The 71021-nt window shown below is 46.9% G+C and overlaps 2 protein-coding genes across 6 annotated transcripts; one reads left to right on the top strand and one right to left on the bottom strand.

Annotated features, from left to right (window-relative positions):
• Positions 1–18523: 18523 nt before the first annotated feature.
• Positions 18524–35751, top strand: Oxtr (oxytocin receptor). Of its 5 annotated transcripts, none has more exons than XM_034511284.2 (4): positions 18524–19030; positions 19624–19765; positions 19863–20910; positions 32547–35751. In XM_034511284.2, the coding sequence occupies exons 3-4, from the start codon at positions 19992–19994 to the stop codon at positions 32792–32794; spliced, it is 1167 nt and encodes a 388-aa protein (XP_034367175.1). In that variant the 5' UTR covers positions 18524–19030; positions 19624–19765; positions 19863–19991; the 3' UTR covers positions 32795–35751. The 5 variants fall into 5 exon arrangements, with proteins under 5 accessions (XP_034367175.1, XP_076796325.1, XP_034367174.1 ...); XM_076940210.1 differs by having other exon boundaries at positions 18524–19078; XM_034511283.2 differs by having other exon boundaries at positions 18524–19091.
• Positions 35752–36526: 775 nt separating this feature from the next.
• Positions 36527–53197, bottom strand: Cav3 (caveolin 3). The gene is made up of 2 exons (XM_034511898.2): positions 52773–53197; positions 36527–37663 (listed from the first exon to the last, which is right to left on the bottom strand). Exons 1-2 carry the CDS (start codon positions 52884–52886, stop codon positions 37322–37324), a joined length of 456 nt encoding a protein of 151 aa, XP_034367789.1. The 5' UTR covers positions 52887–53197; the 3' UTR covers positions 36527–37321.
• Positions 53198–71021: the final 17824 nt, after the last annotated feature.

The raw sequence follows: 71021 nt of genomic DNA, 5'->3' as shown, positions 1-71021 counted from the left end.
ATTTCACATGTAAGTGTAATCATATAGCAAGCATCTGCATCTATCTCATCTCACTATGCAAAGTGTCTGCAGATTCAACCACCACAGCTGCAAGCAGCAGGCTTTCCAAAGGCTGGGCAGCTCTAGGCTGGTTATATACCACAGTTTCTTTAACCATTGATTCATCTGTCAGCTCTGGGATATTTCTGTGTCTGAGTTATTGTGAATCCCTGAGTGAACAGATGTGGGAGTGCAGATCTCTCCTCATGACACTTCAGATGCATACCCAGAGGTAGGAGTTCTGGATCATTTGTTCTATTTTTAAATCTTTGAAGACTCCTCTACATTGTTTTCCACAATCAGTATACTAAATGTGCTGGCTAGATTTATGTCAACATGATTATCTGAGGATGGGAACCTTAATTGAGGAAACACCACCATTAAGACAGGGCTGCAGTCAGCCTGTAGGGCATTTTCTTAATTAGTGACTGATAGGGGAGGACCCAGTCCATTGTGAGTGGTGCCTCCTGTAAGCTGGTAGTCCTGGGTTCTATAAGAAAGAAGGTAAAACAGGCCAGGGAGAGCAAGCCAATAAGCAGCACTCCTCCATGCCTTTGTATCGGTTCCTACCTCCAGGTTTCTGCCCTGTTTGAGTTCTTGTCCTAACTTCCTTCAATGTTGGATTACAATGTGGAAGTGTAAGCCAAATAAACCTTTATCCCCCAACTTGCTCCTGGCCATGATGCTTCATCGTAGCAATAGTAACCGTAACTAGGGCGCTAACTTACATCCCACCAGCACTATACAAGGCCACACTTGTTTTCCTTTTTAAATATATTTTAGATTTGTATTGATCTGTATGTGTGTGTGTGTGTGTGTGCGCAAATCTATGCCCAGTGTCTATGAATGTTCCCAGAGGCCAGAGAGGGCATTGGATCCCCTGAGCTGAAGTTACAGGTAGTTGTGAGCTGTAGGCACTGGAAACAAAACACTGGTCCCCTGGAAGAAAAGTAAGAGCTCTTCTTAACCCCAGCATCTCCTCAGCATTTTTACAACAACAGTCATTTAAGCAGGTGAGGTTTCCATTTGCACTTCCCTGGTGATGGTTAGCACCTTCGCATATACCTGTGGCCATTATTTCTGTTTTCTTTGAAGAAAATTGTTTATCTAGGCTCTTTTTAAAACTGGCTTACTTGGTGTTTATTTGTCTGTAGTTGTAGGAGTCCTTTATTCTGACACCAACTCTTTATCAGATACAGTTTGTGTGCATTTTTTCCCACCTGTTCATTTTGTTAGTTATTTCTGCTGCTGTTTGGTTTATGTAGTCAGTTTTGTTTGGTTCTTATTTTCGTATGAACACGTTTGCTTTTGGTTGTTGTCAAGGCTAACTCAGGTGCTCACTTCATTCTCTAAGTGTTTCCAGCCTTCTCTCCATTCTTTATTGGGTTTGGTGTCAGCTAATGTTGTGAGATATACTGAGATCTAGTTTTTCTCTGACAGTTTTCTGAGGAGTGTGCTCATTGTGTATTCCTGATACCTATAGTAAGTCAGGGTTTTCTAAAGAAACAGAACTGATAGGATGAATATCAGTTCAGGAGACTGGATGTCTGAGCCATCTCAGCCTGGCACTGAAGGAGGATTCTTGGAAACCTGCTGGTCTTCACCCTAAGTTAGAAGCCAGAAGAAGTTGTTTCTAATGTTGGTGAAGGAATGTTGCAACAGCAGAGTAGATGGACTTACAGTGAAAGCAAGCAGGCACAACCCAGCTTTCTCCCTTGTCTTTATATCTCTGCTGCCACCAGAAGGTCCCACCCACATTCAGGTTGAGTATTTGTGCTCCAAGTAACCCAATTCAATCCCTTACAGATACCCAATGAAAGCTTGTGCTTTCACTGATTTTAAACAGTCAAGGATATAGCCAAGTTTAATTATCACAGTATGGTTGTAAATTTAAACTGCCTGTGCTGTTCAATTGCACCATTTATCTGTTTATGCCACTTCTGGACTTTTATGCCTTTTCTTTGTCCTTATTTTTATCTTTGCAGGGTTTTTGTTTTGTTTTGCTTGTGTGTTTGAAAACACATTCAGCTGGCTGCGCTCTCTCACCTCCGCCTTGAGTGCTGGGATTACAAGGATGCACCACTAAGCCCTGCTTTATGATATTGTTTGAAATCAGAATGTATGATGTCTTAGCTTTCCTTTTACTCTAGGCTCCTTTGGCTATTCAGAGTCTGCGGGCCTGTAGCTCGCACATGGGTGTGGGTCTTGTTGGGCTATGTTGTGGTTCCTGCATGTCTGCTGCCCCAGGAGGCCGGAAGAGAGGCTCTGGGGAGCAGAAGCATGGGAATTTGACTGAGTTCACTCCCTGCGGTGCCAGGCTGTGAGAAGCCACCGAGCTCCACCCAGGCATGGAGAAGTCTTAGCCTGAAGTCCCATGGGGGCAGAGCTCCTGAGTGGGGGGGTCTCTGGACTGAAGTGGCTGACAGGGAGACCAGTGGTCTCTGTCCTTGGGCTCCCAGATGCCGCTGGGAGCCTCAGAAGAACTGAGATGGAGTGGGCATATGGGCTGGACAGGCCCACAGCTGAGAGGGATGAGAGGGAGAAGCTCCAGCAGGCCTCCATAGCAGGAACATAGAGAAGTCTTCTAGTGGGAGATTAAGCATTGGCTTAGAAGTCAAAGGCCTTCTCCATGGTTCACCATGGTGGGGCCCCAAAGACACGAGGAAGTCCATGGTTTTAAAAGGTTTATTGTCATGGTGGAAAGTGGATGTGGCTGCACAACCCCCCCTCCATTTCTCAGGGCAGGCCTGAGTTAAATAGGGAGAGAGGAGGGAGGAGGGTCTGGGGATGAATGCTTAATTGGCTACTGCCCTCTGACCTTTAGGTATCTCATTAATATGGAGCTCTCTTGAGGTTGAGGCCTGTAGTAGTCACGCCCTCTACTTGTGGAGGGGCTGGTAGGGGCGTTGCCCTACATGACTGAAAGGGGAAGATCAATGGAGGTCTTCTGCCTTGTGTCAGGAGCCTGGAGTCTGGGAGCAAGGCCGAACACTTACCGTCCCACAACGTAGGTAATATAGCTGGAGAACCGCAGAGAGTTCCTCATGCCAGGATGTGTGTAGTTGGCCAGGAATGCTCTGGGTTCCTCCAGCTGGAAGTTAGGCCCGGTTGCTCACTAAAGGCCTCTCCATGGCTCCACAGTTCCTCACAGCTCGGCCCCAAACATGAGAAAGTCCTTGGGTTTTTAAAACCGGTCTATTGGCATGATAGATGATGGATGGATCTGGATGCACACCCCCAAAAACCCAGGGCAGACCTGAGTTAAATAGGGAGGGAAAGAGGGGGGAGGAGCTGGGGAGGAATGCTTATTTGACTCCACCCTCTGGCCTTCAGGTATCTCATTAGTATGTAAATCTCTCTAGGGCCTGAGGCCTGTTTATCATGCCCTCCACCTGTGTTCTATGTGACTGAAGGGTGCAGGTTGAATGGAGATTAGACTGTCAGGAGCCTGGGTTCTGGGGGCGTGGCTGAACCCACAACCCAAGAACCAGGATACCCTTCCATGGCCACAAGAGTCCTTTTTGGTTCTGTATAAATTTTAAGAATATTTTTTTCTGTTTCTGTGATATAGGTTGCTTGGAATTTGTATGGTGTCTATAGTAATATGGACATTTTAACAACACAAATTCAGATCTTTTTCCTTCTTGATTAAACTTTATTCCTAATTGTTTTATTCCTTTGGATGTGATTGGGGCTATTTTCTTAATTTCTTTTTAGATTGTTGGTTGTTAGTACACAGAAATGCAGCTGAGTCTTTGAGTTAATTTATTAGTGTTAGCAGTTTGAGTGGGAAGTTTTCTCTGTGGAAGACCATGCCATCTACAAAGAGAGACATCTCTACTCCTTCTTTGCTGACCTGGATATCTTGACTTACTTGCCAATTGTTCTGGTTAGAACTCCTACTCCTGTGGTGAGTGGAAATGAGGAGTGTTGACAAGGTCTCCCTGACCTGAGAGATCCCTGCAGCTCTTTACCATTGAGTACAGACTTAGCTGTGGAGTGCCTTTCTTATGTTGAGTTGCATTCCTCCTACACTTCTTGTATTGAGATGATGTCTTGACATACAGCTCGAGACACCCTCAAACTCCTGGTTTTCTTCTCTGCCTCTGGGTTTAGAGACAAGTAGCTTCAAAATAACTCTGATTTTTAAAAATATTTATAAAGATATATATTAGTGTGTGTGTGTCTGTGCATGTGGGGGGGGTTGCATGCACTATGCATATGTTTATGCACTCGCATGTATATACACATGCACACCACACGAGTTAAATGCTTTTGGAAGCAAGGAGAAGACATCAAATACCCTGGTGCTGGAGTTAACTGGTGGTTTGAGCCCCAGTCTTTGGCAAGAGCAACCAGCACTCTTAACAACCAAATCATCTTTTTCGTTGAGAAATAATCCTGAACAAATAGGAAATTTTGTTCAATATTTTTTGTTATATAAAATGATCATAAGATCTTTGTCCTTCATTGTGCAGTGAGGTTTTATATATGTGTTGGCTTATATATATTGAACAATTCTTACATCCCTTGCATAAATCCCATTTTATTATTGTGGATCCAAAGACCCAAAGTCTGTTTGGGGTGAAGTCTGGTCCCCAGTACATTAGCATGGAGGGATAATCTAACCACAAAGGCTTGACCTCGTCATACAGATCAACCCTTTAATTGACTCTATGGACTATTGGGAGCTGATACAAATGGGAGGTGGGCTCCAGCTGAAGCCTGCCCTTGCCCCTGACCCCTTTGCTCTGTCTATGACATGCTTCTGCTCATGACATTTTGATGCTCCAGAGGCCTAGAAGCAATGAGCCAAAAGATCACGGACCAAAGCCTTTGAAGCTGTGAACCACAATGAAATGTTCTTTCTTTTATGTTGATTCTCTTAGGCATTTTGTCACAGCAATGGAAAGCCAACTAACCAATTAGAATATAGGTTTCATCTATAGGTTTCATCTAATGTGAAGTTGAATTAGGTCCATTAGTATTTTGTTTTACATATGTAGCCATGTATGGTATGTATGTATATAAACATGTGTGGGTAGCGTGTGGACCATCTGTGTGTGTGTGTGTGTGTGTGTATGTGTGTGTGTAGGCCTAAAGTTAACATCAGATGTCTTCCTTGATTGCTCTCCATTTTATTTGATTGAAACAAGGCTTCTCTCTTTGAGCCCAGAGCTCAAGGATTCTGGCTAGTCTATCTAGCGAGTTAAGTTCTGGGGATCTTTGTGTGCTGGAATTATAGGTAGCCTCATACCTGCCTGGATTTTATGTGGGTTCTTAGGATCCAAACTCTGCTCCTTCAACTTGAACAGCAACTCTTTTATCCATTGAGCCATCTCCCTGGTCCCGCACACTAGTATTTTTTATTGAACATTTTTCTATCTGTTTGTTGGTATATTGAGCTGTGGTTTTGTCCCCTCCATTCCTACCTTCTCCTCCTCTTCCTCTTTTTCCTTCTCCTTCCTTCCTCCTCCTCCTCTTCTTCCTCCTTCTTCTCTCTCTCTCTCTCTCTCTCTCTCTCTCTCTCTCTCTTTCTCTTTTGTAGAGTATTTATCTGGGTGTGGCATGGAGATAATTCTGGCCTCTTCCCCCTCCTTGTTTTTTGTTTGTTTGTTTGTTTTTGAAGAGTCTTACTTGGTTCAAGTATTGTTTATCAGCTGTATTCTCTGGTTGTCATTCCGATGATTATTTTGAATTCTTTATGAGTTAGTTCAAAAGCTTCTGTTTCTGTGGGGTTGGTTACTGGAGCTTTCTCTGTTTCTGTGGCTCTGTCTTTGCTGTCTTTCTCATGATCTGTGTAGCCTTGTGCTGGTGTTTGGGTATCTAAGGAAGAAACACCTTTCCAGTCTTTCAGTCTGGTTTTTAGGAGGTAAAAACTTTCCTTTGCCAGGCACTTTGTCATGGTTTAAATATGCTTGGCCTAAAGGGTAGGCACTGTTTGAAGGTGTGGCCTTGTTGGAGTAGGTGTAGCCTTGCTGGGGTAGGTGTGTCACTACGGGCATGGGCTTTAAGACCCTCATCCTAGCTGCCTGGAAGCCAGTCTTCTCTTACTGGTCTTGAGATGAAGATGTAGAACTCTCAGCTCCTCTTGCACCATGCCTGCCTGGACACTGCCTCTGGGATTGTGGCATCCTTATTCCCTACTTGAAATGCAGGCTATTTCTAAGCAATTCCTGTAGAGCAAGTTTCCAAGGCCCAGAAACAGGAGGAAACTGCCCAGGGCTTACAAACTGAGCACAGATTTGGAAGAAATTCAGCCATAGAAACAGCCCTGGCAACCAAAAGAAACCAGGGCCAATTTCATTCACCTTCTGGATCCTACATTTATTACCTGAGAAACAGAGGGGTTATAATATATGATTTCTGTAGTCCTCTCTGACCCTAGCATTTAACATCTTTATGATTCTCTTACTGTTTTTATTCCAGTTCCCATGGCTCCTATTGTGTTGGGCTGGGCCAGATGGGCTAGGCTGGGTATTGAGGACTGCTGCATTGTGGAGATACTAAATTGGAGCAGATTAGACAAGGCTTTTGCTTATCTTCTCTGTTATGAAGTTCATGAGGTAAAAAATAGACACACACACACACACACACACACACACACACACACACACCAACCACAGTCTATCCAAAGTTTGGCAACACAGCCTTCTGACTAGAAACATCAGGGACTGTCAGGGACTGTCCTTGCCATCCTAGAAACTATCTGATCCTTTCTTCCAAGAGTCTTCCTTAAAGAACAGGACAGTTTCAGAAACAAAATAAATGCAATTGTGTCAAACCTCACGTTCAAAATGTTGTGTTTGTGTATGGTGTGGTGTGGTGCATAAATGTGTGCACTTGTACCTGTGGGTACAGTATGTATGGGGTAAACCTCAGGCGTCTTTCTTCTATCTCTTTCTACCTTTCGTTTTTGAGACAAGGTTTCTTGCTGAACCTGAAGCTCATTGGTTAGGCTAGGCTGGTGGCCAATGAGCTTCCAGGACTTCTTATCACTGTCTTTCACCATTTCGGTCACAGGTATGTGCCATCACACCTAGCCTGAGGTCCTCATGATTTGTCTCAAAGACACATTATCAACTGAGCCGTCTACACTTCATAAGTACTGCACTCGGGGTGGCTTGTTACACAGCTTCAGTGACTGAAACACATAGCTAGTATTCTCCTCTCATTCATTAGTGAGCTGAGACATGGAGATGCTGGCCTGTCACTCAAGGTAAGCTGTTAGTGTGTGGCAGCATTGGGACTTAGATCCAGGCCTGCATGAATCTTCTGTAAGACTGCGATTCCAGGAAAGTCCAGCCCCCACTCCACTTCCAGAAATCCTGGTTCTCAGAAAAAGGCCTCCATGCTTGGAAGGCTCAGATAGTTGGTCTGATACCAAATAGCCTAGCAGTCTTAGGCAAGTTATGAACTTAGGCAAGTTTCTCCACCTGTAAAGTGGGTGAGAGTTGGTAATTATGGGAACTAACTAACTAAGGAGAATATATCCAGTTGGGGGAGTGGGTTGACCCTAGAGGAGACAGAATTCATGGGCAGAGAACAGTTGACTTGGAGATGACTGTCTGTGAAGTCAAGCCCTGAGCAGGATGAGAAGGGAAAGGATAGGAGTGGGCTAGCATTTTGGAAGACTACACAGTAGAATTCAGAGTCTACTAACAGGGAACCGGATGTGTACTGCACTGGATGTAGCTTGCTTATGGGGGCTTAATCAGCATGGTCAAGACTGAACTGGTGTCAGAGTCTTTAATAAATATTCAATGGCATCAGGTGTTCTTGGAGGTCCTAACATTCTTCAAGTCACATGACATGTCTTGGGCCAGTTCTCTTTCTCGGTGCTTGTCAGGGAAGAATTTCTGAACTTGGTCACAGAGGGCTATTCTGCCCTAATTTGGTGCAGCTTTCTCACAAGGACATGTCCCTAGAGCTAGGCACAGTAAATAATGTGTTGGAGCTGGGGGGGGGGAGTTGGGGGGGCAGGAAAACAGCTGTTCCCTTGCTCTCAGAGCTGTGTCATCCCTTGGCTGGATGCCACATGCTGGCTGACTGGCTGCCTGTCTGGCCCCTGTGACTGGAGTTGTTATTTGTAAATATCCAAGTCCAGGCAGTCTGAGAACCTGAGAACCAGCTTCTCTAGAACAGTTTGGGAATAGACTCCTATTTCATTTAATATAATGGCCACCATTAAGATAATATCACACAAATCCTCACGTATGTAGAGTCTAGATCTCTCTCTCTCTCTCTCTCTCTCTCTCTCTCTCTCTCTCTCTCTCTCTCTCTCTGTGTGTGTGTGTGTGTGTGTGTGTGTGAGAGAGAGAGAGAGAGAGAGAGAGAGAGAGAGAGAGAGAGAGAGAGATGGAAGTCGAAAGGGGACTATAAGAGAGGAAAGTTTAATGGAAGGGAGCACGGACCAAAAGTGAATAATGGAATATTTATGTCAGGAAAATGAAGGGAGAGCTATCTAGTGGGGACAGCAAGAAGTGGGGGAGAAGATACAATTCACAGACCACATGAAGCTCAAGAAGAAGGAAGACCAACGTGTGGATGCTTTGGTCCTTCTTAGAAGAGGCAACAAAATTCTCATGGGAGGAAATATTGAAACAATGTGTGTTGCAGAGACTGGAGGAAAGGCCATCCAAAGACTGCCCCACCTGGGGATCCATCCCATATACAGTCACCAAACCCAGACACTATTGTGGATGTCAAGAAGTGCATGCTGACAGGAACCTGATATAGCCGTCTCCTGAGAGGCCCTGCCAGAGCCTGACAAATACAGAGGCAGATGATTGCAGCCAACCATTGGACTGAGCATAGGGACCCCAATGGAGGAGTTAGAAAAAAGGACTGAAGGAGCTGAAGGGGTTTGCAACCCCATGGGAAGAACAACAATGCCAACCAACCAGACCACCTAGAGCTCCCAGGGACCAGACTACTAGCCAAAGAATACACATGGAAGGAACCATGGCTCCAGCTGCATGTGTAGCAGAGGATGGCCTTATCTGGCATCAATGGGAGGAGAGGCCCTTGGTCCTGTGAACACTTGATGTCCCAGTGTAGGGGAATGCCAGCGTGGGGAGGCAGGAGTGGGTAGGGGGTTGGGGAGCACCCTCATAGAAACAGTGGGGGGGGGTATTGGGAAAGGGGAGAACATTTGAAATATAAGTAAAGAAAATATCCAAGAAAAGAAATGAAAAAAAAAAAAAAAGAAGAAGTGGGGAGAAGGAACAAAGGAAAAGAGGAAGCATGGGAGGAGCACCCTGAATGTGGGCTAGGGTTCTGAACTGAATAAGATGGAAAAGAGGAGACAGTGAAGTAAGTACCAAAGTTCACCTCGATGCTTCTGACTGTGGAGGGCATGGCCAGCCACCTTGTGCTCTTGCTAGCTGGCTTCCCGCCATGCTGCCGTGTACGCCTCCTTACAGTAGGAAACATAGTGAACCCTTCTTCCCTTATGTTTTGTTAAGTTACAACAACGAGAAAAGTAACATATATATATACATTCATACATACGCATATAAAAACATCACACTAAAATTCATTTTGGGGATGTTAACGAAAATACTAATGTAAAGAGAATCATTCTTTCCCACTATACAAGTAATCTATATTCCCATGAAACAATAAAAAAGTACAAATAGTACAAACATTTATCTTAGGATAATTGAGATATTTTTTTGTAAAATCCTTTTTAGATCATTTTCTATGAATAGACATAAAACTGCCTGTATCTATCTATATGTCCCATTCTATAGCTGCCATCCTCCTTGCCCAGCACATAGGCAGCTAGGCAGGCATGTGCATACATACACACACACATACACGCACACAAGTTCAATCCATGTCAGCTCCCATAGATTTTCCTCCTACATGGTCTACATAGAGGACACTCATTTTTTGTTCTTTCACACTATTACTGACAAGTCTCAATCCTTTTCCACATTTCCATTTTTTTTGGCCTAATTTCCATTTTTATCTGATCATTTTCAATTCCATCATTAGAAGGTAAATATCACAGGGGAGGCAGCTGTTATGGTGCAGATCACTATGGTCCTTGGGTGTGCTCCCGTCTGGGAGTGCCACATTCCCCAGCTCCCGTCCCCTCTCGTTCTCACCAGCTGGTACTTAAAATGTTACTTCAGTTGTTTAACAGTCCCTCTCAGCAGAGGGCTTTCACCTTTGCGTGCTGTCCAGACTCACTCTGTTTTCTGTGTGACCTGGGCTGTGCTTGGCACTCACTGGGGATATTTTATTTTGTGCTTGCTGCTTCCATAGTGTGCATGCACGTGTGTGTGTGTGTGTGTGTGTGTGTGTGTGTGTGTGTGCATGCGCTCTACCTGATCCAAGAAAAGTATAGAACATTAACACTAAGGGACTTTTGATATATATCATATATTCTGTACTATCATTTAAAGGAGGGGAAACTGAGGCACAGGGAGATGTAAGGACACTTTCCCAAGGTCGTACAGGAAAGCACATTCAGGGTGGAATTACAACTCTGAAGGCAAGGTGTGGGACCGTGGACCATGGACCGTGGACCGTGGACTGTGGACTGTGGACCATGCCAGGGCACTTGGTATGGTTGAGTGGGCTCAGAGTCCCCAGCACCCAGGAACCCACCTGAGATGGTAGGTGACTCCCTGCTTCCTACCAGATTCCTGGCCCGGAACACATGCCATACTTCACACATAGGAAACGTGACCTATGGTCACTTAGCCCAGAACAGAGTCCTCCATGTTCATGAAGTATCTAGAGGGAAGCCAATAAGCTTCCCTTTCTGGACATTCCTTCCTGCAAAAGGTATTTAATCTATGATCCACCCTGAGGAGGTGGTGTGCACCCATTTTCCACGATGAACGATTAATAAACAGTTTGGAACCTAAGGACTGTCTCTTCCATCAAGAACCTCCATGGGGAGCATGGAGAAGGCGTTGGCCTTCAGAGCTTCACTGACTTAGCCTCCCACAGAAGGGCCCTTTGCGTTTCCAACTGCCACGAAACTAAGGAGTTCTCTATTCTTCTGAGACTTCCAGCCATGTTCGGATATCCAGGAGTTTAAGAAACCCTGGCCCTGGGCTCCTCATTGCAGGCCTGTGGACCCCTAACCTTTCGTTCCCGACTCCATGCAGTTTTCAGTGATGACTGGATGCCCTGGAGCTTGAGAACCCCAGCTTTGGCCTCCCACATCCTAGGCTGTGCTTTCCCACCCCCTGAGTGATGTATGAACAGTATTGGACAGTGGTGGTTCAGGGTAAGTGCAGTCTAACGTTTCTGTGTTCTGCCTGCCCAAGTGTTCCCACATCCCAGAGGTGGGGTGAAATGCAAAACCACAACAAGGATTCAGAGCTTTCTGATTGCTTTGATTTTCAAGGTACTGGAGATTGAACCCAGACAAGCATATACCACCAAACCAGGTTTCTTACCTAGCTATAGAGCACTGGTTGGCCAAGTTCAATGTCAATGAGGATATGGCCCTTCTGTGCTATAATTCAGGGATAATTCTCTTAAGTGCAGAATTAAGTGTTTTGAACATATCTATGGAACAAATGTTTATGCGTGACGGATCAGGAAAACAAGACAAAGCATTCTGTAAAATCATGCTCTGGATCCCAGAAAGGCAGACTTATGTCAGCTGTCTATTTGGGGAGAAATAGCCTTTCTAATTTTTTAAAATTAAAACAGGAAAGTTAATGGGTTGTTGGAGTCAATAGAAGAGGGGAGCCTAGATTGTTTTCTGCCGGACATGTTTGGAACTGTCAGCCTGCAGGAATTCCCCACCAGCATCTGCCTCCACCCAGAGATGAACAGATAAACTGGCTGTTGAGGAGGAGAGCTTTGTTAATTTTGCATTCCTGGATGAATCAAGCCTGGCTGGGTCTCCAGTGGCTTCTAGGGAGTCTCTCAGGCATTGCTGTGACTCCTTCAGTGCCCATCACTCTATGTCCCTTGGTCCAATTGGTCCCAAAGACCATTTCCAGTTTTTATCTCTAGAATCGTGTCAGTGCTTTGGGCTTTTCCCGAGTCTGTAGGTGGCTGGGTTGATGGGAAGCATGTGTTTGCAGCCTGGCTTCATTTCTAACCCTGGTGTAACATGGACAGGCGTCTACCCTGCCTGCCAATCACTGTCCATAATAGCATCACTGTTGTCTGGGTGATAGGAGTAGCTTCATTTTTTTTTTTTGTGTGTGTGTACCTTATATGTATGTGTGTGAATGAATGTGTTTGTGTGTGTTTGTGCATGCATGTGTGTGTGTCTAGAATAACACTGATGTTATTTCTCAGGCACTGTCCACTTTGATATGGGGTCTTTCACTGACCTGGAGCTCACAATTTGGCTAGGCTGGATGGCCAGTGAGCCTCGGGAATCTTCTTGTGTCTACCTGCTCAGCCCCAGGATTATAGGGGTGTGCCACCATGTGTAGCTTTTCCTGTGGGTGCCAGGGGCCACATTCAGGCCCTTGGCTTTGTGGAGAAAGCACTTTGGCCACTGAACCATGTCCTTAACCCTGTGGAAGCTTTTGATTCTTCTGTGTCATTTGTCCCCTCCCAATCTGTGCCCCACACTGATGGAACACATCAACACAAACCCCATCGTTCTGAAGACCCCCATACTCGGGAGACCCTTCTTCAAGTCTCAGGAAATCACGACCACCCAAAGATCACAAGAAACCATACCTGGATGCAATCAGCAGAGGCTTTATTAGGGAAATTGGCCGGCGGTCAAGCCACAAGCTCTCTCTCGAGAGCAAGGTTTGGCCTTGAGTGGTGGGCTAAGGGGTCTTTTAAAGAGGAAAACCGCAAACCAGGGGAGTGAGGAGGGGGTGAGGGGTTGCCAAGGATACATAACATAAGAATAGCGAAACATTCCAGAGAAACCCACCCTGAAAGGTTAATAGCCATGGAAATTACTCAGTACAATCATTTTTCTCGAAAATGTAGTCTTACCAAGTCACTGTCCCCTATACTGTCATTACAAAATATTTCTCACTTCCTCCAGTCACAGCCCCACCTAGATGGCTTGTATTTTTTATGGTCAGGAATGTGTCTTCCTGCTTCGCTCCCCCCCACCCCCCAGGTGGGCCTGCTGCCTGAGGCTTGAGGAATGTAATCCAGCAAGTGTCCTCTGATTCAGGGGCAATGTCCTTCACCCGGAATGTGCCCCGGGGTAGTGAAGGCCTGAAATCTTATTTTCAGCTCTGAGTTCTGGAATCTGCACTTTTCCTGCTCAGGTCTAAGGCAAAAAATCTATACATATTTCATAAAATGGCCTTTATAATTTTTCACTCTACAGTTCCTTCTCTTCACCCCCATTCCACAGAGCTTCCCAGAATCCTCAGAGAAGACAGCAAAGTCCCTCGCCACATTGGAGGTCTCATGGCCTGGCACCTGCTTATCTATGCTCTACACCAGCCATGTTTGCCTTTTGGAGCCAGATGTGGGCCCTTGAGAAAGAGTCTTCCCATCTTTGAACTCCAGTTTCCTCATCTGGAGAGCAGACATCATAACCCCAAGCATTGTGCAACTAATGAGGCCCCCCAGCCAAGTCTACGCTGCTCTCACCTCTCCCAGCCTCTCCTCCTCCAAAGATGAACAGATTCCAAAGATCTGATTCACAATAAACCCTTTCTTCCGTGAAAGAACAGCCTGATCTTACTCGAAACTCACTGATTCCCCAAGAAAGACTTTCTTCTCTGCTTCTTTTATGCTGTCTTAGACCAAGTCACCATCATCCACCTTAGAGAGCCACTCGTTAGCTGGATTTGTGCTGTTATATCCAATATAACATTCCCGTGTGTTATCCTGTCTTATCTCAGCCATCAGTTCCCCTTGGGAAGAATGGCAGCTACATATGAATGGCATACTTTCTTACAAGAAGGCCTCCTTCAGCTCTATTCCTGGAATCAGGTTTCTGGGAAGCAAGGACCTGGCCCCAGTGGTTGATTTATTGAAGGATGTTCTCGGGAACCCATCAGTCATTTTCTAGCCACATTTTTTATTGTTAGGCATAGATGATGGGGAAAGTAATGGATGTCTATACAAAGGACAGGGAGCTGGGACCAAATGGAGACACTCATCAGCAGAATGGAGCATTCATGTTATAAGGACAATCTGTGGCCACCTGCTGAGCCTCAGAAATTGGCATCTTCTCTGAGGGCCCGGGTGGTAGGGAAGGGCCCCCCTGAAGTGACGGTTTGGTATAGCCAGCACAGCAATTAGGTGAGAAGGAGCTATTGCCACAGGATACCTCTGGCCCCATACACTTTGTCTCACTGAACTGAAAAGACACCTGAGCTCCATTGGCAATAAAGATGGGGGCCAACTCCATGAGTATTTCCACAGGGTACTCCTGGAGTAGGATCAGCATGGGACAAAGACTTAAGTCACACAGGAATGTAGCCCAAAAAAATGACTGGTTCCCGAGAACATCCTTCAATAAATCAACCACTGGGGCCAGGCCCTTGCTTCCTGGAAACCTGATTTCAGGAACAGAGCTGAAGGAGGCCTCCTTATAAAACTCTCCTCATAGACACAAGCTCTTGTTGCTTGCACAGCCTCAGGAGGTCAACATTTGGGGAAACTGAGTCTTAGAGGGGTTCATTGAACTCGTCAATCATGTGGAAGGTGGTTAAAACCACAGAGTAGTGCTTATCACTGCGAGTTCATGGTTCTCCTTAATACAAAAGCATGTTTTTCTTTCTTTTTTTTCACCCTCCAAGGAACATGGGAATGAAAACACAGGGCGAGGAGTCCAAAATGATGCTGGCTGGGAGAATAATTCAAGTTACAGCTGCAAGCTGGCACTGGAACACAAGCACCCCCTGAATGCCCCAGGCCAGGCCAGTCCACATGTCCTGCTGTCCCTGGCCTCTTGCTGGCAGCAGTAGCAAGTAAAGCCAAGGGCAAGGCTTCCAGCAGCAGGAGGATTTCGACAGTGTTCACCACCATCAGGGCTGAGTGAATTACTGACCCCTCCTGGAGGCAAGAGCCCAAGTAGAGATGATTTCAGGGAGAGAAGGGACTGGAGGTGGTGACCACTCATTTCCTCCCTGACGGCAGAGACGAAATGTTCCAGAACTGGAAAACGACCAAGGACCCATTCCCAGGGGGTGCCGAAGGGTCATTCTTCAGACAGATTGTCTGCCCCAGGTGGTGATCCTGCTCTCAATAGAGAGGAACAAACCCAGGAAATGCTTATTTCTCTTTCATTTCCTCTTCCGCCAGTCCATATTTAATAAGTGCACAGACCGATCCCATCCCGCTGTGTCCTGGGCCTTTTGAAGCACCAGTGTATGCAATACCTGCCTTGCTCAGCCACTGAGGCGGTGGGGGTCAGGTGGGGGGGGGAGGTGTGCACAAGAGCAATGGTAAGATTTCGTGTGTGACATTTCATTTGGGGTCTCAGTTGGCTGGACCATGGTTGGAAGCCAAATGTTTTCTGTGGGAATGAGAGCATGTGGGTTTTTGTTTGTTTTGGGGTAAAATTAACACTTAAATTGAAAATTTTTGAGTGGAGTGGATTTGCCTGCTTGCCCCGTAGTAGGAACGGGCCTTGTCAAACCGCTTGGAGGTCCTGTGCCAACCCAAGAATGTCCTCCCCTGATCAAGGAATTGTACAGTAGATGCTTTCTGCCTTGTATGCAGCAGCATCGCTGCCCTTGGGTCCAGATGACCAGCAAACCCTGAGTATTTGGGGCTTTCCGGCCTCAACAACACAAAAGCCAATTCCTTAACTAAATAAGTTTCTTTACACATATGGGTCTTACTTTTTTTTTCTTTAAACAGGGTTTTACCATGTTGCTCTGGTTGACTAGGCTGGCCTTGAACTGGCAGAGATCTACCTGCTTATGCCTCCCAAGTGCAGGATTAAAGAATGTATACCACTAAGCACAGTCGATGTGTATGTGTATGTGTATGTGTGAGTGCGTGCACACACATGCATGCAGGTACCCTTGTAGGCCAAAAGAGGGTGTTAGATCCCCTGGAACTGAAGGTATAGAAGGTTGTAAGCACTCCACCATGGATGCAGAGAATCGTCGAGCTCAACTTGTAGGAGTAGTGAGTGCTCTCAACCACCGAGGCCTCTCCAGCCCTGCTTTAGCAGGTTCTGCTTAGTAAACTTTCCAGTCTTGCCACACACACACACACGCACACGCACACACACACACACGGGTGTAGCATCTGTCTGAGGCCACCAGAGTGTTGATGCCAGTCCCTCCTGTCCATCTTATCTGTCCTCCTTCCATGCCCCCACCTGTTGCCCAGCCTCAGCTCCTCTTGGGCCATCAGATTTGGGTTTTTATCATGGGATTACTGCGCACCAACTGGTCTTGCTCCTGGAGCTCCTGGCTTGGTTTCTATCAGCCTTTGTTCTTGGTGAGCCAAAGAGTGGGTGGCAGAAAAACGAGTTACATTTTCTGTCATTTTCAGTGTCACTCAGGCTAAATTTATAAATCGAGTACCATCATGGAAAGCATTTCTTCACTGCTTGGGGACAACACCTTTGAGAGCCTTCAGCATCATGTGTGCACGTAGACCATGCTTCATCCCATCCATGTGGGATCACCAATGCCCACCCTACTCCACTGGCATTTCAGGGAAGAGCGCCTGTCTTCTTTGATCCCAGGACAATGACTTCCTTGATGAAACTGCCTCCTGAGAGCTCTCTAGGACCAAGTACTTTGTCTACCTTAGAATTACAGTCTGACTACACCGAAAATAGACAAGTGCCTTTCTCTCTGGCTAAGGCTCAAGGATGCCACTGGGTGCCTTCTCCTTCACCAGGGACCTTCAGAGGGGGTCACTAGGCAAGCAGAGCCTCTCTTCTTTGCCTGTTTTCCACACATACTGAGGAATTAAACAAGGAGGCTGTGAATGTCTCACTAACTCTTGTTCAGATGCAGGCCAGGCTAGAGAACTTGGGTTTTGCCTGGGCTGAGTGGTCCTTAGGAAATCCACAAGGAGATAGACTCACTTGCTGCACAAGACTACACAGGTCAGGGCCTGTAGGGAAGGGGAGCCAGTGCTGGCGAAGTGGCTGACTAACTTGGCCCCTGAAAGCCACTCTCCTCCAGAGGAAGAGCAGGCTGTGTTCCGCAAGCCCAACATTTTCCCTCCCAGATGTCCTACTCAGGGGCTCATCAGGCTGATACTTCCTCATCCAGCCACAGGGTGAAACAGGGATATAAGATCTGCTGGACTAACGACACACTCATTACTCTTTAGAAAGAAAGGAGGGCCAAGAAGATGGCGTAGTGTGCAAAGTGAGGACCCAAGTTCAAATCCCCAGAAACTTTGTAAAAGCCAAGCCTGTTAGCATCTTCCTGTCATCCCAGTGTTCCTGTGACAAGATGGGAGGCAGAGACAGTAGACTCTCCAGAAGCTTCCAGGCCGGCTAGCTTGGCATATACAGTCTGTCTCAATCAAGGTGGAAAATTAAGACTAACCCTTGAGGCTGTGACATGATCTCCCCATGTGGGCCACAGCATATGCCTCCCCTCCCCCACATATACATAGAAAGAAAACCAGAATGATAGGACCAGCCCCCTCATTTTACATATGGGAAGACTGGGACCTCAGGTTAGGCCACTTCTGACCTGAGTGTTTTGTAACCTTAGGCTGTCATTTGTGTGACAGATACTATTGGTAATTCTGTGGTACAATCCCAGAGCGGGGAGATGATAGCCTTTGCCTCCTGCCATTAACTAATGCCCAGGGACTCCCCAAGCGACCTTGGCATGCTCTCATGTAGAACCTCTGAGCAGGGCCCTGGAAGGGTCTGCCCCTAGGAAGTCTTGGCCCAGCGCTGTAATCATGGATTCAGGAAACACTGATCTTGGCTCACTGAAGTGTCTCCACATAATTAGAAGAGGGAGAAATAAAATGTCAGAAGGAAATGTGCATTTAATTCGTGTTAAAGAGCCCTGTTCACCTCTCAGTCCTGGCCGTTTCTGTTTCTGCTTTGGTCCTTGGTCACTGTAAATCAGTTCAAAAAGTGATTTCAAAATAGAAAAGGACCAGGAAGTGGACGGGCAGCCCTTCACATTTAATCTTGCTCTGGCGCCAGTTAAGATTTTAATTTTGAAGCATGGTAAGAAGGCAGAGGTGGCCTTTGGCCCACTGAGAAGCAGAATAATCTTAAACGCAGACAGATGGACTGGGGCGTGGGGCGGGGATACAGGGTGTCTGTGTGTGTGTGTGTGTGTGTGTGTGTGTGTGTGTGTGTGTGTGTGTATGTATGTATGTATGTATGTATGTATGAATGATTTCCATCACAAACTACCTAAAATAAAGATTTCTCTCAAGGCTGGTGGGAGGAGCAGACATCTCCCGTTCCTTCTTAATGGAAATGTGAGCAAAGCCATTCCAAAGAATGGACTTAACCTGAGCTCTCTTTAAAAAGATGTAAAGAACAACAAACAAACAAACAAACAAACAAAACAAAACGGAAAGGCGAAGAAATGTGACTTTATTAAAATTTACTCAGTGAAAAACAAACGTCACTTACCAAGGTTCCTATATCTTGGAGACTGTCAAGAGGTAAGCCAAGAAAGGAAGGAGTTAGGTGGGTTGTTTGCGAATTTTAAGCTACTATGAAATAAATCTGAGCGACTACCGGGTTAGCTGACCCGGCTCTCTGGGATCACCGCGGCCGGCTTGCTCTGCCCCCTAGCGGACATACGTGGTGCCTCAGCTCCGGCCTCCAGTTGTGGAAAAGCTGGCCGGCCACCTTCAGACAGCGCCGCGTGCTGACGCGGTCGGCTCACAGCCTAGCTGGCGCTCTCCCCTTGCCTTCCTACGGCATCCAACCACCAGCAAAGCTGCAGGCTAGGGGATTGCAAAGGCGGCGAGATCTACCCGTGGTGGCTCGGAGGGTGGCGCCCGCAGCTCTCCCAATCTGGGCGGAGAGTCCATGTCTCTCTGAGGCCATCCACTGCGGTGCAACTTCCCCGGTGGCAAAGCAACTTTGGGCTAACCTGCAGTCTCACTTCAGGTGGCTGGGTCCTGCGCACCGTGGGGACGGGATGGCTAGGACCTACCTGTAGGTCCATCAGGTTCGGAGGGAAGGCTCTGGCGCGTCTCGCACCTCTAGTTCCCGGAGGGGCTCAGGGTGTTCTGAGAGGCTGAAAAGTGATAGCTTGGATGAAGATGCATAGCCCCTGACTGTCGGGGCTCCTGGGCTGGGGGATTCCTGCGAAAGGCATCCCCTGGGGTCTCTGGCATAGCAGCCTTGCATTGCGCGGGAGTGGGAGGTAAGGCGGGGGAAGGGGTGAACACTAGTCTTGCAGGCAGAAGTCCCTCCGGAAGCAACCGGCGTTGGGAAGTTCTGGGAGCCCGGTTGAGTCTTGGAAGCAGGAGGTGAAGAAGGATGGGCTGGAGCTTTTGGGGGGACCCCAGGAAGATGTACCTGTAGTAAAGCTTACCGAGATGGGGGGCTGGCTTCGGGATCCCTTAGGAGGCGGCTGTGCTGTGTCCTGAGAGGTGTCCGGAGAGGTGTAGGTTTGGGGGTTCTCTGCAGGGAGAGGCTGCTGGGGGTGTGTGTCCTTGTTCTTGGGGAAAGTGGTTAATCGTAAGCGTTCTCTGCAGGCAGAGCGGCTGACCCTTTCCTGGGACCCAAGCATCCGCAGAAGCTCAAAGAAGGTACCTCAAACCGGGATTTCTACGGTCACCACTGAGAAGTCACCACCACTGAGCAGCCCCATGGCTGGGCTTGTGCTCTGAGACTCAGGTAACTTCAGATTCCCAGGAAAGGGACATGCACGACCCACACGCGCGTCCTAAGAGAAGCTCAACGGTCTTCTCACGGCCCTTCTGGTTTGTTTCAGGGAGAGGACAGGCAGGATAGTGCCCGGGTGCTCCAGTAGACACCTGGACCGAGCACTGGGCCCCGCCCCACGTGCCACGCTTTAAAGAGCCGTAAGGCCGGGTGCTCCTTCAGGGTCGCGGTCGCAGTCATGGAGGGCACGCCCGCAGCCAACTGGAGTATCGAGTTGGAGCTCGGGAGTGGAGTGCCACCAGGGGAGGAGGGTAACCGCACAGCCGGGCCGCCACGACGCAACGAGGCCCTGGCGCGCGTGGAGGTGGCGGTCCTGTGCCTCATTCTGTTCCTGGCTCTGAGTGGCAACGCGTGCGTGCTGCTGGCGCTGCGCACGACGCGCCACAAGCACTCGCGCCTCTTCTTTTTCATGAAGCACCTGAGCATCGCCGACCTGGTGGTGGCTGTGTTCCAGGTGCTCCCACAGTTGCTGTGGGACATCACCTTCCGCTTCTACGGGCCCGATCTGCTGTGTCGTCTGGTCAAATACTTGCAGGTGGTGGGCATGTTCGCCTCTACCTACCTGCTGCTGCTGATGTCGCTTGACCGCTGCCTGGCCATCTGCCAGCCTCTGCGCTCCCTGCGCCGCCGAACCGACCGCCTGGCGGTGCTGGCGACCTGGCTCGGTTGCCTGGTGGCCAGCGCGCCGCAGGTGCACATTTTCTCCCTGCGCGAAGTGGCAGACGGCGTCTTCGATTGCTGGGCGGTCTTCATCCAGCCCTGGGGACCCAAGGCCTACGTCACATGGATCACGCTCTCCGTCTACATTGTTCCGGTTATCGTGCTGGCCGCCTGCTATGGTCTCATCAGCTTCAAGATCTGGCAGAATCTACGACTCAAGACGGCAGCGGCGGCGGCAGCCGCTGAGGGGAATGACACGGCCGGTGGACCTGGGCGTGCGGCGTTGGCACGGGTCAGTAGTGTCAAGCTTATCTCCAAGGCCAAAATCCGCACAGTGAAGATGACCTTCATCATCGTACTGGCCTTCATCGTGTGCTGGACGCCTTTCTTCTTCGTGCAGATGTGGAGCGTCTGGGATGTCAATGCGCCCAAGGAAGGTAGGGCGGGTGGAGAGGAAGAGGGTGGCAGGGCCAGGCCCTAGTTTCACTATCTTTGTAGTCCTAAGGTTCTGGGGTCTTCCTGGTTTTGCACCATCATCATTCTCTGGTCCATTGACGTTGAGGAGGTCACTTCTCTGAGTCTCTAGGACCACAGCATAGAAATACCCACTAAAGTCCAAACTCTTGCCAGAAGGCAGGCAACACCTCCAGCACAGGCCTTCGGCAACTTTCGGTGTGAAAGTTCTTATCGTGGAAGGGGAAACTGAGGCAGGCGACTGTCTTTCCTACAGAGAGACAGAAGGGAGGTGGGTCTTCAACCTGAGCACTTGCTCGGGCTTCCTCTACTTTGAGTTCACTTTAGACTTTAAGTCGGCCTGAACACGCAAAGTCGAGGTTGGATAGGGTCAGCCTTTGGAAGGAACAGTTGGTCCCGTGGAAGCTGAATAGGTCGTCCAAGGGACCTCGGGGCAGATCGAGACAATTCCAGAGTGTCTCACGTGGTGGCAGAGGTAATGGAGAATAGGTTACAGGGCAGAGACAGGGCTGGGATGCCCAGGAAGGGAGACAAGAGGACAGTGGTCAGCTTTAACAGGGAGGCTGTGTGACTGATGCAGGAGGGAAAAGCCATCCATCCTGGAGGAGCAGTGAGGTTACAGGATAGGACAGTGGCCTGCATGCATTAGAAGCCAGGTGGGGGTTGAGGAAGGAGGAAGGGGCTGGGGAACCAGAGAGCTGGGGAAGCATGTCTGATGATGACCTGGTCTCCCTTCACAGACCAGCCAGAAAGGACTTAGCTATTCTAACCCTAGATGGTGCAAAATCGTATTATGGATATAATCACTGCTGCTCCTAACACCAAACCCCTCTGCGTGGGAAGCTAGGTTCTCAGTGCAGGGACCTGAGTTTTGCTGGTCTTCTCTGTTCCTTTCTGGAGACCACAGACCCCTGGATTCACTGAGCCATCCTGCCTTGCTCCATAGTGGCCGGGACACCTGTCACTCAGTATTTACTGATAGCCTGTGGTATGCAGGGCAAAGATTGTTATGAGGATTCTGTCCATTGCGTGGTCTCTGGTCACACATTACAAAGACCTTAAAAAATTATTTCTACGGGGACACACAGCAAGTTTGGTCCAAGCAACAGTTCAACCTGGGGTTTCCTGAACCAGAAAATGAAGAACCACAGCCAGAGAACTGTGTGAGGCACAAGGCTGAAACTGGAGTTTTAAAATAAGGCTGCAGGCCTAGCTGCTTCCTCAGCAGGATTTAAGGATCCTAGCCCCTGGGGTACAGAGGGACTCTAATGCCAATGGCGGCAGATCCTAGATGGGCACCTCTTAGGGCAAATCTGGGGGATACCTGCTGTATTAGTAACTCCTCTTGTCTCTGTGACAAAAGTAACTTTAAGGAAGAGGGGTTTCTTTTGGCTCACAGTTTGAGGGTACAGTCTGTCATGGTGGGAAGGGGTAATGGCAGGTATGATGTGGCTGCTCACACTGAGGCCATTGGCAGAAAGCAGACAAAGATGAGTGCTATTGCCCGGCTGGAATTATTATTCAGTCTAGGTCCCAGCCTACAGATGGTGGCACTCACATCCAGGGTAGGTCTTTCTTCCCTGTGTAAACCTCTCTGGAAATGTCATCCTCACGACATGTCCAGGATGTATCTCCCAAGTGACTCTAAATCCTGTCAATCCTTAGACCTGACTTCCAGCCCTGTCTCCTGCTCTAACTGGCTCTGAGATGCTAGGTTGGGGCCCCTTTGTTCCTCCCTGACCCACTGTGTCTAGCTCTTAGGATAAGGGAAGTTCCCTGTAGAGCCTGAAGTGCCTGTGTTGGGGACACTTTGGAGAGCCTTGTTCTTCGGTTCCACCTGGCCCAGTGGAAAGTCATGGAGAGAGTGGGAACAGGGACACTGGGCAGGCTTTTCCTTCTTGGCCCCACGACATCCTCTAGCTTGATCCTGCAGCTTAAACATTGCAATCAGATGGGCACTTTTCAGCTGCTTTGGCTCCTGGAGAAGGAAGGATGTAAGCACTTAACTGTTGCCCTGGGTTCTGCTACAAGTGACTTTAGCTCTCCAGCTCACAAAGGTTTGATTAATGTCGGGGGGACTAGTGAGTGAGGCTTGCTGCACAGCCTTTCCCATCTGATAGGTGTCTGAGTGGGCTGGGAGAAATGAGGCAGTAAAGGTAGCAGGAGGCCTTGGCTCTGCGAGCTTAGCCTGCAGTTGCGGAGGTCTTAGATTTGGGGAGCTAAGCCTACAGCCTGGGCCACAGCATACTTTTTGCAGAGCCTGGGTTAGGGCTGGGGCTGGAACCTGCTTGCTTTCACCCCATCACCTTGTTCTGACAAGTTAGAAGGCAAGAGCACCCAGACGCACCTCCTAGTGGCTGGGCTGTAAGGCTCTTAGACTTCATTAGGCTCTGCTGACAGAGGTCCTGATGCGCAGGAAGAAGCAAGTCCGCATCAGAGAATTGCTGCCACCTGTAGGGTTGGAGCCTCTCAATAGCATCAGGGTATTCCAGTCTGAGAATGAGAGTAACAACTGCGATGGAGGGAGACTTCCTTTCTGGGTATCAGTTTGAGAAGGCAGACAAATACTCACCCGGGTGTTGCCTGTGTGTCGCCTGTGTGTGCTTGCACTCTCCAGTTCTCATCAGACTCAGCAAGTAGATAAGTTCAGCCTGAACGGGAGGAGACTGAAGCCAAGAGACAGAAGCCATGCTTCTTATCTCTGACATAGTTCTTAGACCCCATGTAACCTCCCACAGGAGATGGACAGGCTGAGTTGCTCCTCACTGCACCTCTCTGAGGGAAACCTCAGCATCAGGATTACCTGGGCTCTTGTCAAAACGCTGGTTTGTGCACCCCATTGAAGACCTGCAGGAACAGAGGAGACACTTCCTCCCTGGCCCGATCATCCTGACATCCGGGTTTTTCTGAACTGACTATGTGTGCCCCACCCCCATCATGCCCCTGCCAACAACATGGTGTTCTCAGCACTCCAGGTTCCCAATCCCCATTGCTGGGACCCTAAAACCTTGCATGGTCTCTGCTGCCCTAGCCATACCCCATCATCTGTCCTCTCCTTTCTTCCCATTGCTGCCTTGGCTAGAAGCTCAACTTTGCATCTCACCACTCTTGGTTTGGGACAGATCACCTTGTGTGTATGTGATTGTGTGTTCACTTTATACATGTGAGTGTCCACATGTATGTGTGTGTGTTGGTACACATCTGTGTATGCACATGTGTTCATGTGGGTACGGGTGCATGACTAAACGTGTGTGTGTGTCTATTTATGTGGGTGTAAGCTTGTGAGTGAACCTCTGTATATGTGTATTCATTTTGGTGTGTGGTTGCGTGTAAGTGTTGTATGTTCATGTGTGTTCATATGGGTGTTGTATAATTGTGTTTGCCTTTGTGCATGCATTTGCTTGCATGTTGGTGGGGTGCATGAGTGTGTTTGGACTATGTGTTCACTTCTGTAGGTGTTGGTTCATTTGCATTTGGGCATACGCACATTTGTATATGTGTATGTTCATGTGTATGCACTGTATGTTTACTTGTGTGGGTGTTGGTTCATTTGCATCTAGGCATGCATGTGTGTGTCATGCATGTTTATCATGTGTGTTTGTCATGTGTGTTTGTGTGTATGTTGGTGCATGTGGGATGCAGGGAGCATTAGTGTGACTGCATGTATTTTGAGTGCATGTGTGCTATGTTCATGTGAGAGTGGGTGCATGCATATGAATGGTTATGCATGTGTGTTTAGGTTCTCATGCACTTGTACACATGTGCATGTGGTAACCCGAGGCCAACCTTCTCAGTGGCTCAAGTGCCTTCCACTTTGCTTTTGAGATATTGTCTCTCACTGGCCTGGAACCCACTGACTCAGCTACGCCGCCTGGCTCATGAGAGCCTCAGTTTCCTTCTCTATCACCTCAGCACTGTGTGTGTGTGGGGGGGGTGGAGTGGGGTGGCGAGCCTCTACCACTCTGCTGGCTTTTCAACATGGGTGCTGTCCATCTAACTAGATTCTCATGCTTGCAAGGCAAGCACTTTCCCAGCTGAGCGGTTTCTTCAGCCTAATGTGGTGTCTGCTTTTGAAAAGTAAGAAGCAAATTTTAACAAATGCCAAGGCCTTAGGGAGCCAGTGTGTGGAGGGAGTAGTTTTGAGAGCAGTAGTAGGTAGGCTGGGACAGTGGTAGCAGCTAGCTGGCCTGGGGTGCTGAGACCCAGGGTAAAGGGCGGAGAAGTGCCTAGCTGAGTGGATTTGGAAATGTCCCAGCTTGACCGTTGGCGAAGGAGAGGAGAAGAGACCAGGTGTCCACAGTGTCCTTCTCCTGGGCTGCTTGCTCCTGTGTTCTAGTCACTGGACGCAGCTTCTGTTCGTTCTCTCAAGCAGTTCTTGGCCAGGAGATGGCGCTTCTGTGCCAGGCCTCTGTCCCCCCACTGGCCACAGCTCACACCTGAACAATCACACTGGTTTGTTTTCTCTCTCTACCCACTTCACTATCTAAGTGTGAACCTAATTTTCCCAGAGGGAATCGCATTTGAGTCCAGTCACCCAGTTAGCAGGCCATGTCCTGTCATCTAACAGGGAGGTTGTCTTTTTGCCTTTCCGATGTGCTGGAGGAGGTGGCTGATCTATCAGGACTTCCTGTCTGCTAATTTCATGCTTCAATTCAGGTCAGTCCCTTATCAACCTCTTCTTATTTTCCAGTCTCTGCTTGCAGTCGGGGACACAGCATCAAGTGGGACATAGTCTCCAGCCCAGGAGTATTAAAGAATAATGAGAGCATGATGGGATGACTCCACACTGGAAGCGTTCATTTCCCATGTAATGTCAATGTTCGTTGGAGGCAGGCAGTGGCCAATTCTGTATCCCTGGGGGTTTGGGGGACCAGGAGGGTTTCAGAGCAGAATCAATGTTTGAAAAGTTTTCTAATGGCTGAGTAGGAGTTTGCTGTACAAAGGAGCAGGTACACGTTAATAGTTGAAAGCATTAGACAGTTATTTTATTAGTTTTCTCCCCATGAGTTGGGATAGTTGGAAAGAATTTTAGTTGCACACAAATTACTGAGGTCCTGGTTAAAAGGCTGATCTGACTGACACACGGCTGGGCGGGGGAAGGGGGGCGGCAGGGTGGAGCCGAGAGCCTGCATCTTTGGCACATGTACAGATGATGCTAAGTGGTACCCATGAAGCCAGCTCTCAATGACACTTGGAGTAGAAGAGCTTTATGATGTAGTCTGTGACCTGAGCCTGCTCCTTGCCTCCCATATCTTCTATATGAACTAGTGGCATTGAATATGGAGGAAGATCTGGCTTTTCTTCAGAAGCCCAACCCTATGGCCTCACATGTTGATGTGACCAGAACCTGAACAAAGGCCATTTTAACATTAGTAATTCAGATGTTCTTCATCCTAGCCCTGAAATGCATGGGGCTAGTACACCACAGAGAGTTCCAGAACAATCCTAGTTATAAAAGTTCAGTCTTTGCCAAGATGCACCCCTGTGGCATATCCTGGAACCCCATCTTTATGTAAATATGGATTTAGAAGAAATATTTTGAAAGGCTTGCCAGGGCCCTCCTGCTACCCAAACACAAGTCCCTGTAGTAGGACTTCTCCTCAGTTTTACATATTCTGGGGGAAGCCTCATCCAGGAGGCTGGCTTCTTGGCTAAGACTTTTAGGAAGAGGCTAGTGGATGTTACTCAGAAGAGAGGGGCCATAAGCCTTTGTTTGCACTGTGTGTGAATGCCTGGATTGTCTCAGGAGCAACACAGGCTGCAGGGCTGTGGCCAGCTGTCCACCAGCTGTTCTAGACTAATTTGGGCCCTCGATGCAGGGTACAGTGAGTGCCCGGAAGTACAAAACGGGGAGCTCTAGGGGTTTGCGTAAAGCTGGTCTGGTGGGGATAGAATGCTTGGTGCTGCTCCCCCACAGCCTTCTGCTTCCTTCCACCCATGAATCACAACTATGAGGCAAATGGACAGGAGGCTCTCTATTGAGTGCATGGCACCCCAGCACCCGACTCTGGCTAGCACTGTGTTGTTGCTTTTGCCCATGCTCCTCCCATTTGCAGGTGTCCCACATCCCAGCCTCTCCTGCCTCTCCCCCAGATGCTGCCATTTTCAGCTAGTTCAGAGATGAACATTTCACTCAATGTGTGAATCCCTGTGCCCAGGAACCTGATGAGTCTACATGGGTCCCCAGTGCCAGTTTAGACCTGCCGAGGATAAACTCATTGGATTCAGAGGGTGGATAGATGTTTGATCTCCCCCATCCCCAGGCAGCTTCTGAGCAAGTGGTTGGCTCAGCATGCCCACCCATTGTCCATTTTTGGCAGGGACCAGCCATACCAGGTGGATAGCCTGGGCACCTGCCCAAGACCTATGCTCATGGGGAGGGTTTGATTTTTATTTTGTGAGAGTAATAAGATTTTATATCTGACCCTTCTGGTGAGTTCCTTGAAGGATGAAGGTCTTATCCTGCTACAGAGACCCACCCTGCTGGGTTAATACAGTGTTGGCAGTGTAAGTTTCCCCAAGTGGATTCTTTTGAGTTTCTCTAGTGTATACATCTGATCTCAGGGCTCTGTTTTTTTCTTTTCTTTCCTTTCCTTTCCTTTCCTTTCCTTTCCTTTCCTTTCCTTTCCTTTCCTTTCCTTTCCTTTCCTTTCCTTTCCTTTCCTTTTCTTCTCCTCTCCCCCTCCCCCTCCCCCTTCCCCTCCCCCTCCCCCTCCCCTCCCCCTCCCCCTCCCCCTCCCCCTCCCCCTCCTTCTGTTTTAAGAGTGCTAGAGGAAAAGGAATTAAGGGCAGCTTCTGTAGCTTCTAATCAGGACCCAGTCCTTGGACTTAAATGAATAACAACAGTTGGTCCTGTCTTTTATCCACAGCAACGGGAAATCCTTTCACTCTGGCTTTACGAAGACACTTTCCATTTTCCCACTTTCCTGTGTGGCCTTCAATGTCCAATGAGGAAAACCACATTCAAAGGGTAGATGTGTTTTGGAGAGGGATGGGGGAGGGATTCAGACCTGAGGGTTTGGGAGGAATCCTGTATTCCAGGCATACCTCTTTGGAGTAGTTTCTCCTGGGCTCAAATCTCCTATGTTTTGGGTCCCTTCCCAGGCTACTTTTCTGCATGCCTCCATTCCTTCATTCTGGCTTCTGCATCTCTCTATTTCTGTCCTGATGCCATGATGGCTTTGTCTTCTGCAAAATGTGACACAAGGCTAGGCTTACAACGATCTTGCAATCTGGGATGTCTCTGCAAGGAAGACAGATGAAGGCTGGGTTTCTGACCTTTGAGCATCTTAGCATTCATAAGCATTCAAAAGAGCTGGCTACTCTTCTGTCCAGAGAGGCACCAAGAGCCCCTTCTCCCCATGTGAGCACTGAGCAGCCTGTGCTAGCAGCTGAAGCGTGAGCTCCGAGTCCTGAAGGGGTGAGACTGCAGCTCCCCTACTTGAAGAGATGGGACCACACCATCCTCTTCTTGAATGGCTGGGGCTGCAGCATCCTCTTCCTGAAGGAGTGGGACTACAGCACCTTATAGCCTGTTGCACTTGCCTAAAGGCATAGACTAGGTCAGCTAATACCCTTAGAAAGAAGATATGTCCAACCTTTTAGCTTCTCTGGACAACACTGGACAGAGACAAAAGATTGTCTCGGGCTACATGTTTAGATTTCAAGGATGTCCAATCTATAGCCTGAAGGTTTTGAGAACATACATATGTTTATTTTGTGTGACATTGAGACATGGTGTTGTCACTGACGGTTCTTACTTGAGAACTGAACAGTCAAGCTTCAAAAAAAAAAAAAAATAGTGTGATGTCTTTAGGAAGTTTACAACTTTATATTGGTTAGCATTTATAGCTTTCCTGGGCTGCATACAACCTGTAGGTTGTAGCCTGGGTGCTCCTGCAAGCATTAGCCAACCAGTCTGCAAGTTGGGAAAGGAGACAAACACAGCAGAATCTCAGTGTGGGAGAGCACCAAGGGATGATGCAGCCCTGGACCTCCAGCCTGCAAGGCTGGTTAAGCAGAAGGCAGAGGGGATGACTGTCTGTGCTCAGAGCTGGTGAGTCCTGGCTTATGCCCTTGCTGAAGCAAGTCTTAGCACTTCCAAGTGACGTAGGTGTACCAAATCTGCAGTACAAGGTTAGACATTGCCAGGACACAGAGAAAGACAATGCAAGCCAAGGGTCCCTGTATTCATTTTGAGTTATTTGTTCTGTGGTGGCGCTAAGCCCACATCTCAAAGAGCTTAAACCTTCCAGACACGGACAAGCTGGTGGAGATGGGGCAGTTTCTCTGTGCAGGCCTCAGGGTGTGGACCCTTTAAGCCAGCACAAGTGTTCACATGACTGCTGGCCTTCTTGGCCACACTCTGGAAGCAGTCAGTGACAGACACAGCCATTTGGCTGTGAAGCTTCCAGAAGCTCAGCCACAGGGTCTTGCATCTTTATCTCAGAAGGTTTGACATTCCCAGACACACCCCAGGGAACACAAGCATGCCCGTTTAACATGTATTGGGGATCACAAAAGCAACCTGTATATCAAGTGCCTCCCTGCCAACGCAGCACTGTTGGTGGCTATGAGGAGGCCATGCTCCCTCTCAAGGAATTTGAACTCTGAACCACCCTTGCCTGTCAGCCATGTTAGTCTCATGGCACTCCAGTGAGGAGCACTTTTGCTTCCCATCTCACAGATGAGCAATCATGAGTCCAGAGACATTGAGTAACTTCCCCTAGAACACACAGCTCCAAAATATAGAGCCAGATCCTCGCCTAGATCTGTGTGTGTGTCTTAGAAGCAAAGGCTCAAATCGACTCTGCTGACTGAGGTGTGGGAGTGGCTTCTTTCTGTGGCCTGGGCTGCTGTAAGTGCACTTGTTGCCGCCCTCTGTGACCTTAGCATCTTCCCTTTAATGCGTGCCCCTCCTACAGGCACTGCATCAACGACTGCCTGACTTGCCCTAAGGATGACAAATACTTAGGCTTGTGGGGTTCAAGGTCTTATTCATAGCTGTTCGACTCTGCCCCTAAAGTGCAAAAGCAGCCATTGACTGCTTGTGAGTGGGTGGCCATGGATACATTCTAATAAAACTTTATTGATAAAAACAGAGTGCAGGCCGATTTTAGCCCACGAGCCATAGTTCGCTGACTCTCGATCTGTGCTTGGGGACTCATCTGTCCTTGAGAAGGATAATGATCCACTGGAAGTCCTGAAGTCCTTTCCCAACCACTCACCTCTAGGGACTCTATATTTACTGTAGGAACAGGGAGATTCTCTCTGTGGTCCACGTTGCACTTGCTCAGCCTGTCTGGGCCTTGGCTTTGGGGTTGAGATTTGCTAATGGGAACCTATTTAGACCATGAAAATGAGAATCTATTTTCAAAAGAAACAAGCTTTGTTACTTTTGGATGGGAAGGCACAGTGTGTGCTTTCAAGGAGGTTACCTTCCTTTTCTGTAAACTGTGGTTCAGATCACTCTGGGAACTGCACCATCTGGGAAGCTTTGGACAGGGGCGCTGACATCAGCCTGCCTGCATGGTCCCATGCCTCAGGGAACAGCACCACAACATAGGCTGACAATGTTCCCATGTTTCACTCATTCTAAGTACAAATCCCTGATGTCAGTCACCTAGGTGACCATCAAGGTGACATGGAGTGGATCCATCCCCCAAATACCCAGAACTATAGATGTTTTTCTGGATTTTGGGACATTTGCACAAATGTAGTCATCTTTCTTGAGGGTAGACCCGAGTCTAACCATGAAATTCACACATGCTTCACATATACCTTGCATGTACATGTAGCCCAAAGGGAATTTTGCTTGGAATTTTTAGTGAGGTTGGGTTTTGACTGACATATCACATGAGGTCTGGTGTGACACTTTCTAGTTGGGTAATCATGTCATCGTACAAAAACTTTCTAACTCGGGAGCACTTGGAATGCTGAGTTTTCTCACCAGGTGTGATCAGCCTGTACTTTGTAATAGTACACAGTGGGACAGCCTGGTCTAGTCTGGTGCCTTTGGGTCTGGCTCTGAGATTCCTTCTCTTATTTCATCTTCATCTTCTCTGGGGCTGACAGTTTGTTTCACTGTGTTTGGCCTTTATTGATTTTTTTTTTTTTTGCCTTTTTATGACCTTGAACATATTCTATTTTTAGTCTTGTGGGCGACTTTAACCTTAAGGCATCCCATCAGTGTTCATTTTTCTCTTTACCCAGACAAACAAACAAACAAACAAACAAACAAAAAAACAAATAGAAAATTCTCTTTAACAAAAATAGGGACTCTGTTCATAGTGGCTTTTCTTCTTTTGTTGTTTTGTTACTGTGTTTATTTTGGGGATTAGATGTTCCTATTTGGATTTCTAAAAACTCTCTTGGCAAGCTTTATTTATTTATTTATTTATTTAGTCTGTGGTAGCTTGCTTCTGTGCCAGTCCGCACACCAGTGAACCATATCAATAGCTCTTAAGCTTGACTGCTCTTCAGAATCCCGAGGGCCCTTTCTACCACTGCTGAGCCCCCTCCTCGGGGTCTTTACAACTTTCTTTTTATCCAGGTTCTCAGGAGCTGCCCTGCCTGGGTTTGCCCTTCTGAGAACCACCCAGGTGTCCCAGCTGCTACTCTTCCGTGGCTGCTGGGAACTTCATTGGCAAGCCTCTGTTCTTTGCACCCAGGCCCTGCTACCCCAGCCTCCTAGGGAAGATTTCTTCCCTGAGTTGAGATTTGACTTCTGGAGTAAGTTTTGAATGATTTTTTTTTTCTGAAAGAGAAAGCTGGTGGTTTGCCCAGCCCCGAGGGGAATCTTCGTGAGCGATGGCCGGGCAGATTCTTAATCTCACTGTCATTTCCCTCCTGCATCTCTAGAGAAGCCACCAGGAATCACCCGTTTTTAAAAACAGTCTTCAGACTTAAGGCCAGTGAAAGAAGCCTAGATTTTGTTTGTATTCCTCCTCCTTAAAAGTGCCTAGGAATAAGTTTGTCTCTTCATTCTGGTGTCCACAGAGCCTGGTTGGTGCCTGGCATGTGGTGACAGCCATTACCTCTTACGGGGGGCGTGGGGGGGGGCACTCCTGGGTACCTGGCACTCTTTGATCCTCGCTGGCTTTCAGGCAGGTTGGAAATTCTCATTGTTCCATGTAAAGATTAAGGGACTGAAGCCTCCAAGGGAGATAGGGCCATTCGATGCAGTGATTGGTACTGGCTGGGCTATGCAAATGAAGGCTAACATCTCCTGCCTCCCCCGCACCTCCACCCGCCCATGTTATTTGTTGTCTAAGTAGCAGGCACTGCGGTATTTGCTGGGTGAAGGATGAAGGAGCAAATGGCCGTGATGCATACAGTACCTGCCTTCAATGCCTGGGGAAGCTGGAGGAAAGAGCAAGGGCGAGGTAGCTTTTAGGGTTGTGCTGTGCCCTGGTAAGATCAGGGAGTGAACCCCAAGCAAGGATGTAGGACATACCATGTGTGGCTGTCACCTTGTCTTGTGACCCAGCCCATGGTACCTGGGATGGCTGTTTCTGGGAGAACCATGGCTGAGTCAGGAAGGTCTGGGATGTCCCCAGAGTGACACCCTGTTTTCCTTTCCTCCCGACCCACCCCACAGCGTCTGCCTTCATCATTGCCATGCTCTTGGCCAGCCTCAACAGCTGCTGCAATCCGTGGATCTACATGCTCTTCACAGGCCACCTCTTCCACGAACTTGTGCAGCGCTTCCTCTGCTGCTCTGCTCGGTACCTGAAGGGCAGCCGGCCTGGAGAGACAAGCATCAGCAAGAAAAGCAACTCATCCACCTTTGTCCTGAGTCGTCGCAGCTCCAGCCAGAGGAGCTGCTCTCAGCCATCCTCGGCATGAGCCATAGGCCCGGCCCACCAGGCCAGCTGCTGGGTTGTGTGGCCTCCGGCCTTCCCCCTGGTGGCTGTGCATGGAGCTGTATAAGGTGCCTACTGGTTTGCATCCCTCCTCTCCTTGGGTTGGCTAGAGTGTGTGCCATATTCTGACTTGGGGTGGGGAAATGTCTCTATGGGAGATGGTGGGGTCACTCAGCCATCAGAGGGTCATGTGGACTCCCACCTGTTTCTACTACCCTGACCCAAGTGCTCTGGGGTGGTGGGTAGACTCTCCTGAACTTGGCTTTTGTTCCTTTCACCCCTTGTTTATCCTGGTATTTTGTAAAAGACAGTATGCCTAGGATTGGTGACCAGTTACTTGAGGAAGCTCAGTGGGCTGAGACAAGGAGTGGGAAATGAGGCTGCAGACGCAGAGTGGTGCCAATTTCCTTCTGACCTGAGTTGTGTGGACAGATCTTAGCATCCTTAGGGCATCCCAGAAAGCACTGGGATCTGGAAACTGAGTCATGAGGCTACCTGGCTTTGGAAAGCAATGAGAATGACAGCCGAAATGATGAAGACGCTGTTGCTTGACAAACACTTGGGAAGGAAACGGGAATGAGAACCATCCAGGACAGACAAAGGAGAAGAGCTGTTTGTACACGACACTGACCCATGCATATGTGATCCTAGGAGCACGCACATACATATGTGTACATGCACACATATGCAAATAGCCCTTCTCTCCTCTCTCTCTCTCTCTCTCTCTCTCTCTCTCTCTCTCTCTCTCTCTCCCCTTTTCTCCCCAGAGCTGACAGATAAATAGCAATGTTATTGACAGATCAATGTACAAAGATAGTTCATATTTCTTTATACTGGTGACCAACGGGAAAGTGAAGTTAGGAGCGTCTACCCATAAAAGTCCCAGAAAGAGTAAAGGATGGCTAGGGTTAACAGAGGAAATAAATGTAAGCCTGTGCCCTGGAAGCTGCAAGTAAGCGCTGGAGGAAAATAAAGGAGAATAAATAAATGGGGCCACCTTGTGCTTATGAATCAGAGATGTAATATTGTCAGACAGATTTGATGTAATCCTCATCAAAATCCTAACTGGCTTCTGTAGAAATTGATAAAATAATCCTAAAATTCCCAAGGAGATGGGAATTGGGGTGGTTAAGATGCTTTGGAATTTGTGGTGGGCACATAATTCTGAGAATGCATTAAAAATTAATAAAACAAACTCCAGAGGCTGAAGAGATGGCTCACTCAGAGAAGTGTGTGCTGAGTAAGAATGAGAACCCAACATCAGCATCCCAGCATCTATGTAGAAGCCAGGCTCAGTGTGTCTTAACCTCAGTCCCGGGGTGGGTACGGTGGGGTGGAGGGGGTGACAGGTGGATCCCAGAGACTTGCAGGGCAGCCAGCCTAGAAGATTGATCAACTTTAATCTTCGAGTTCAGCAAAAGACTATATCTCAAGATAAATAAGTAAATAAAAATAACATGGAGAGCGATGGAAGAAAACACTGGAAGTTGACCTTTGGTCTCTACATGTACCTGTGGATATACAACATATATACACTTACATACAACAAGATACACGCACATATGCACACACAAAACCACTAAACTATATACACTTAAAAATGTGAAAAAGGCTCAAGAGCTAAGTTCTGAGGAAACCAAAGTGACGGATGAATTTCTTGGCCTATCTTCCTCGAGTGCAGTTTCTCCTGTGACTCTCCAAGTGTCTGCAGGAGAGGAAAGCTCCACTCTGGCCTGTGATCTCAGTGACCATCCCCATCTGGCTGTAACAGAGGCCGGAGAGATGCTCTGCATTTCCCCAGGAGTCTCAAAGGATTTGTTTATCAGATACACATGCTGTCAAATGTCCTCTCAGCTTTGAGGGCAGGATATGACTCTGTCTCAGAAATACCTTTGGCCATTAACTATAGGACATAACTGAATAGTGGCTTTCTGTCTGTGGCTGGTCACTGTGCACTCTGGAGTCCCTTTGAAATACCCAGACTTAATTCAGGACTTACTGAAATATATCAAGGGTGCTTCCAAAAAGCCTAGAACCTGTAGATTCACTTTATCACACCCCCCCTTCTGAACACATTTTCTTTTGCTACACTGCACTATTTGCCCAAACCCATGCACATGCCTATGTGCACACATGCATATATGAATATGAGCCAGTACAGTCCAATGTTCAGGGAGGAGAGAGCCATGTGACACAGTGCCCATGTTCAGCACCCACAATTTAGGGCAAGCTGGCTGACACCAGCTAGAGACAGGAGGCAATGTCATTTATGGACCCAGAGGCATTAACCCTTATGCATGCAGTGTCACACCAGCTAGTCCCTGCTCTTTGAGAAGCTAGCAAGATTCGGCTTGAGGGTGTCTGTGCCTATGTGCTAGACCATCCTGCTCACCTGGGTACAGACATGGCAGTCGCCTGCTAGCATCCTTGTCTTGCAGATGTTCTGAGTCTCTGCTGTTCACAAAGAAGTTGCTATCCTTAGAACCAACAGATGTCACCAGGGGTCAAGGGAAGGAGTGGCTCAGATATTCTGACCCTGGACACAGTGTTCCTGAGAGCCCCAGAGGGCGGAGAAAACTGCTGGAGTGCTGCTGTCATTCTATATGAAAGCTCTAGCTGGTCCTTGGGTCTTGTCCTGACACCCATGTCTATGACATAAGTGACAATTGACTTCACCAGCAACATTGGATTGGTACCGTACTGTTCCAATCTCAAGAGAATATTTTTTATCATTTTTCCAATTGTTATTTCCCCCAATGAAAGCCGAGGATCTCTAGGGGTTCAAAACACTCCCCCTACCCCAATCCTGTGGCCTGTATTCTCCTTTCTCAGACCCCACACTTGACGTCCCCAATGTTTCTTCCTGTTTTCCAACCTGTTTACAATTCATGTGCAGAGTTGAATGTCGTATTAAATTGGAGCATGCTCATTGTTCTGGAATGTTTCATTGTTCTGACCATGAGGTGTCAGTGTGCAAACTGTGAGAGTTATTTAGGCCCTGCAAGAAAAGGGTCTGCTTTAAAAATCTGTGGTCTCCTTTTGGGACAAATCTGAGCCATCACTTCAGGGAGCACAAGGGGATGATGGTCCTGGCTTTCAGCACATTATCTTCTGTATTCAAGTGCAATGAGATTCCCCTCAGCACACAGTGTGAATTCCTTGATATTGTTATCTCATGGATATTTGTGTGGTGCCCAGTGTCCCCTGCATCTGGTGAGTGCTGCAGCCAATCCTGAAACACCTGCTTTACCAGCTGCTTCATAAATGGTGCACTTAATAAACAGTTTTTTTTTTTCTGTATATTCCATTGTCTTTTTCCTCCTACCCCCAAGAACAGCAGCATCTTATATTAGTTTCCTGGCAGGCTCTGGGGTTACTTTCTGCTGATGACAGCTTCATGGGCTGTGGCAGGGGCCAGAAGGCCTCTGATATTATTCCCTGGAGCCCTAGGTGTGCTCATTTGTTTGTGGAAAGAGACAGAAGGATCTTGAACCAGAACACTTTATGGGATTTGTCAACCACACTGTGTGCTGTGGTCTAGCTAGAAATTCGGAATTGTTTAGTGTCACCTTGAAGGGACCAGGTTCCCAAGCCGGAATGTGGGGAAAGCAGTCTGAGCACTGGGTTGCTGAGGTTTGGTGTGTGTTTCTGGGGTGGAGGAGGGTGTTGTAAGTTCGCACTGTTACTTTTATTTTCACAGCTAACCCAGATACAGACACCCCAGGCCTCCAGCTTTTATGATGTTTATTAGGGCTGATGGTGCACACAGGCCACATGATCAAGCCCCAGTGTGTTCCCAGCTCAGTGTCTTCTGAGCCAGAGGGGGGATCCAAGAGGTCTGAGGTTGGGGCCTACTTTCAGCAGTGCCCAGAAATGCTCACCTGCCCTTGGCACTCCTCAGCTGCCTCAGGGGTAGCAGAAGTCATTTGAAAATAATCTCCTTGTGTAGGAGACCCTATTTATGCCCCGCAAACGAGCAGAATCCTGAAGGAAACAAAGCTTAGTTCAGGTTTTCAGTTTCAGAGGACCACCTGAATTTTCTGGGTTTCAGAACTAGAGAAAGACACACAACCGCCTCACAGACACAGACAAAGCATAGTGTTCCCTGGTGCAGCCGAAACCCTTTATTGCAGCACCTTCTTCATGCTGGCAGTCACTGCTTGCCCTCGCTAGCATGGGGAGACAAGGCACACCTCTAGAAGACTGGTGCTGGTTTGTGTTATTACAGTACATGTGAACGCAAAGCCTTGCGCTAGCTGCCTCTTAAGGAACCCTCCGCTTAGGCAGGGTCGCCGGGGATCATGGTAGGCTGAGCAGAGCAAGGGTGCCTGTGTTTCCACACTGGGCCGTCTTTTCCTTTTGACTCCCCATGCACCGTGTATTTTCATCTTGGAAATTGAGAGGAACCTCAAAAGGATGAGCTCTCCAAGCAGCCCACGTGGAGCAGAGCCACAGGTGCTCACCTGGCCTTGTTTCCCCTGCCCAGCCTTCCCCACAGCCCAGCCTGGCTTTAGCCTTCCCTTCGCAGCACCACCTTAATGTTGCTGCAGACCTGGCCCAGTGCAGCAAAGAGCGGGTTGCAGAAGGTGCGGATACACAGTGAGTAGATATGGCTGATGCACTGGATCTCGATCAGGTAGCTCTTAATGCAGGGCACCACGGCCCAGATGTGGCAGAAGGAGATACAGGCGAACAGGAATCCCCAGAGCAGGGCCAGTGGAACACCCAGCAGTGTAGACAGCAGGCGGTAGCACCAGTACTTGGAGACGGTGAAAGTGGTGTAGCTCACCTTCCACACACCGTCAAAGCTGTAGGTACCCTCGGGCTCCGCAATCACATCTTCAAAATCTACCTGCAGGAGTCAGAAGGGGACAGCTCAAATCACAGCATATGTGGGCTTTTCTATTGTTTGCTTGCTTGCCTACCTATGTCAGAAACCCTGGGGGTGAGGCCAGGGAGATGGTTTAGCAGCTAAGAGCACTTGCTGCGGTCGCAGAAGATCTGGGTTTAGTCCTTAGCATTTACAGAGTGGCCACAATCACCTTGTAACTCCATTCTTGCGGGATCGAACATCTCTTTTATATTTCATGGGCCCCAGGCATTCACAGGTTGCATATATATACATATATATACGAAACATTTATACACATAAGGAAAATAAAACTAAACAAAAGATTTATATATAAAAAATGGCACATGCTTTTAGCCCCAGCACTTGGAAGGCAGAGGCAGGTGGATCTCTGTGAGTTTGAGGTCAGCCTGCTCTACAAAGTAAGTTCCAGGACAGCCAGGGCTCTGTTACACAGATAAACAAACAGAAAGAAAGAGAGAAAGAAAGAAAGAAAGAAAGAAAGAAAGAAAGAAAGAAAGAAAGGAAGAAAGAAAGAAAGGAAGGAAGAGAGAAAGAAAGAAAGAAAGAAAACCAGGAAAAAAGAAGAAAGAAACTCTGGGGATGTCTGTTGAGCTTCAATGAGTCTTGATAGGGTCTGAGACTGTATCCCTAATGAGTGTCCAATATGGATGATAATATTGTGTCCCAGCCGGGCTGACTTGCCACTTAACTATAGCTACAAGGTACTCTGAAACCTGTTGAACCTCTTCATTCTATGCCTGGGCAATAGCACTTTCAGAAGTTGAGTAGTATGTTCAATACTGTCATGCTAGAGTCACAATGCCTGCTATAGTTTGGATCTGCAATGTTCCTCAAAGGCCCACATGTTAAAAGCTTGGTACCCAACACAGTACTACTGGGAGATGGTGGAATCTTTCAGAGGTAGATTTAGAGGGAAGAAGCTAGGGCATTTGAAATGTGCTCTGGAAGGGATGCTGAGAACCCTGGCCTCCCTCATCCTGTTTTGCTCCCTGGCCATCAGGAACAGCTTGGCTCCACCATGTGGTCCTGCTATGCTGTTCTTGTCTATCCATGGAGCTGAGATCAACTGGTTGGCCATGGACTGTACCTCCATATCTGCAAGCTACATGAAACCTTTGTTCTTTGTATGTTGTTTATTTTGGGTGTTTGTTATAGAGGTGGAGAGAAGACACTGCCAGTGTCCTGACTAGTTGTTAACTTGACACAAACCCAAACCATTTGGGAAGAGGAACATCTATTGAGAAAATTCCCCACCAGATTGGCCTATGGGCAAGCCTACTGTACATTTTAAAAATTAGTGATTGATGTGGGAGGTCCCAGCCTCCTGTGTGTGGTGCTACCCCTGGGCAGGTGGTGCTGGGGTATATAAAAAAGCAGACAGAGCAAGCCAGTAAGCACCGTTCCTTCATGGCTTCTGCTTTAGTTCCTGCCTCCAGGTTCCTGTCCTGCTTGAGTTCATGTCCCAACTTCCATTTGCAGTGATGTATGCCTGACATTAGTTAGCTGAAATAAACCCTTTCCCCCACAAGTTGCTTTGGTCATGGTATTTTATTACAATATACATCCCAACAGAGACATACTCTTTCTATTATTTTAATTTTTTTTTGATCCCGAAGACATTGGACAGCCAGGAGCTAAGGTGAGAATTGGTTGGTAGAGCATTGGTCTAGCATATACAAAGCCCTAGCTTCAAGGTCACCCTCAATGATATAGACTTTTAATAGAGCAGTTTGGATTATACAAGTCCCTTTCTCTAAACAAAAACAAAACAAAACACCAAAGAGCCGAAAAGAAGTTGGATGGTTTTATTTATCCTACAGAGATTTACGGATCACTTAAAGACATGTCATAACCTTTGGTCCTCATGAAGCTAATGTAGATAGCTCATTACAACACTAAGTACTATTTTGAGATGGGATAGGGGATTTAACTCTGACTATGAGGTTAGGAAATTCCTGGGGGGCGGGGAAGAGCTGGTGCCTGAAGGCTACCAGGTAGATGGAGGACCTGCAGGTTGGAAAGAGTACCGGGGCTGAAGGAACAGAAACTACTAGAAGGCAGTTGGCTATACAGTGTGGCGTGCAGGAGATGCAGGTGCTTTCCCAAAGGCTGATGCAAGCAAGAATGGTGTGATGCTGGACAGGGGATGCAGGAGACTTCACCACTGTGAGGCTTTCTATGATGGTGGGTGGTGTTCAACTACATCTGGATTTTGAGCAGCCTGTTTAGTTTTTGCATCTGGGAAGTGGGAGTGCTTGGGGGTGAGAATGGATGCAGGGGTCACTGAGAACTTGGTGACACCCAGTTTGGGGTAGTAGCTTTGAGTTGGAAAGATGCATGGGCCTGTTGCTACCCATATCCCAGCCCAGAACTGTTCTCTTCACCTCTAGTTTACTGAAGCAAAATTGGAGAGTTTCTATTTCTTCAGGGATCTCCCAAAATTTCGAATCCTAAGTGCTAGGCTGGAGGGCTCTTCCAACCTAAGCTGGGTTCATTCACCATCCCCACCTCTCAGGGAAGAACCCTGTCTATTAAAAGGTTCTGACCTTAGAGACCTTTACAACCTCCTTAGAAGGCCTCTAGGGGTAACTTGTAGAGAGACCCTCATGGCTTCAGTAACTCTGCCAGCAAAGAGAGTCATTTGGATAAAGGCTTGCTTCTCTATCTTTGTCCCATCTGGCTCCTTTCCACTTCCTTCCTTGTCCAACCTGTCCTGATCCTGCCTCCCTTTCATGCAACAGTCCTGAGAAATAGAGAGTTCCCTGATGACAGGCTTCCCATTCCTCCTCACAATGCTGGGGAACATGAGGGCTCAGAGGTAGGAGTTCTAACCTGGACCAGGACCAGGCTCCATCCAGGCAGCCTGACTACTCCACTGTCTTCCTGCTAACCCTAATTGGGGTCAGATGCCAAGGCTATGCTGAATCCCTCAGGGAGGGTGACGACTCTCAGTGAGCTCTAGCCCTTAATAGGCAGAACAACCTATTCCAAGACAGAATCTTTATCTTTACACCCACCCAGATCTGAGGGTCATTAATCACCATAGCTCAGATTGCCCCTTTATTCCAGCAACTTCCTTCATTTGACATACCTTTCCTGTTTGTGCCTGGCTCTAAAGTCACTGCTGTGCTTTAGATCCTGAGTAGCTACTTCTTGGCTGGATAACCAAGCAGGTTATTGCGGTTTTTTTTCTGGGTTGCATTTTTCTTGCCCTGTTTTGTAGGAGTTGTCAGAAGACTGAATGAATTGAGATATCCAAATACTCAGAACCCTTAATGGCATGGTTAGAGTTTGGATACAAAATGTTCTGTACTGGGACAATTGTTATAGCCTTGGTCCCCAGGGAGGCACTACTGGGAGACCAAAGAACCTTTTTTTGTTGGTGTCCAGTGGAAGATTGTTAGACCATAGGTGATGTGCCCTTCAAGAGAATTTTGTGCCTTCCTCTTGCTCTTTCACTTGCCTGCCATGAAGTGAATGGCTTGCTCCAATATGTGTTTTCAGCCATGATGAACTGTCTCATCATAGACTCAAAGCAATAAGGCCCTTTGTTATGAACTTCTAAAACTGTGAGCCCAAACCAACCTGCACTCTTCCTAAGTTGTATGTCTTGATATACAGAAACTGACTGAACAGCTGTTGCTGGAGGGAGAGGTTGTAGTACAGTGTGTGCCTCAATAGAGACCTAGCCATGCCTGTAATCCCATCCCAAGGAGGCTGAGACAAGAAAACTGCTCTAAGTTTTGTGAAAGCCTGCACCGCATAGTGAGAGGCAGGTCAGTCTGTCTATAGTATGTGATCCTGTCTCAAACAAACAAATGAACAAACAAGCAAACCACCAACCAAGAACAAAAACCCAGAAAGCTAGAGTCCAAAAGAGAGCTTGCCTGTCAGTGTAGCTGTTGACCAGATGGGTGGGTTTGGTGTGGGTTTTTTTTTTTTTTTTTTTTTTTTTTTTTTTTTTTTTTTTTTTTTTTTTGGTTTTTTTCAAGACAAGGTTTCTCTGTGTAGCCCTGGCTGTCCCGGAACTCACTTGGTAGACCAGGCTGACCTCGAACTCAGAAATCCACCTGCCTCTGCCTTCCAAGTGCTGGGATTAAAGGCATGTGCCACCACTGCCCGGCTTGGTGTATCTTTTAACCTTAGTGAGTTTTGTTCCCTCCTTTAAAAAATGGAATTGATCAACCACAGAGGTTTAGGTACTGAGTAAGGGACTGGGGTGGAAAGGAAGGATCTCCAAAGGAAGAGGAAATAGAATATAGTTGTGGACTGGTGATGGGAGGGGACTGGAATGGGACGATTAATGAGGGAATCACCAATCTTATTAGAGATAATGAGGGAAGAGGGCTAAGGGAGGAAATATGGAGGGGGCAGCGAAAACTAAAGGGCCATTCGAAGGGTCATATGGAAACCCACTACAGTAGAAACTTACGAAAATATGTACATATATGAAAGACATCTAAGTGGAACCACCAAACAATGGGGGAAGCAGATCCCAAACTAGACATCTCTTGTCACCAAATGAAACCTCCAATGCCAGGAAAGGGTTACATCTAATTCAGTTGTTGGTCAAAGGGGGCTTAAGGGGACACCCAAACAACTTAGGCTATTGCCAAGGTTATTGGTTGTGATACACAAACTGTAAGGCCCTGTTGCTGAAGACAACAACCACACAGCTCATCGAACATGAAGACGTCTAGCTGCTGCCTTCCTAGAGCCTTCACCACTACTGAGTACTGTTCAATGCACTGGAAGATACTCTGCATGCTACCAGAGGAGAAAGGTAAACACCAATCCGATGACAAACTTTGATCTACCACAGCGACCTGTCCGCATACTATGTTGTTGTAGTAGTGGCACAAAAGTTGTGAGCGTAACCAACTGCTATCTGATTGGATTGAAGACTCACTCTATGAAGTGGAGTCCATCCCCCGAGTCAAAACCTGAGACCAGAAAGAAAACAATACTGCTGTTCTGCTAAAGGAATTTAGTAATAAGTAGACACTTAACAACATTCTGCTATACTGATGAATCAGCACTTTTACTCAGCCATCATCAGAGAAGCTTCTTCCTGCAGCAGATGGGAAGAAACACTGAGACACACAACTCAAAAATGTCCAAAGAGCAAGACGCTTTGGAGCATTCAGTCTTAACTGGGGTGTCATTGTCAAATCCTCCTCTCAGAGCTCAGAGAACTTTGCAGAAGAGGAGGAAAGATTGTAAGAGCCAGAGGGGAATAGAAGACACCAAAGAAACAAGGCCTTCTAGACACAACAGGACTGAGGCACATAGAAACTCACAGAGACTGTGCAGCACGCACAGGGCCTATGGTCTAAGCCAGATGGGGTCCCAGTTCTGAGAAGAAAAGTAGACACAAGCCCCACCTCTAACCCAGAAGCTATTTCCAACTGACAGCCACTGGGCAAAGGAAAAATTAGTTTTCTCCAAAACAGTTCAGTAGATATTTAAATCATGTGTAAGGACAGGTCTCATGCCCAGCAATAGAGTGCCAACAGAAAATAAACTCAATAGTATGCCTGAGGGTTTTTGGTTTTTTTTTTTTTTTCCCCATTACAGGTCTTTCACTTATAGTGGTGGATTGTTGTGTCAACTTGACACAAGCTAAAGTTGTCTGAGAGGAATGAGCCTCAGTTAAGAAAATGCCTATATAAGATTGGGTTGTAGGCATACCTGTAAGTTATTTTCTTAATTAGTGATTGATGGGGGAGGGCCCAACACACTTTGGGTAGTGCCATCCCTGGGCTCATAGTCCTAGGTTCTATAAGAAAGCTGGCTGAGAAACCATGAGGAGTAAGCCAGTGAGCAGCACTTCTCAATGGCCTCTATATCAGCTCCTGCCCCCAGGTTCTATCCTTGGTTGAGTTCCCGTCCTGACTTCTTTTGATGACGATCAGTGATGTGGAAGTACAAAGAAACCCTCTTCTCCCCAGTTTGTTTTTTGGTCATGGTGTTTCGTTGCAGCAATAGAAACCTTAACTAAGACACTTAGATATTGTAGTTTCCTACTTTTTTATGGGACTCTTGTGTGCACAAGTGCACATATCTTTGTCTCTATGTGCTTCCTGTGCTCTTGTGACTTTTCCTTGGCTCTTTTGGTGTGTGTGTGTGTGTGTGTGTGTGTGTGTGTGTGTTGCCATATTCTGCTTTTTGGGTTACCTTTTTCTGTTTATTTTCTAATGGTGGTGGGGGAGGTAGAAAGGATCAGGGAGGAGTTGGAAAGGGAAAACTATGATTAAAACACATTGTTTGAAAAAATCTATTTTCAAGTAAAAAGAGAAAAAATGTTAGAAAAAAGGGGGTTAGCATTTTTTATTGGTATAAATAAAGAGCAGAGATAAGTTTTTCTCCTATTTACTCATAAGCCATGTAAGTCTCACCATCTAGTTATCTATCTACCCATACATCTATTCATCTCCCTTTCCATCCATTTATTTACCCACCTAGCTAGTCGTGTATTCTAATAATCTATTATTCATCCATTTGTCTAACCATCTATTTACCTCCATTCCCTCTTCTACCTATTTATCTACCCATCTATTTATTCATCTTCAGCAAGGTATCACCTATTCACTTTTCATCTATCTATCTATCTATCTATCTATCTATCTATCTATATCTATCATCTGTATATCTATCATCTATCTACCTACCTATCATCTATCGTCTATTCATCAATCTGACATCATCTGTTTATCTAACTACCCATTTTTATCCATTCTCCTGTCTTCTACCCACATCCCACCTACTCATTCCTCTATTTCTTATCTATTCATTCATTTTCCTATTCATTTGTTTATCTATATACTTACCTACCTGTCCTCACCTCTTCTTATCTATCTATTATTTATATGTTCATCTATAGAAACAAATACTTACTGAACACCCAGTGCTCAGTACTCAATACCTGCAACATGGTAGGTACTCATTAATGACAAGTACTTGTTCAAATGCTATTAAATTCCTATACAATATGTCTTGGAAGTTCTGCTAACATTCCAGATCATGAATAGAAGAACTCTCCAGCTGACCTCATCATACTGGGTGGACCTCTCATTGACAGCTGATAATAGATTGAATTCTTTCTTTTTTTCTGCTTATGATGCTTCCATGAGGATTTCTCTGTTGTTGTTTTTTTTTTTTTTTATAATTGCCATTTCTTCCAAGAAACTGTTGGCACCCACACTTGAGTTATTTCCTGGGATCATCTTTGAGAGCTGGATGTGTGGCAACTGGTTTCTTTTCTTTGAAGCAGAAGCATGCTGTTGAAGGGATGTGCTATGTCAGGAGGAGGCAGATGCTCCCCTAAATTGAATCTGAGACCTGGGAGCACTCTGATCACAAATCCTGACTTGGAGAGCCATTCATAAAAGCCATTCATAAGAGTCACTCGGCAGATCTAGGTGGCCCTGTAGCACATCAAGCACACTGTTCATTCATTTCCTTTCTAGCAGTGGGAAGGAGAAGGATTTTCTTGGAGGATTGAGGCTGAGAAAGCCTCAGAGCCACCTAGGTAGCTGGAGGGTGGGAAGGGAAGATGGTACTCTTTCAGCCTGTGTCTTCTCTGACATAGTTATTTTTGGAGCAACAAGAAAGCCAGCTGTATAATTGGCACAGGTCAGCACAGTCCCTGCAGTCACTGAGAGGGTTGGCAAGATGCAGGACCACTGGGTTGCCTGGGAATGAGGGGGGAGGACAACACCTACTCATGCATCAAAAGTCTGCCTTCACCCAGAATTCCACACTACTCAGTCCTTGGTCATCCAGGGTTGGGATAATTCAGATAGAATATCTAAAAGTACGGGAGGTGGCGCTAGGCTTCCAGCGTCCACTTGGCTGATGAGTTACTGAGTGATTCAAGTTGCTATGCTTTTTTTTTGTTTTGTTTTGTTTTGTTTTTTCCTCTAGCTATTTGTTGTGTTGAAACCTACAAAGAGCAGATGGAGACATGGTCCTCAGCATAGCTTCAGTTTTGGAGTCTGAAGACAGGAGCAAGAAGCTTATTATGGTTGGGTCCTGGTTTCCTGGCTTGCAGTCTTGCTATGTAAGGGGTGGGCCAATTCAATTCCAGAAGGTCAGTATAGAAGCTGAGTTGGTGTTAGAAATGGTCATAGAGATTTGATGCAATCATTTATACTACTGAATAATAATATTAATGGGGATTTATACTATATACTCTCTTTAAATTTCTCTGATAATTTTTACTATGTCTTACAAAAGTATTGCTGTACAACAGACTGGGATAATCGTGGTCAGACTAACCATTGCCCACACAGTCTGAAAAGCACTGATGTATAAAATTACAAATTAAAATGAGATGATAGCTGTAAAGACAGTTCAAAGAGGTGGATGAGATTTTGTTCTTTTGTTATAAACAATATGAGCAGATTTCTGTATGAACTGGGGTAACCATGGCAACACCCATAATGCATTTGGGCCCTATAGATCATCTCTGCTTATGCATCTTATACTAGTCATTTCATAAGGTATAGAAGGGCCAAGCAGAAGGAAATTCAAGCAAGACAGACAGCAAAGCTTGTGCCTCAATCTCCTCTGCATGCTTCTTGCCCAGGGTTACCACATGGGCCAGGTGCCTTGTCCAGCACCGCTTTAGGGATGAACCTGACTGAAGTGGTAAGGGAAGGGAGAAAAGACAAACACAGACATAGAAAGCTGGGATCAAGTGGTCTGAGCTCTCTGATGGAGAAAACACAGTACCCCAGGAGCTCATCATGTTTATTATACAGAGTGAACAGAGAGGTGGGGTTGTTGCATACAAGGAGGCAGGGTTTTTGGTATAGAGTTAGATCAAGGAGGCAGACTTAGTTAATCTTTATAGGAGCAGTCTCTGTGGGTAAACAGCCTTCAGGCTGGAAACATCCAGGGGGAGAAAGCTATGTGGACATTTTCTGCACATGTTTATCAACAACTACATACAGACCAGAAAGGGAAAGTCTTGCCATTTACCTCTGACCCCAGTCCCTTGGGAAAAAGACTTTGCTTTTATTCCATGGGCTTGAGCCTATGTCATATGAAGTCAGGACTTCAATCCAAGCTTTCTTTACTCCCTATAGCCAGGGATACCAGCAGGAGCTGAATCTCAGAAGGAAGTGACCAGGTATTACCAGTAGTTTGGAATGAAAGCATACTACAGGGCTACCTAGAGAACCCTTGCTGGAGCACAAAGGGATTTGCATTTGTGTAAAGGACCAGGGAAGAAGAAACAGGGCCACAGGAAGTGAGACTGGAACCTCCTAGCAGGACCCCACTGTCTTCCCAGTGCATTTTGGCACCTAGTCTCTTGCTGGCTTCTTCCTGGCACCTCTCTTGCCCTCTCAGCTAGTGCCTTGGTGAAGATGGCACTGATGGGGTGAGGAGGGATGGAAATGCCTTGGCTGGAGTCCGAGACCGTGTACTAGCTTTTGGCTGCTGGCTAGCAAGTCTCCCCAAATAACCTTCAGTGAGTCACACCTCTTTGTATCTATGACCGTGGGTGGTCTTGTCCCATTTCAAGTCTGAGGTTGCCATGTGACTCATTTTAACCACCAGAATGTGACAGAGAAAGTGCTGGGCCAGCTATAGACTAAGCACCAGGAAGTCCTGGCACCTTGGCAGAGTCACCCGGTTTTGAAATTTACTCTTATACCTTGCTCTAGAGTGGTACTAAGTGGGTGCTACAGCCTGCTCTTCTAGAAACAGTCCTGAAACTCTGAGATGGAAGCTTAGCCATCCCAGCATCCTCACGGAGTCCTGTCCTCTGTCTCTACTTGTGTCCTAGAATAGCAAAGAACCTCCTTGAGTGTTCTAGCTCAGAAGAGTCCCCAGGTGATGTCTGCCCTAGGCTACCTCTGACTGAAGCTGCAGGGGATGTCCCCAGAGACAGTGGAACCACCCAGCCAGCTCCACAAAGCCACAGAACTGCTGGGGGGGATGGGCTGCATGGCAGCTGATTACTGATAAAAGCCCATCACTGAGGGAGGCACCCTGGATCCCAGGTTCATATCCTAGAGGATGCAGGACTTGTTTGCTGATGTTCAAAATTTAAGGACAAGACATCCTCTACCTTGGCTGCATAAAGACGTCTTATGATGGCAGAATACAGGTAACCACATTTTAGCAAGCTACCCCCTCTCAAAAAGGAGACTACATTTTGAAAGGTCTAGACAAACATAGTAGCACTAGGTGAGAATACTTCTGTATTAATTCCATGTGGCCTTGTGTGTGTTTGTGTGTATGTGTGTAGATGTGGGTGCACATGCAGATGTGTGCACGCACGTGCCCACACATGTGTGCTCATATGTATGCATGGGGGTGGGAGGCCAACACTGAGTCTTATTCAGTAACTTCTCCACATTATTTTCCCAAGACTGCCTCTCACCAAGCCTGGAACTTATCTATTCAGCTAGCCCGGTTAGCCTGCAAGGCTCAGGGATATTTTACCTCCTCCAGTCCCAGTGCTGGAGTTACAGCACACACCAGTCCTGCCTGGGTTTTTATGTGGGTTCTTGGTGAGCTAAGCTCAGATCTTTATGCTGGTGCAGCAAGCATTGTTCTGACTGAGCCACTGCCCCAGGGCCCATGTAGCCACTTGGAGAAGAAGTTTATGGAAGGCAAGGCACTTAGAGAAAGGAGCTGCCAGTGAGGATCAGATGAACTACGATCCCATCCCTTCTGTGTTCTCTGCCTGCCTTTTCTGTGTTCTCATCCTCACATTTTCTTTTGAGTGCCCTGTGATTTTCTCAATGGATAGTTCAGTATTCTCCAGAAGCCAGAGTAGCAAAGAGGTTTTATTTGTGGTTCCAACTCTGACTAGCTGATAGGACTTGGCTTCCTGGAAGAGTACTGCTATTAGTAATGCCTGCTGTGTACACAGGAAGGGGTGATGGTGGCATCTACCCATCTCGTTTACCAACTCCATCCTGTATTCTTCCCAGAACTGTGGAAGATTCCATATAATTGTTCATTCCACTTCCTGTTTTTAGAATGCCTGGTCCTCATTTCATTTTTTTTCTCATTTAAAAAAGTGTGCCTTGGGTATCATTTTGCCAGGAAGACTGCTCCTGATTTTCCCAGGCACAAGTCCCTTTCTCCCCCAACCTTCCAGGACACTTCCTCTGACACCAGCTTATGGCATTTGGCACCTTCCCCTGCCTCAGCTCCTTATTCTAGTCTCATCTGCAAGGCTTGGATTCTTCCTAGGAAGAAGCATTGGGTCACCTTTATTATTGCACAGCAGAGACTCCTTTCTCTAAGAGCAGGACTCTGAGGGTAGGCTGCTGGCTGGCTGCTCTCAGTGCTGCTTGGCCTTACTGACAAGCAGAAGGCTCCATTGGAAGATGGAGGGTGTTTTGTGGCAGGTGTGAATTGAAAGTGGGTGAAGAACTGAGTTCAGACACATTGGTCTGCTTCCCTTTCCGAGGAGCTGAAAGTTGCTGCTGTTTCAGGAGCAAGTGCCCATGTGTGAGCCAGTGAGGGAAGGACTTGGAGTCAGCCGTGAGCCTTCTCAGAAATGACTCCAGGGACTGGGGTAGGCTGGCGTTTCTAGGCATGCCTGGGGAAAGGTGCTAGATTATCTACAATCAGAGTCATCAGGAGGTGCCCTTGTATGGGGCACATGTATGAGTGAGCTTGGAGCCCCAAAGCCTGGCATGTGGTATGCACACAGCTCTCATCAGTATGGTGCCTGGTACACAGCTGGTTCTCAGTAACAAGTGGGGGTCAACAGTAGTAGTGGGATCGGCTGAGGAAAGAAATGAGGTACTCGCATCATAGTTCCTTAGTGGTCGTCTCTCAAGACTTCCACTCAGCCAGGTGCCTGACCCAAGTGTCAGAGAGTGGTTTAGTGGGTATATGGGCTCCGTTTTCACTGTGACTCTTACTTTCCAGCCTAGGTTCAAGGGTAGCACCTATAGGAAGCACCTCCCTGTGCCGAGGTTCCCTGGGCGGCTCTGTCACCTTCCTCTCTTGTGTTTTACTGCATGAAATCTGCAATTGACTGCAGTGAGGACTATACCCCTCTTCCCACCCCCTGAAGGTCCCCCCTCCCCCCCCAACTTTCTTTCTATACCAGGGACTTGGCTCACAGACAGAAAAAGATTTTTTTCAAGTCATTCAGCTGGTCTTAGTGTCCTAACTGGGGACCGCCTCAGCTGATGCTTCCCGGATTCTGTCTTTGTTGTTCATCCTATCCCATGAGGACCCTGCTGACATGTGACACCCTGGCAAGCCTACTCAGCATACTGCTGTGGCTTCTGTGCTTTCGCCTTGACCTCTGTCTTATCTCTGTTCCTCACCTGCCACCCATCCTTCTGTCTTGTTTCTTTCTCAGGTGATGACAGAAACCCAGACAGTAGAAGGTTGTCCTGTTCTGACAGCCTGCCCCACCCCCACCCAGTCAGCTCTCTGAAACCGTGTGGTATTTATCTCCTGATATTATCCCTCATCTGTGTTTCTAAATGTTTCATTTCTGGCTCATTAAAAAATGAAGGAAAGGAAATGCAAGACAACTTCCCAAGACAGAAAATGTCCAAACAATGCCAGTTAATTTCCTCTGAACAAAATTAATTGTGCACCTTTTATTTAGCCTTTGGGAGATATTGGTATGGTGATCCAGGCTGCCAGAGAGGACACTTTTCTGTGTCAGAGAAGTGACAGGGAACTGGGTACCTTTACTGCTGTCACTGCCTCTTTCTTTAGGTCATAGTCAGGGTCTGGCTCCCTCTTGGCTCAGTAGAACCTTATCAATTCCCTCCACACTTGGTACCCATCACAGCATCCCCAAGAAATTGTGTTGTCCTATGCTTCTTATTCCCAGCCCCAGTATCCACCAAGGACTCCAGAAGGGTCAGTTTTCCAGTCTTCTGGACTTGAGGCTGCTTGAGGACTCTGCTCAGCCCCAGATAAGCACACACTTCCTGGGAGTGGAGACTGTGTTATGAACCTTCAGTTTATACATGGCATTTCTGCTGCCCAGAGCTGTTTGGGGATCATATACCTGATGGGGGTAAATGGTAATGATGTATTGTCACAGGAGGAAATGAGGTTCAGAAGCTTAGGTGACATATCCAGTGTCATTGTTTTTGGGAGGAATCTGGAGTTGAAACCAGGCAGTTCAGCTGGACCACTCTATGGAAACTATGACTGTTGCAGGTCTCTAGTATTTTGGAGTTGGGACATTTTGCTTTGTCTGTATCCCATGGAGTTCCATCTCCACCTTTAGTGACCTATGTCAATGCACAACAGTGTTAGGCCAGACATGGTGGAGGGGTACAGGGAGGAGGGGACATTGGGTGGTGGTGGTTTTGGAGTCTGAGTTGAGTAGAGTGGAGGTGAACACTTCTGTTCAGGATACAGGGGTATGCTCTGGGGGGGGGGGGGTGGCATTGGGAGTCACCAGGCAGAGCAAACAGGTGGCACCAACTTGCGTTGGATGTGGGCGGGCACATGGAAGGCTGGGTTTTAGACAGGTAGAAGGTGCGGTCTTGTAGGATGGCAACTCTGGCTATGGCTTTGAATGAACTCTTGGTTGTGTTGCTAAAATCTGTGGCTCACATGACCCCAGGTCTCTAAATTCTGTGTCACAATAATCATAGTATAAAAAGAGAGATGTGGCTCCACTGTTGGAAAATAAGAATGTCCAGCACAATCTGAGCGTGTGAGTCAGTTTTCAATGTTAAATTTTATGAACCAAACATGGAACATATATTTCTGAGGAAAATCAGGAGTCCACACAGGGGTGTGTCCTCAGTATAAGACATACAAAGTTCTAGCTAGAAACAGACGTGTATCCTTTTATGTGGTTTAGATGTTGAAATGCTACAATTCTGGATATAGAATTAAGTAAAGACATAAAAATTAATTTCTTTTAAAAATTAGTGTGTGTGTATGGTGTGTGTGTGTGGTATGTGTGTGTGTGGTGTGTATGTCTGTGTGCATGTATGCGCTATGGTGCAAGTGTGGAAGTCAGAGGCCTTGTGGGAGTCTCTTTTTTCTTTCTACCACATAGATTCTGGGCTAGACTTCAGGCCATTATATTTGGCAGTGGGCATCATTTCCCACTGAGCCGTCTTGGTGGCCTCATAAAAATCAGTTTCAACCATTGGGTTCTTCTTTTTAAAAAGTTACTGCTAGAAAACTTCAATTTTCACAGCAGGTGGGTACTTTGGTCACCTCTGTACTGTCTGTCTGGTCTGTCTAGTTTTTCTCTCAGCCCGGCACGACTGTAGTCTAATCCTATAAAACGGCACATATAACACTAAGCCATGGTGACTGTCATGCTGACAGCACAGTCCCCACAATCATCTGCAGAGCACAGCAGCCTGAAGGAGTGACTGCAGTTCTGTGGATGGTTTTACAATGTGCAGGGTGACTGGACAAGGGCCACACCGCACCTGCACTTCTACAGGCTGCTCTGGCCTGTGATTCCCAGTCCTCAGCCTGGATGCCCAGACTCTGAGGCTGGTGTCTGGGACTTTGCTCTGGGGCTGGCATCTGGCATTTAGTTAGTAAGAGATTGAGTCATGGGGACCCAAGGCAATGTAAGTGTTCTTTTCTGGGTGCCTGCTGAGAGGCCTTTGCCAGGTCCTGGCTACTAGGTCTGGGGTAAGGCAGAGAGCTAGGGAGGCAGGGAACAGGAAGGATGACCTATAGGGACCATTGTGCCAGAGAGACAAACACAAGGCACTGCTGCGGGGCAGCTAGTATCTCATGGCGGGGTCACCGATGAAACTGGCCTCAGATTAGTCCCAAGCCCACTATGGAGACAGCCTAAGTGCTGCTGGCACAGCAAAGCAGCCGACTTGGCCCAGGTTCTCAATCTTCCCAGTGATTCCTCTGGGGCCTGGGTCCAGAGCCAAGGGCAGGCATTTGGAGCTACTAGTAAGAAGACATTTTTGGTGTCTTCCTCTTAGCACCATAATGCAGGTGGTTAAAGTTTTCTTCTTGCCTTGCTAAGGCCTGTATAATTTTGCCTGTTTGCTGGGGTTTGAAGAAGACAGCATCCAGGGGACTTTAGGGAGGCTGACCTTAAGTGTGTGAGGACCATGATGTCCTGCTTGGGCATCGAGCCTACCTTCACAATGTCCTCATTGATGTTCTTGGGGTCGCGATTCACCAAGTCTATCTCCTTGCAGTGAATGTCCTTGATGATCCGTGCCTCCAGATCTGTGTGCTCTTCGGTCATCATCGTGAGGCTGAGGCACCTTCAGGAGGAGATCAGAGCCTTGTGGCTGGTATCGCTGACAGTCCTGGGGCAGAAAGACCAAGCTTAGGGTCTCCAGACTGGTGCCCCTGCGGGCTAAATAGGCCCCACCCAGCATGCCGGCTGACAGCTGTCCTGCATAACTTCAGCCGGCCTCTAGTTAAAGCTGCTGGTGGCACGCCTCCAAGCTAAAATTAAGACTGGATGGCAGAGCGCTCCTTAAAGGGGGCTGTGCAGGCCACTGGCCTCACGCGAGAGGAGACCTGGCATTCCCTGCCAGCCACCAGGGCCTGGCCTTCCCGGTACTCTGTGGAGGCGGGCTGAGCAAGCCCCTTGGAGTCCCTGGAATTCGCCACTCGGTACTCAGGCTCCTCCCAGGAGCAGCTGCCCAAGAAGGGAGGTGGGCTCAGTCCCAGCTCTGTCTCATGCTAGCTGCTGAGTGACCTTGGCACATGTCCCTTCTCTGGGCCACCATAACCCTATCTGTGGCTAGGGATACTATAAGGACCAGGAAATAACCATCAAGATTCCTCCCACCCTGGAGGAGAGGAGACTGGCTTTCTGGGGGATTCTACTGGAACTGGAAATGTGTGCTAGACTCTCCTTACATTAGTGATCGGCCGTGGTAGTTTCATAAATAAATCACTGTGTGTGTTTTATTATTAAAAATTTTAAATTACATTTTATTTATTATTTGTGTGTGTGTGTGTGTGTGTAAGTGAGCAGTACACAGCATACGTGTGGGGTCAGAGGACAACCCAGGGGAATCTGTTCTCTCCTTCTGCCACGTGGGTTTTGGAGATTGAACTAAGGTCATTGGGCTTGGTGGCAGGCACCTTTACTTGCTGAGCCACCTCACCAGACCCACCTGCGGAACAGGTCCTCATGCTTGGGCAGAAAGCACTTTGTAGATGGAGCCATCTCCCCACTCCCAGTTCATCTCGACTGTCAGGTTGACTGGACTGTGAGACACCTACGAGATTAGGAGAGCGGACCTCTGGAGCTGCCTGTGCGGGTGTTTCTACAGATGAGTCCACTGATGGACTCATAACTGAAGTGGATGATCTGGAGATGTGAGAGAGCTAGAGGAAGTGGGTCACTGGGAGCCAGCCGCGTGCCTCTGAAGGGCAAACCTTATCCTGGTTCCTGACTTTTCTCATTTCTGTTTCCTGTCTCCTGTGTTGAGTTGCTCTGCTCTGATAGATTTGTCATGGATAGGGAGATACTTTCTCCTGCATTCCTCTAACCCAGACACCCACAACAAACTTGCTTTTCTGTGCCCTGGAAGGAAGAATTTACACCAGGGCACAGGTAGGGCTGCCAAGTAGTGAAGGCTTATTTTTAGCACCCTAAGTGCTAAAAGGCTAAGTGCATCCTGCAGAGAGGCAGGAGGTCTGCCTCTAGTATCTGGACTTGTAAGTCTTGTCCTACCATTTCACTGTATCTTGCTTATCCCTGGAGTGGTCCAGACTAGATAGAGGCTTTCTTAGCCATTCTTACCCACAATCCAACCTGTTACAGGGAACTCAGGACTCTGTATAAAGGTGTAAGTGCCTGGAGAGTTTCGAGGCTTACTAGAGAAAGGACATCAGTCTTCTACATGCTCCCCAGGGAGGCTTTGAAAGCCAGCTGGACATGCCTGAGGCTGGCTTTATTGTTGTAGACCTAGCTATAAACCTCTCCTTTACCTTGCCCGTGTTATTGTAGCAGGCTCTTCTGCCCTAAATGTTGTTTTAAAGTGTAACAGAGAACAGTGAGCAAAAGTTAATTTTTCCTAACAGAAGCTGTCTTTGTTTACAGTGACACCGAACTAACACTTTGCCCTGCTCTCCCGTGCCTTGGAGCAGGTCTATGGCTTCCCCCTACAAGGGGTGTGGGTGTCAATGGACTACAGGATGGGGTGGGTTTGGGATGAGACAGGAAGAGGAAACCACAGCGGGGGTGGGGTAGGGTTGCTCCATCCTTGATGTGTCAGGCAGTGCCATGTTGGCACCTTCACATGGCCCTGGCTCCAGGTTTTAGAATGCCCACAGGCAGTCCATCTACCAGTGGGGTGCCCCTTTCTCCACTTTCTAAGGTCATCTTATAATTTAGCTGTCCTTTGAAACTCCAGGGTATGACAGATGACAACGTTGAATCCTGGAGGCCAAGGTCTATGCATCTGCTTATCTACCCATCTGCACATTTATTCAGGGTTTAAGCTTTTCCCTGCCTCAAGGGCCAGGGTTTGGTCAGTGACCAGAAAGTGATGGACTCTTCTGCAATGTGGCAGGAAATCCAAGATATGGTTTATAGACAAGCCCACAGGGAACTCTTTCTGCGGGATGGCTGTAGAGTTAGGCATTGGAGGGCAAGTAGGAGTCGATCACAGAAAACTGTTTAAATAGACCGACCGTGGCTTCAGAGGGGTGTGAATTGGCTTGTTGAGAAGCCTGGAGTGACTGGATAACGGGGTGGGTGGGGCCAAGGGTGGGTAGGTGAAATGAGATAGGAACAGGCTGTAGCCAAGGTATGAAGCATCGCAGGTGTCATGCAGAAGAACACTCACTGTTATCTAGAGATGGGTTATGGCTTGGATGTGAAGCAGCTCCTGCAAAGGCCCATGTGTAGAGGTCTAGTCCCCAGCTGACGGCTCTACTGAAAGTCGTTAGAGCATGAGGTTTCGAGCTCTGTCAATGGGCTCATCCCTTGACGAATTCATAAGCTACCAGGAGATGGAGCTTTGTCCGAGAAATTAGGCGACAGGAGGCATGCTTTTGAATTGCATCTCATGACCTACCCTTTCATTCTTTCTGCTTCCTGGCTGCCATGAGCTGAGGGGAGCTGCTCCTCTGAGCTCTTCTGTTGAATATTCTGTCTCACACGCAGGTCCAGAGGCAACGTAGTAGTCAAGTGACCATGGATTGAATCTAAATGAGTCAAAATAAATTTTCCCTCCCTTAGAATGTTCCCCACTGGCATTTTGTCACAGCATTGAGAGCTGAGTAACATGAAGTATTGAAAAACCTCTAACGGCATTGTGGTGGCAGAGGAGTGTTATTAGGCGTGGGTGTGAGAAAGGTCACTGGTGCTCATGTAGGGTAGATGGGAACTGGGTGAAGTTTGAGATAAGAGGGGTGATCAGAAAGCTGAAAGGGAGACTGGGGCTGTGGTGCAATTGTTAGAAATCCTGGGCTCCATTCCCATCCCTACATACATCTGAGCATGGTGGCTTAGCCTGCAGTTCCAGCATTTAGTAGGTGGGTGGAGATGTGAGTATCAGGAGTTCAAGGTCATCTTTGTCACACAGAGAAAAGAAATTGAGGCCAGCCTGGGTTACATGAAACTCTGTATACATACATATGTACATACATATATACATTCATACATATACACACATATATACATATATGAATGTGTGTGTGTAATCCTCTTGGCCACTATGATTGCATGGGATTGCATATTCGTAGCTTACCACATTGTCACCTTCCTAAAGACAAACATTAGGTAACTACAAAAACTGCCTATGTCCCTCAGGAGTTACTGGGGTCTTGTTCATGCCCCTGCATAGGTTCTTAAGTTCTTCAGTCCTAGGAATGGATTGTAACAAAGAGAGACTGCTGTGGCCTAGCTTTGTGTGGACTATGGAGGTGGTCTGAGCCTGGCTTGGGCTATGCCCACTGTATCACTGATGAAAACAATAGGGTTTGTGGACTGACACCTCCAAACTGTGAGCTCTATATTCCAATAAAAATTAATTAAAGAGCCAGATGTAGTGGCATAAGTCTGTGATCCCAAGACTCAGGAAGTTGAGGCAGAAGGGATTGCCAAGAGTTCAAGGCCAGCTTAGACGTAGATAGAGAGTTTTAGGTACCTTTCCATCCTCTAGTGATAGAAAGGATTGGACCAAGGTCCTTATGCCTAAGCACCCTACCACTGAGCTATATCTCCAGCCCTCTTTGATTTACTTCATGACAGGGTCTCACTTAGTTGTTCAGGCTAGCTTTAAATTCTCTCTGCAGTTAAGGTAAGCCTTGAACTTGCTATGCCCCTGCTCCAGCCTCCTGAATAGAGGGATCACAGGTCTTCACGCCTTGGGACTGGTTACCTCACAGTCCTGTAGGGAATAAGAAGGCCTTGGAGGAATTGTTAGATCTCTGAAGAAAGTCCTGAAGTCCCAGTGAGCCAGCGGGGGGGGGCTGCTTTCTCTTGGCTTTAGATGTCAGCTTCTTGGGCTCCTGGAAAAGGAGAAAAAACCGAGAGGGAAGGGAGGGTCATGTGCTTCCCAGGGTTCTTTGGTTTCTGGGCTTTGTAAGGAAGACAGCTAGGAGCAGTGGTGTGTTAGAGGCTGGAGCTGCAAACTGCAGGACCTCTGAAGATCTTATTGGAAAAGGGCATTTTACATTAGAACAGTCAACAGGGTGAGTTCTACTCCCAAATGACTGACATTTAAAAATAATCATCCTCTTATTAATTATTTGAGAATGTCATAATGCAAACAATGTATAACATTCATTACTCATACCCACACTTCTTTTTAAATGATCTCCCTCCCCTGACTTTTTACCTCTTCCCAACTTTGTATTTTTGTCCTCTTCTTCCTCCTCCTCCTCCTCTTCTTCTTCTCCATCTCCACCTTCTCTTCCTCTTCCTCCTCCTCCTTTATTATTCTCTTTCGCCTCCTCTTCCTCCACCACCAATTTGTGCTGTCCATATGCTTGTGGGTGTGGGCATCCACTGGAGTGTGATTGACATACAAGGGGCCACACTCTTAATGAAAGCTGACTCCTCCTTCCCCAGAAGCCATCAACTGTCTATAGCTCCCGAGCTAAAGGTGGAGGTTCACAAACCCCGCCCCTTCTATCCTGGAAAGTTGACTGGCTTGACTTTGTACGGATCTTATGGAGGGAACAGCAGCTGCTCTGAACTCGAGAGTGCAGTGGACTTTGACACAGAGCAGGCACACACAGAGACCTTTATGCAAGTGTTAGAATTTTGTTACCACAAACCATGGAATCTTCAGCAGTAAGGAGCCCCCTTCCTGGCATCTTCAAAACCATAATGGCCCTGTCTACTCCACCTCTGTCTTCATACCTTGTTAACTATGAGGTATTGAATGCCTGTTCTGGGGCTCGCAAGTCCTGAGATTAAGGTGTCAGCAACCCAGAACTGCTTTGGGGATCTAGGGAAGAGTTGGTTTCCTTACTTCCTGCATTCCTTGCTTCATAGCACCTCCTACCATCATCAAAGTGCACTGAGCTCTAAAACAAGGTCTGTGAACCAGATGCCTGCCTTCCCTCTGTCCTTCCTCCTTAGTTAATGGTATCTGAGGATTTCCAGGTTTTTTTGCCTATGTAAGCATCTAGCTTCTCCTCACCCATGGCTTCTGGATCTGGAGGTATTTCTGTACTTCTCAATGCGTAGCTTTCCCAGACTGTCATGACACTGCTGACCTCAACCAAGCAGAGCCTGTTGGTCAGCCAGAGGTATATGTAGACTCTTCAGCTCTCTCTTCCTACATGATTTTATGGGTGGATGAAGAGCCATGGGGCTTCCTTCAAGGAGGGTCTTTCTAACTTCTGGAGCTGTGTGAGTCAAACAGGGAGGGTACCTGGGAGCTTGCCCAGAGATGTCCTGTGACATCTAGACCTTGAAGGCTTGGGTTTCTGAAAGAATCTTGACTTTGAGTTTCAGTCTTGACCCAGTGAAACAGAATGAGCAGTGGTAGGAATGGGGTGAGATCCATGAAGTTTGCAATCAGTCATGAAGGCCAGTAAAGGAAGCAGGCCAGGTGGGAAAAAACCCTGCCTGGATAGCACTTGCTTTTGATAGACCCGGAGATAAGAAGAACCTCTCTTTTTTTTTCTTTTGAGTCGAGGAAAGCCTCTGGGCATGTTCAGTGGAGGAGCAAGAAAGAGTGGTGGGGAATGTGGGCCCCATTAGGTGTGCAAGCTTGGAGGTCCTAATGGGCTCAAACTGAGAGGGGAAGGGGTTGTGTGGTACCATGTAGGTTGTGGAGAACCCCAGAGTCCATGCCACACATTAGGTCAGGGCATTAGTCAAAGTTCTCTAGAGGAAGAGAAATTATAGAATGAATCTGTTTATCATCTATCTATCTATCTATCTATCTATCATCCATCCATCTATCATCCAATATTAATTGATATCTATCTATCTAGTTAACTGTGTCTAAATAAATAAATAAATAAATAAATAAATAATGTTTATTAGAATGGTTTACAGGCTATCCAAGCATGGCCACCCAGCTCATCCAACAATGGCTGTCTACAAACAGAAGGTCAAAGAATTCAGTAGTTGTTCAATTTATGAGGCTGAAAGTCTCTGCTGGTCTTAAATAGATGCCAGAATCTCCAAGAAGTAGGCTCTCCTTCCAGTGAAGAAATGCGCTTGCCAACAAGAGTGAGAGCAAGCAGGCAAAGCGAGCAAGGCTTCTTCTTCCATGTCCTTTATGTAGGCAGCCAGCAGAAGGTGTGGCCTAGATTAAAGTTGAGTCTTCTCACCCCCCAAAGATCTGGATTAAAAATGTATCTTCTCACCTCAAAATATCTGCAATAAAAGTAGGTTTTCCTACTTCAAATGATTGAATTAGAAAAAAATATCACCCTGCAGACGTATCCAGCTGCTTGTGCATTAGTTAATTTCAGATGGAGTCAAGTTGGCAACCAAGAGTAGTCATCACGGTCAGTTACAACAGAATGACCGGGTGAGAATTCAAGCAGGCTTTCAAAATCCTCCTCATCTTCTTAATTTCAGCCTTGGGAACCTGTGTGGTTGTGTAGGTGTGGAGGTTGAAGCTAGAGGTCAGGTGCTCCCTGGGGAACGGGGGGTGGGGGGTGGGGAGAGGGGGGAGAGCTTCACATATGATAGCCTAGCTGCGTATAATGCAAGCCCTCTCAAGATCTTCTCATTACCTTCACAGAGCTTCACATATCACAACAGGGCTGTTGTCACTGGATATGGGACAAGGAGCTGAGTCTAGCATCGATGTGACCCTCACTGGGGATATGTCCTGGGAAATGTATTATGTCATTATACAATTCTGCCAACCTGTGAGCATCATACATAGTATTTAAGCAGACATTGAAGGTCCAGTCTACGCCACACCAGCGACATGTACTGCTTACTATCCTTCTGATCGGTCATTGAGAGAAATAACATGTGAAACATGATTCTATTGCTCCTGAGAAGCCACCCTGATAGTTGGCAACAGGAGGGTCAGAGCTCTGAGTAGTGACCACTGTTAAGATTAGATGTGCTGGGTCAGCTACTTCTCAGAATCCAAAGGGAATAAAATGTCCCAACAACCATGGTGAGGTTGACACTGGTTAACATTGAGCCTTGCCTCAAAAGAAAACAGCATGCTAGGCTGTGTAGGAAAGGACTGTCAGAAGTTTAATAATGTGTTAAAAAATGGGTCTTTGATCATCTTCAGAAAAAAAATCCTGAGATACCAACTGGGATCATTAAAAAGGCCATGAGGGAGAGCGATTCATCAGGTTGTGTTTGTCTTGTGAATGTGGTGTTAATGCCAGGTAATTACAAATTTTTATTGCAGTGAGGCTTTTGTAGCTCGTGATGGGCCGATATTTTGTCCTGATGCACGAGCTCTTTGATTTAGCCAGACATACAGAGATATCACTGTAATATTTTATTTCAATCTAAAGGGCTGACACAAGCTTGTGAGGAGAAACTTAACTGTTGCCCATGTACAGATTTTTTTTGCTATTTAACATTTATGGGTCATAGTGAGCAAACATTGGTGTGGTGTGTGTGTGTGTGTGTGTGTGTGTGTGTGTGCATGCGCATTCGTGCAGGTGCCCATGTGTGCTCATGCAGAACCCAGAGGTTGACATCAGGTGTTTTCCTCTGTTACTCTCTATCCTTTTGGAGATATGGTCTCTTACTGAAGCCAGGGCTTGCCATTTTACCTAGATTGGCTAGCCAGTGATCTCTGAGCTCCTCCTGTCTCTGCCTTCCCAGCAATTGGTGTACATGCATATATGCCACGGCACCCAGCTTTTATGGGTGCTATCAATGTTTGTACAACAGGGACTTTATCCAGTGAGCCCTCTTTGTAGCCCCTCATGTTAGGATTTGCATCTTCATGTTTGTGTGTGTGTGTGTGTGTGTGTGTGTGTGTGTTGGGGGCAGAGAGGGTGACACCGGATAACTTCCTCAGTCATTCCCCACCTGACTTTTGAGGGACCAGGTTCTCTCACTATCTTTATTTTAGTCAGTGCCCTATTTCTGCAGGGAGATGCCATGACCATGGCAACTCTTACATATAGAAAAGTAACTGGGGCTTGCTTGGCAGGAAGCATGCAGGCAGACATGGTTCTGGAGAAGAACCTTGAGAATTCTACATCTGAGATCCATAGGCCACAGGCAAAGAGTATTTGAGTATTTGAGTATTTGAAACCCAAAAGCTCAGTGCCACATTCCCTCCTATAAGGCCACACCTCCTAATCCTTGTCACATAGTCCCACTAATGACAAAGCATTCATATATATGTATGATATGCATATATATATGCATATATATATATATATATATATATATATATATGAGTATTTGAGTATTTGAAACCCAAAAGCTCAGTGCCACATTCCCTCCTATAAGGCCGCACCTCCTAATCCTTGTCACATAGTCCCACTAATGACAAAGCATTCATATATATGTATGATATGCATATATATATATATATATATATATATATATATATATATGCCTATGAGGGACATTCTTATTCAAAAAATCACCACAGTCACATTCACCAGGATATAAGTCCCTATCCTGTTATTATATGCATACACTGTCACATTCATCTTTTATGTGGATGCTGGAAATCAAACTCAGGCCCTCATGCTTGCAGGAGAAGCACTTGACTGACTGAACCATCTCCTTTCTCTTTAAGTATTCCTTTTGTAGTAAGGGAAATGGGGCATTGTTTAGGAAGGCATCTATTTTATCTGTTTAGTGTACAAGACAGTGTGGCCCATTGGTTGTTTGAGTAAAGTCCAGAAGGGTAGGGAAGGAGATAGCAGGGATGTAGGAGAAAGATAAGGTTTTAGGCACCTGCTACAGGACAGAAATTGGAAGTGTCTTCATATGATTTCCTGCAGAATCATATGAAGTTATACTTTCATACAATAATGCTATTTGGATGAATTGATGATTTTATGATTCCACTGCTGTGAAGACACCAAGAAAACTGTTATTAAAGCAAATGTTTAGTTAGGGGTTTGTTTACAGTTTTAGGGGATTACTCCATGATCATCATGTTGGGGAGCAGGCATGGCACTGGAGCAGTAGCTGAGAGACTTACATCACATCATGATTCTCAGGCACAAGGGGGAGGGAGGAATGGAGAAAGAGAGAGACACACACACACACACACAGAGAGAGAGAGAGAGAGAGAGAGAGACAGAGAGAGAGAGAGACACAGAGAGAGCGAGAATGGGCTTTTGAAACCTCAAAGGTCAACCCAGTGACATACCTCCTCTAACAAGGCCACACCTTTTAATCCTTCCCAAACAGTTCCACTAACTAAACATTAAGGGAAAAAAAAAAAGAGCCAGTGGGGGCAATTCTTATTCAAACCACCACAGGGGGAAATAGATTTAGAATTTTGCTCCTTAGGTTTTGTCAGCTTGACACAAACTGCAGTCACCTGGCAGAAGCCATTCAGGAAAGGCTATGGCCAGTAAGTGAACTTTCTGGTGGCCCACCATTTTGCCTTGCTGCTATGGGTGTGTCCTGAAGAGGTGTGAGCCCCAGGGACTTGGCCCAAAGATTGCTTCTTGCTGTTGATCTGCCTTTCCATGCTTGCCATTGCTGTATTTCTCACACATCTGACATGGCACGGAAAGACCCTCAGTGCCTATTGCTTCCTCTTCATGGGATGATACTATTTAGACGAATTGATGATTTCATGATTTCTGATAATGACTATATAGAACTCCTGAATTGATTCAAGTAATTTTAAGCTCCCCCCACCACCTGCAGAATAAGCAAGCTACAAAAGAGTTCAGTGAACCTTTATGTGTCAAAAGCATTGAAAATTGCACCAGGAGGAGAAAAAAAAGCTTGAGACAGATTCATGGTCAAAGAAAAACATTCCAGGTCAGGGCCAAGGCTAAGGCCACAGATGTGCACCATGATAATTAAGGCCACGAACATGTAAAACTATTGCTTTGAAGTTAAAATGAGCATATGGAATGAAAGAGAGGTAAAATGTCTGCTTTAAACTTACAACCAGTAACCCTGCTGTAACTCCCTCTTCTGTAACATCTTACTTGTTTTTGAATGAGGTAATCTTTCTTCTTTCATAGAGAGATTTGTCCTAGAAGATATAAGAAGGCAAAAAGAAAAGAACAAAGGTATGGGTTGTTGGGGCTCTGCTCCATCCACTAACTGCAGGTATATGTGTATATGTGTATATGTGTATATGTGTATATGTGTATATGTGTATATGTGTATATGTGTGTATGTGTGTATGTGTGTATGTGTGTATGTCTGTATGTCTATATGTCTATATGTCTATATGTCTGTATGTCTATATGTGCATGTACTGGCTAGTTTTGTGTCAACTTGACACAAGCTAGAGTTATCACAGAGAAAGGAGCCTCCCTTGTGGAAATGCCTCCATGAGATCCAGCTGTAAGGCATTTTCTCAATTAGTGATCAAGGGTGGGAGGGCCCATTGTGGGTGGTGCCATTGCTAGGCTGATAGTCCTGGGTTCTATAAGAAAGCAAGCTGAGCAAGCCAGGGAAAGCAAGCCAGTAAATAACATCCCTCCATGGTCTCTGCATCAGCTCCTGCTTCCTGACCTGCTTGAGTTCCAGTCCTGACTTCCTTTGGTGATGAACAGCAATGTGGAAAGTATAAACTGAATAAACCCTTTCCTCCCCAACTTGCTTCTTGGTCATGATGTTTGTGTAGGAATAGAAACCCTGACTAAGACAGTGTATATGTGTATATATGTATATATGCACATATGTAAGTATATGTATATATATATATATGTATATATACGTATACATATACGAGTATATGTATATATGTAAGCTTGTGGGTTATTGGAGTCAGCTCGTTGGGGCTTCTTTCCATCCACTAAATATATGTGCATATGTATGTATGTATGTATGAATGCAGATATGTGTATATGTATGTATGTATGTATGTATGCATGGGCACATGTGAAATTGATGAAACTTGCTTGTTGGTGCCTCCTTTGCTTCATCCAGTGTGTGTGTGTGTGTGTGTGTGTGTGTGTGTGTATGTAATTCTCTTTCTTATTGGCCCACTAAAAGTTTATAGAATTCAGAATTTCTTACTGGTCATGGAGCGAACGTGTCCAAGTAATTAGGTTTCTTTTTCTAATCACCTGCTGCTATCAGCAGGAGGCAATTGCTAAAAGCAGTCAGCTCCTGCCCAAGAGCAAAAGAGAGTTCAGGATTTCTTGCCAGTTACAAGCAGTGCTAATCTTGGGCTGTCAAAGCCTCCAGCTCTGGCTCCTTCCCAGCCCCTACCCCCTTTCCCCTCTCTGCTGCCTGCTGTGGTCAATGGAGTCCCTGAATTGCTATGAGCTACCAGCTTTTGACCCCACCTCAGTTTATTTCTGGTGTCAAAGCCAGTCTTTGATAGTCACCTCTATCAGATTGTCCCAGAGGCTTGTCTGTATAACATTTTCTTGATTGTTGGCTGATATGGAAAGGCCCATCCCACTGTAGACATAGGTCCTGGAAGGTATAAGACAGGTAGCTAAATGTTAATGTAAAAGCAGGACAGCAGACAGCTTTCCTCCGCAGTCCTGCTTCTGTTCCTTCTAGAGTTCCTGACCTGAATTCCCTCAGTAATGGACTGTGGTTGGGTTATATAAATCAAATAAACCCTTTTCTTCAAAGTTGCTTTTGATCATGGTGTTTACCACAGCAATAGAAAGAACACCGATACCAGAGCTGAGGCAGGGAGACATTGATGAGAAAGGAAGAAGGCTTTGCACACTGAGTGAAATGGGAAATGGAGCAGGCAGAGACTGTCGAGTGGGTGGGTTTAAATAACACAGCATAGGAATAAAACAGTCTCTTCTGTCATAAAGCCAGCCTAACTGGGGAATAAATGAGCCTACAAGATCTTCAAGGTTTCTGACAATATGTACCAAGGAATTATCTGTACTGACCTTTCAGACCAAAAGAAACTCCTTCCAGAAACTGACTGATAGGAAACCGTGAGAAGTTCTGAGCAGTTAGAGTTGAGCTTCCTGAAGAACAGGGTCTGCCTGGTCCTCAGTTGGGGACTATAGGGACCCAGGGAGAAAGTACATGCAGGCAACAGTGTACAGATGTAACCTGAAAAAATCTGTGAAAGGAGACTGAGGAAAAAACAGAAATCATGTGAATAGTACAGCATCCGTGTGAGCTACTGAGTTGGAGACAACAGAGTCCCTGGGCTTGTTTCCCATGATGCTTCAGTGTTCAGGCCTCTTGCATGCCCACTCTGGGGAGGCTAGATGGTTATTTCTATGCACAGATGGCGAGACATGTCGAAGAAGAACTGAGAGTAGGAGCTGCTCCCAGCTGGACTCTGAATGTTTTAAAGGACATTGATGGTCACCAAGTTTAGGTTAAACCCACAACATCCCGAGACTTGTGGGTTTGAAGAGACGAGGTATAAATAGTGTTATATAAGCTGACGCTCATCCTGGATCTTCTGCACACCTAGCGTGACTTCAGGCAAGACACCCGCTCTCACTGTGCCTCGGCCTCCTCTTCTGTAATCAGTTCCTAGCTGATAGGGTTGAGTGAGCAAACCCATGGCTTACTGTGTGTGAAGTACACAATGTCTGACATATGGCAACAGGTAGATATGATGGTGGTGGTGGTGGTGGTGGTGACAGTGATGGTGTTGATAATAATGACAAAGGAGAGCAGAGGTAAGTGTAGCAGACACTCTGTGTCCACGTTTACTGGGCCTCACAAGGTGGGTGCTACCGAGATTCTGAGAAAAGCAGTAACATGGCTGAGATCACACTGCCTCTGAGGGGTGGTGCTGGGATGGCTCTCAGTGATGCGCTGATCTCACAGCCCTAGGGTGGTCCTGAAAGGGGTCAGGATGACCAGTGGCTCACAACTGACGATGGCCTTTTGGCCAGAGCTGGGGGCACACTTTTGGAGATGCTGCCTCTGGATTCTAGGACTATTGAGTTTTACAGATGTTGGGAAGGTTTTCACTTGCTTTTGAGATTGGGAATCCTGAGTCTGAGGAGACGAACATAGGCCTAGGACAGGAGATTTCAGTTTCTCTTGAGGATGTGGGACTCGGGGCTGCAGTGATGAGAACAGGCCAGGAGGGGGCCTTAGTAGGTAGTGCTAAGCCTGTGCTAACTAGCAGCTGAAAGCCATATCTGAGCTTCAAGGACCTCAGCCTTAAGGCTTCTGAAGCTCTAGCAGAGATTAGAACCTTGGAGAGCATGCCAGGGGAGGGGGGCAGGGTAGCAGCAGTGCTGGCCCACAGGTGGCTGACATGAAAATTTAATCTATCACAAAAACAACTAAACCTTGCGTGCCCCTTTCGGAGAGAGGAGGAAGATTTGAACTTTCAATTTTCTGAGTTCTATGCCCTAGTTAGCTGACGATAATCTAGTTTTGAACCAGGTGAGCCCTGCCTTCCCCCACCCCCACCCCCACCCCAGGAATTCACAGACATTTAGGACAGAGGTCAAAGTGGGGAGAAGAGCTGGTATCTAACAAAACCAGTAATGCCAGAGGGATGTAGGAGGTATGTAGCACTGTTCCCATCACACAAGTCTACAAACAAAGAGACTTGACCTGCACGGTAGTTTACAGTCCTGGGAATTTGAATAGTTGATATCTAGTTGTTGGTGGTGTTTGAGGAGACTTAGAAGGTGTGGCCTTGTTGGCAGAAGTATGTCACTGGGAGCAGGTTTTGAGAGTTTACACCTTCATATATGCTGTTCAACACGCTCGAGACCTTGGCTTCCTGCTGCTTGTCACTATGGTGTCATTACATACATAGCATCATAGACCCTAATCTTCTGGGACCATAAACCCAAATAAACTCTTCCATCTATAAGCTGCCTTGGTTGTCATGTTTTATCACAAGCACAGAAGTGTATCCAGTACAACTTGCCTGCAGTCACTCTGGTAGGCCGTGGAAGAGCTTGCTTGCTTGAAGTCAAGCCCTGTGTTCTTCCCACCTCTTTTGAATTGGCAGGAGGTCCCTTCAGCTCAGATTAAACTGTGGATCCAAGCAATGTAGAAGCAAGTCCCTGTGAGATGGAGGGCTGTAGTGTCATATGTTGCTATGATCTTCGGCAAGGAGCCTGAGAGCTTTAGCCGGACAGGGAACTAGGGCATAGGACTCAGAAAATTGAAAGTTCAAATCTTCCTCCTCTCTCCGCAAGGGGTAGGGAAGGGTATGTGGCTCCCTTGTCAGAGGTTTGGCTCAGTCTCAGTCCCTCTGTTGCTGTGACAGGGTACACAGCCAAAACTGGTTTTGCTCATGCCTGTGGGTGCTGGCAAGAGTTGGAGCTGTAGGTCAGAGCTGTTTGTGGCGAGGGTGGGCGTCAGGCAGAATGGTGACATGAAGGGGAATTGACAGAGTCAGGGAGTATGTGCAGGAGACAGGAGGGAGCTGCACAGAGCTGCTCGGCGTCACTATTTATTACAGCACCATCCATAACAACGCTACAGGACAAATGCAGGTGCCCAACAGAGGAAAGAAGAACAAAAATAAGCTTTATATTCACAATGGGACCCTTCTCAGTCATAATAAGGCATGAAGTTATGTCGTTTGTTGGAAAAACAGATGCAGCTAGAGGTAATTGATTAAGTCAGACTCAGAAAGCAAATATTGTATTTTATTCTCTTGTTCACGGGTCCTAGACTTCATAGATCCATATCAGCATATTTATACTGATGGCTGGGGAACAGAGGGGAGGAGTAAGGAGTAAGGAGATGGGAGAATATGCTCCAAATACAATTTGTATGTGCATGAACATGGCTTTACATCTCAACTTTGATTATAATTAAACCCTGTATCCTTACTAATCTCAATAATATTAATTTTTAGAAAATCCTATTCTGATGATGGCGACATTGCTTTGTTAATGAGGGCAGAGCCTCACGACCCAGTTATATCTATCTAGGTTCTACTTTCTAGCACAGCTGCCTGGTAGTGAAGTAGGCCAGGAAGAGGTCTTCTTACAACTGACAGGAACTCAAACTGGCTGGAGAAACAAATAGGTGAGGTAGAGACCTTGGTTTAGGGACCTGAAGAGTTCTAGGTGACCAGGCTTTAGGCACACCTGGATCAAGGAATGGCAGCAGGGCATTCCCTTTCAGACAGGCTCTCTTTCCATTTCTCTACATGATGCAAAGGAGCTTACCACATGCTTACCAACTGCAAAGGGAAGAGAATACATCTCCCAGCCTAGTGTCTTCCAGCAAGGAATAAAGACAGCCCTGGCTGGCCTGGTTCACATCCTTCACAGCGACTGAGAACGAGGAAGAAGCAGAGGTCAGTCCCTTGTAGTCCATACAACCAGTGCCCCACCAGGAGGTTGGTTATTACAAGAGTTGGAAGGGGAAGCACCAGGAAACCCAATGGACTCATCCAGACTCAGGTTTCTGGCAAGATGAACTAGTGGCTAGAGTCTGGGTGACAGACACATTCAAGGCCATGTAATTCTTTTCTGTAGGTAGGCCACCTTGTTTGGAAGAACACCAGCCAGGGATAGGGGAGGGGAGAGGTTGACCCCAGTAGAAGGATAGGGTTCTAAGGCAAGTCAGAAAGGCCCGGTGTGGACCTGGAGAAGCACAGTTTGGTGAATTAAATCGGAAGGCACTTATTTGCCAACTACACAGCAGAAGGTATTTTTGCTGTAATCACTCTTCTGAGAAACAAAGATGAATGGATACTTTTCTTAGCCCAGTCTCTGGAGGAATTCACTATATTTTCAAAGCAGGGTAACCAAATCTGGGCAAGGAGTGAGGTTCATTCACCACAAGTAGGACTCCGTTTAATCACAAAGCTAGGTGAGACCTGCATCCCAACAATATTCTCACTGGCAAGTGAGGCAGAGATGGAGCAGCAGCAGCTGGACTGGTCTAGCCTGAGCTCCACACACTAGGCACCTCCACCAATTGTGTATGTGTATATGTGTGTGTGTGTGTGTGTGTGTGTGTGTGTGTGTGTGTGTGTGTGTGTTAGTAGATCTACAGTGACTGTGGCCATGAATGTAGCCCTAGATAGAAGGTCCTTAGCACTGAGTCTGTACTCTGGTCAATAGAGTCAGGACAAGGAGATGGATTGCCAGTCTGGAGAACTGGGTTTAAATGTTGCTTGATAGCAAACTCCTGTTGGTCTTGGTAGTAGGGACTTGGGTCACTAAGAGTAGTGCTGTCACATGCCCAAATCTCCATTGGGCTCAGAGACTCTGGAAAGCCAGAATCCCGTCACAAGAGTCCAGTCTAAGGTGGAAGGGTGTGTGTGTTGGTAGGAAGTGTGGAAGAGAGATGGGACACAGGGAAGATGAGGACTCAAGAAGTCTGTGCTCCAGGCTGCTGACCAGAAGCAAGAAGCAGATAAATTTTGACTCCTTGTTATCAGATTCTACAGGAGTGGAGAACTCGTGAAGTTTCTTGGCTTGCAAGGAATTTATTCCTTGGCTGCCTGAGGCTTTTACCACATGGAACATTTAGACTCTTGAGACAGCTTCATAACTCCGTTTTCTATTGAAAGGCCAGACGACAGGAAAAGTGAGTGAGGTCATCTGTCATCCAGAAACAGACCACACCACAACCCTTGGGCTTTAGGCTTGGGGTCTCACATCCCAGGTTAGAATTGGGGTCCGACTGCTTTGAGGCTGTATAAAATGCAAAGCCTTGTATTTCATTGTTTGTCTGGGAAGTGCTGGCGCCATTTCTAAGCCATCGAACACGGAGGTTTGAGGCCTCGACTCAAGAGCTTGGCACTGGGCTTCGAATCTACTTTTGTCATTTAGCAAGGGCTGTTAGAGTTTCTGTCACCATGTAGGACACCAGAAGAGAAACCACTTAAAGGAAGATAAATTTATTTTGGTTCACGGTTTCAGAGTTCATCATGCCTGGGAGGGTGTGGAGTGGGAGTGGCTCCCAACATAATGGACAGGAAGCAGAGAGGGAAGAAGGGACTGGGGACCAAACAATGCCTTCAAAGTGCGAACCTAGGGATATATATATAACTAGGGATATAGGACCACACCTAACGTTTCCAGATTCTCTTAAAATAGTATCCCCAGCTAGAGACTAAGAAAGAATTCAATACATGAGCCCACGAGGGACATTTTGTGTTCAAACTGTAGCAGTTATGCAAGCATTTCTTTATTTAAAAGAAGACCAAACTGGGTATTTAACTGTCAAGCCTATTATGTGTTGTCATTTAATTGAAGGAAGGCTGAAATCTTCAGAGGGAACATGTCAGGGTAGATGCTAAGGCAGAGGGATGAGGGGCCATTGCTCAGTCTTCTTAGATGGACCCAGAAGGAGCATTTGGGAAGCTGAGGACAGCCTTCAGAGTAAGGACTTAGGTGTCCTTCTCTGTTTCTGTTAAGCCATGGCTTCTCTAAAGCCATCTAAAGAGTGAATGAGCTCAAAGGAGTCCTTGATATACCTAGGGAAGCCTGAGACTTTACCATACCAGGGCTGGTTTGCTGAAGCATCTCACAGTGTCGGATGAGTGGGCAGCCTGCTCACACAGTAGGCCCAGCTCTGTTGGCTGGCCTGTGTTCCTCAGATCCACTTGTAAAAGCTCTCTCAGTGTTTTGAGACTGGGGAGGGTGTAATTGAGATTCAATGAGGTGAATTCACTAAGATCAGGATCTTCCTAAGAAGAGGCACAACATGCCCCATGCGCCCTTTGTTACTGAACTTGGAGTCACATCTTTACCCCAAGAAGCCAGAGTCAGGTAACTGTTCTCTATAAAACTATTAAAATATACATATTGAGACTAAAAAGCAGTAAAAAAAAAGATTTATTATGTGTGATCACAGTGAGAAGAGGGACAGAGCCACTGACCTCCTCAAGTCCATGTTTGGGGTCCTGAAATTTAGGTAGAG

The sequence above is a fragment of the Arvicanthis niloticus genome, chromosome 9 (genome assembly GCF_011762505.2).
Source record: "Arvicanthis niloticus isolate mArvNil1 chromosome 9, mArvNil1.pat.X, whole genome shotgun sequence".
Classification (NCBI taxonomy): domain Eukaryota; kingdom Metazoa; phylum Chordata; class Mammalia; order Rodentia; family Muridae; genus Arvicanthis; species Arvicanthis niloticus.
Note: the sequence above shows the minus strand (reverse complement) of the source record. Positions and strands in the feature narration are given on the sequence as shown.

Excerpts from the sequence above, each read along its gene's own strand:
- Cav3 (XM_034511898.2), bottom strand. The coding sequence starts at position 52,886 with ATGATGACCGAAGAGCACACAGATCTGGAGGCACGGATCATCAAGGAC. Across the intron at positions 37,664-52,772 it reads TCAATGAGGACATTGTGAAG|GTAGATTTTGAAGATGTGAT; the intron begins GTAGGCTCGATG and ends TGACTCCTGCAG.
- Oxtr (XM_034511284.2), top strand. The coding sequence starts at position 19,992 with ATGGAGGGCACGCCCGCAGCCAACTGGAGTATCGAGTTGGAGCTCGGG. Across the intron at positions 20,911-32,546 it reads TGTCAATGCGCCCAAGGAAG|CGTCTGCCTTCATCATTGCC; the intron begins GTAGGGCGGGTG and ends CCCACCCCACAG.